The sequence below is a fragment of the Arvicanthis niloticus genome, unplaced genomic scaffold (assembly GCF_011762505.2).
Source record: "Arvicanthis niloticus isolate mArvNil1 unplaced genomic scaffold, mArvNil1.pat.X pat_scaffold_568_arrow_ctg1, whole genome shotgun sequence".
NCBI lineage: Eukaryota > Metazoa > Chordata > Mammalia > Rodentia > Muridae > Arvicanthis > Arvicanthis niloticus.
In genome coordinates, this window is record NW_023046193.1 from 1 (window position 1) to 67,812 (window position 67,812).

The 67,812-nt window shown below is 46.4% G+C and overlaps 1 protein-coding gene across 2 annotated transcripts; it reads left to right on the top strand.

The window, feature by feature from the left end:
- The first annotated feature begins 4,205 nt into the window (after positions 1–4,205).
- On the top strand, positions 4,206–31,596 carry LOC117702217 (breakpoint cluster region protein-like). Of its 2 annotated transcripts, XM_076706404.1 has the most exons (13): positions 4,206–4,289; positions 5,692–5,796; positions 6,283–6,357; positions 12,573–12,670; positions 14,833–14,964; positions 20,629–20,724; positions 21,824–21,883; positions 22,913–23,022; positions 24,659–24,798; positions 27,023–27,157; positions 27,991–28,096; positions 28,420–28,582; positions 28,889–31,596. In XM_076706404.1, exons 2-13 carry the CDS (start codon positions 5,730–5,732, stop codon positions 28,976–28,978), a joined length of 1,272 nt encoding a protein of 423 aa, XP_076562519.1. In that variant the 5' UTR covers positions 4,206–4,289; positions 5,692–5,729; the 3' UTR covers positions 28,979–31,596. The 2 variants fall into 2 exon arrangements, with proteins under 2 accessions (XP_076562519.1, XP_076562520.1); XM_076706405.1 differs by lacking the exon at positions 20,629–20,724.
- The last annotated feature ends 36,216 nt before the right edge of the window (positions 31,597–67,812 follow it).

The window sequence follows — 67,812 nt, forward strand, 5'->3', positions numbered from 1 at the left end:
AAGAGTGTGTGTCTGGGGCTACAGGGCTGGAGCAGGAACCCTCCCTGTCAGCAGGCAATCACTAGATAGTATCAGTACTTTTGTCTCTCTAAGCTGTGACTGATGCCTTCTGAGTTTTATACACCCCACCACCTGTAAATTGCCCAGAATACACACATGCACACACATGCACTTGCATCCCACCAGATTTGCACAGAATATACCAGGTTAGAATGGTGCCAAGACAATCATGTTAGAACATACCAGAACACAGTGGGATCCCCTACACATTTCTGCTGACTGTGGGAATGAACTTAAATCAATCTACTCAGAAGGGAGCTCCCCACTCCGTCAGTCAAGTGAAGTGATTATAACAGGTAGATCACAGCCTCTCAAACTCTATGGTTCTGAACTTCAGTCCTGTCCTGTCCTGTCCAAAACTGGGGCCACCAATGCCTGCTGTTTAACCTCATTCTAACTTGTTACCTGAGACTTACACAGAGTTTTTTTAAGTCAGGTAAAGGAGTCCTCAAAAGCAGTGATGTTAGCAAAGGAAAGGTTGGTCTGTTAATGTTTTGTTCCCTCTCCACCCCAGCAAAACCCAGCAATATGACTGTAAATGGTACATTCCGCTCACGGACCTCAGCTTCCAGATGGGATGAATTGGAGGCACTACCCAACATCCCTCTGGTGCCAGATGAGGAACTGGATGCCTTGAAGATCAAAATCTCCCAAATCAAGAGCGACATCCAACGAGAGAAGGTGAGACTGTCTGGGAGAGCATGTACCAGGTTCTATGTAGTCTGAGGGCACAGCAGGCCCTCCTGTGCATACCACATAGGTGCTTCCTCGGTCTGGGCCAGGCATCTGGCCCCACAACTGATCTCCAGGATCTGCTGGGAGGGACCCTTGAGAGTTCCTAGTTCCCATAGTACCATCCATCTGATCCCAGATGGACTCTGGTTGTTTCAAGAGCCTCCAACTAAATCTGAGTTCTCATACCAAAGTCACTAGGCTTACTGGCAGCGGTGCCCACAGCATCCTGTTATAGAATACTTGCCTTGCTATAAAACTGCTTGATATCCAGGTGCCTGACTTGTGACCAGAGACCCTTGCATCAGAGGGTTGTTTGCACTCCCAGATGCCCTGTGGTTCCTTTCTGACCCATGTCCAGTTTAAGCTTGCCTCTCCATCACTCGGATGTTAAGAGCCCAACCTTGTGCCTCCCCATTCCCATCTTCTCATCTTTTCCTCTGCCCCATCTTTGCATCCCAAGAAACCTGGCCTAGGGTAGGCTCTGATGTTTCTCATGGAAGACGTAAATTTAATATGTTCCCACAATAGGAAACAAGCTGGAAGTTATTACTCACAGATCCTGAACAAGAAAGGTATATAGGGCAGGAGGACCATTTTCCCACCACCCCCAAGTCATGTCAATTAGAAATGAAAAGTCAAGCAGAGAAAGGGTGCATACTCGGGACAACAGAAGCATTCTCATGCTTGTGTTTTCTACGAGACACTCTTGCTGAGTTGTCCTGGCTAGTATCCTGGTACTAAGCAGTCTTCTCACCAGCCTCCTTCATCATTGGAACTTCAGGTGTGTGCCATTTCACCGTGTACACCTAGCAGTGTATAGGGAATGGGGTATAGATTGATTTAGGTTCGCATGCTAGTGTTTGGATGCTACACCTAAGAGGAAAAGCAGAGCGCCTGGACTCCTACGCAGGAGAGGGGCATCCAGGCTATGGCCTTGTACAGTTAGACCTCAAAGTCCTTGTCTCTGGAGCTTTTGGGGTTCACCATGCTGATGCTCAGGTAGTACCCTGGGAGATGTGGTTAACCACTTAGTGGAGTCCAGCTTACATAGGCTGTTGACTACTCGGCAGTCTGGGATGTGAGGCTGGAGAGTGTGGTCCCTCTAGCTTGCTTTGGGTTACAGGCCCCTGATTTTTTTTTTTTTTTCTGGAGGCTTTTTTTTTTTTTTTAGAAGTGTAAGGAGTGAGAATAAGCCTCTAGAGCCCGGGGTTAATCCAGGCCAGAGTAGGGGGCCTGGCATTAGCCACAAACAAGCTGCATCATCAGATGGCCTCAATTGAGAAGATGCTCCCTGGATCCCTGGTGAGGTGGATGCAGCCGGATTAGGTCCTCTTCAGACTGTATGCTCCTTCCCTCGATTGCCACACTGCAAAGCGTAGCACATTTGGCAGCATGGAGAAAGGCCCTGTAGCTTCAGAGAGGGAGACCCAAGACACAGTAGATATTCGGTCATTTACTCATGGCCTCTGTAATAGAGTGTCTCTGAGCAGAGCCACTGCAGGTCCTCAGGCTTCTGGGCCTTGCTGTCTGCTGGTGTCGTTTCCAGTCCACATCATGCTCTTCCTCTGGGAATTAGGGTTGGGGCACTAGCTTATGAGAGGCCATGGTTTTCTTTCCAGGGTATAGTGCTTCAGGAAGATTCTACACAGCTCAGTACAGGGACAGGTTTTTTATTTGTCTCAGTCAGGGTTTCTATTCCTTTCACAAAAACATCATGACCAAGAATCAAGTTGGGAGGAAGGGTTAATTCAGCGTACACTTCCACATTGCCAAAGGAAGTCAGGACAGGAACTCACACAGGCAGGAGCCTGGAGGCAGGAGCTGATGCAGAGGCCATGGAGGGATGTTACTTGCTCCCCTGGCTTGCTCAGCTTGCTTTCTTATAGAACCCAGGAACCACCAGCCCAGGGATGGCACCACCTACAATGGGCCCTCCCACCCTTGATCACTAATTGAGAAAATGCTTACAGCTGGATCTCATGGAGGCATTTCCTCAAGGGAGGCTCCCTTTCTCTATGACAACTCCAGCTTGTGTCAAGTTAGCTCACAAAACCAGCCAGTACAACCGTGGTGATGTTCATCTTAATGTACTAGGACCCTTTCCTCCCCACCCAACATACCAGAGGCCTGGTGTTAAATATGACCCAAAGCGGGGAGCAGGTAGAAGGTTCCCTAGGGTCCTAGTCCACTCCTGAATATTGCCCAGGTTTTGAAAAGGCTGAAGGCTCTCCTCTGCTTTTATGAGAAGGTCTGATTCCTTCAGGAAAGGCTTAAACGAGCACATCCCTAGTTTGTACTGGGGTTCAACCCTAAGGAAAGGCTATTTCACATCCCTTAAGGGAAACCCAGCAACAGACCAATTCTCCAGGCTGGGCTGTACTAAGCAGGTAGATGGGATTTCTGTGTTACATGAGCCTGGGGGTTAAGGGTGGAGGGCAGTCGGGCCACAACTGAGGGGGAGCGGGTGGCCTTGGTTCCAGATGGAAAGGCAGGACTATTCTCTCTCCACAGAGAGCCAAACAAGGGCAGCAAGGTCATGGAGAGCTGAGGAAGAAAGCTGTCAGAAGCAGGAGTCACTGCTGCTGTTGATGTCCCCCAGCATGGCCTTTCAGGGTTCACTAGTCGCAAACGGCAAGGTGAGTGCCAGCTTGTGGTCCAGACTCACCCAGCTGCCTGCTGTCACCAGCTCACGTATGCCTTTACACAGGGGAGAATCCCCACTCGGAAAGAGATCACTGCAGTGTGTCACATGTCCCTCTGATTGGTGCTTTGGGCTATAGTCCTCCATAGCAAACTGACTCAGCTCCTACAGCTAGGAAGTGGCAAGGGCTCCGGGGAGGGAACAGGGTAGGCATTGTGCATGTGTTTGCAAAATGTGACCTTGAGTACAGGAGCTCTACCTGGGGCCATCCAGGGTCATTGATGTTCTCTTCTGGTCCTGGTGCCAATCTTGTAGCCTGAACCTCTCCCTCCATGGCACCGTAGGTACATGTAAACACAGAATGATTTATTTCTTTAGCACACGTCAGGGAAGACAGTTAGACTTTGTAGACCCTTGTCTCCATCTTATCTTCTTACCGATTGGATACAGAGGTGGATGGCCATCAGCCCTCACCTTAAAGAACTACCTCATAACTCCTCCCTATCGTTAAGCTGTACCCCCTCTGCCAGAGTCATCCCCTGACCTAGCCATTTCAAGTAAGGCTTATGCTGGATGCAGACCGTACTATGTTTGGGTACCATGGCCCCAAGTACAGTCAGTACAGTAAAGCATGCAAAATGGTTGGTTGGCTTGGTCATGAGCATAACCTGGGACTCAGCCAACTGATGTGTGTCTCAGACCCTCTGGGTTCTCCCAGTATTGATTCAGGCCAGACTGGAGATAACTGGGGTATGCTCTTCTCTTTGTTCACTGTAGAGTTACACATTCCTTATTTCCTCTGACTATGAGCGAGCTGAGTGGAGAGAAAGCATCCGGGAGCAGCAGAAGAAATGTGAGTTTTCCCTGTACCCAGAGAACCCGGCCTACGGGGCCCAGGTGGATTTTCTGTGGGCCGTTGTTGACATTCTAGCTCTTCTTTCTCTTTCCCCTTCTCCTTGTTTTCTCTGCTCTGTTATTCTTTTGGAAGGGGCTTTAGACGCTGGGCAAATGAATAGAGCCCCTCCCCTCCCAAATCTGCAAGCACATTAGAGGAACCTCCGCAGCCCTTTTTACTCTTCCACCCATCCTGCCCTTGACCTGAGATTTTTTTCCCTAGACTGACCCAAAGCCGTCATCCATGCCAGCTGTTCCCCACACAGGCTCACAGACCTTCCATCCTGCTCACCTGACCCAGCCAGGACTTTATGGCTTAATCTCCTGTCTCCTTGAGCCTCCTCTGCTCACCTTCTACTTCCCTGGGACTCCATTGCCCTGCTCTGCAGGCAGTGATGCAGGAGGAGCCTTTGGCTGGACCTACCTAAGGAAACATCTCTGCCCGACTGACCCCAAGACTTAGTCCTCACTGGGATGGCCCCTTCCCTCCTCTCGGGCAATTCCTTCTCTTAGTGGCTTCATTCTTTTCTGAAACTGTTACCTGCTCTTTGGGTCCTGGGACAGTGTTGGGAGCAGAGTGGTAGACCTCACCCCAAATCCTTGGGCTACAGCTGCCCGGCTCCCCATTAGCCAAGGACTGTTTCCTCAGAGGCCTGCTTCTTCCGTAGTGCTTCAGCAGCTCTGGTTGAAGTTGGAGTTGGGGTTCAGTATCTGCAGAGGCAGCTGTGGGCTCTGCATGCCTCCGACCCATCATCCTGAGCTCTCATCTCTAAGGCTCATCGTTTTATGCCTTTGCTGAGCTAAGACCGCTTCTTCCTTTCAGTGCTTCTGTAGTCTGGAAGAGAGCAAGAGGCTCCTGCCAAGGCTTGTGTCCTCAGAGATTCTTAGTTTTAACATGACAATCCAAACCATTTCCAATGGCAGCATCTGTCCCTGCTCAGAGGTGCACCCAAAAAAGAAAATCTTTTGTCACCTGGCAGAGAGACACAAACCCACCTTAGCAGAATAGAGGACAGAGCACACTGATGTCTGTCTAGGGAGACCTACCAGGGCGGTGTATCCAGGCTGACCTATTGTATTCTAACCTGTCTTGTTCTGTATTCAGGTGACTGGTCAATGCTTGTGTACATGGGTTTGTAAGTGGCATTGGCAATACTCTCAGGAGCCCTGGGGCCTGGGCTCTCCAGGGCCTCATCTTGCTCTGGTGCTAAGCCTGCATTTTACCTGGGAGCCATTAAGCCCCAGTGGGGGCCCTACTAACCCCCCCTCCCCCAACACATACACATACACTTGTGTTGTGAAGGCCATGCGAGAGGGCCAACACAAACTGGCCTGTCTCCGTATCTGCTCTGCCACCTCAGGTTTCAAAAGTTTCTCTCTGACATCTGTGGAGCTACAAATGCTGACCAACTCGTGTGTAAAACTCCAGACTGTTCACCACATTCCACTGACCATCAACAAAGAAGGTAGGGCTGGGCTCCTGGGTGTCGGGCTGGGCTCCTGGGTATTAGGCTGGGCTCCTGGGTGTCGGGCTGATTCGTTTGGATAAGTTTCTCTCCTTGAAGCTATTCCTGTGCAGTCAAAATGACTGACCATGGCTTTTGTCCCCCTAGCCATAAGACTTGTGGCACACGGTCAGTACACCTGTAAACCTGAGCTAACACTTTGAATCATACCAGGTTTTGTATTCAGTGCCGCACAGGGGTCTGTGCTTAGGCACGCTTACTCTGCCCACACCCATGTCACCCCGACCCCGTCTCCTTGCTTTGGAGCTGTGTTTTGGTCACTCGTTTGCCTGTGCCTTAAAGCCAACTAGATCCTCAGAGTCTAAATGCAGAATCCACGGTGGGCACATACCCAGACGATGGTGCTACAGTGCCCAGTGCTGGATCAGCCTTACTCTCGTCTTGGTGAGGCAGAAGGCTAACTGGCTTCTCTGGTCTCTTACACAGATGATGAGTCTCCTGGACTCTACGGCTTCCTGCATGTTATCGTCCACTCAGCCACCGGGTTTAAGCAGAGCTCAAGTAAGTACCTTAGGGGGGGAGGGATGTGGTGGACCCTGTGAGTAAACTTTAACTAAGAAGGATTGTCCCCTAAGAAGGGCAGGAGGCCTGGGCTACCCCAGGGAAGCCAGTCAGATGTCCACCAGGGGTGCTATTCTTTGAGAGACCATGCTGGTTGAAGCCTGCTGTGAATGGGATTGTTTCCCTCCGGCTTCCCTTCCCCAGCCCCACCCCTCTCCCACACATACCATTCTCATTCGTGAGCTGCCACCTGCCGGCAGGTCTTTTAATTATTAGGTCTGGACTTTGAGCCCAGAGCCTGATAGTGAGATGGCAACATGCCAGGAAGCCTAAGCTCTTGTGCAACAGGCCCCTCAACCCCATCAGCAGGAGGAGACTTAGCTGTTGTGTTGAGTGGACATAGAGAATTCCCTTTTCCCTCCCAGCGAGCTGCTCTAGCTGTCTGAGGGTGAGCTGCCTGCAGCCGTGCTGGTCCCGAGCCTAGCTCCCCCTCCCCAGCTCTTAGGCCCATTGTACTGAAGGGTGAGTGCAGTTTTGAGCCTCTCCACAATTGCTGCAGAACAGGAGCCTCGCCAAATTCTGAAATGAATCTGATAAGGGGCTTGTGTCTAGAATATATGGGAAACTCTTAAAGCCGAGTGCTAGGAAAATGCAGTTAAGTTATTATTATTTTTTTTAACAAAGAGTGGGTTGATGAGGTAGCTCAGTGAGTAGAAAAGCTGCCCATGCCTGACCACCTAAGTTTGGTCTCTGGAACCCATGATAAAAGGGAGAACCTACTCCTAGAAGCCGTCTTCTGACATCCGTACATGCACTGTGAGCACACAAAGGCTCCAGTTCATACACACATGCACATACACACACATACAGCACACACACACACTGATAATGATGGTAGTAAAATCATTTGTTTACATGTGGAAAGGATCTGGACACCTCACCAAAGAGATCCACAAAGCTGGTCAATACATAAGAAGTTGCTTGTTGTGTTAGGAAAATGAGAATTAAAACAACTTTGAGGTATTCGTTCATACTGTTTGAGTCAGTGATCATCAGATACCCATACACCAGGACTGGAAGTGTTGCTCAGTGGTATAGCCCCTCCCTGTCCTGAACGAGGCCCTGAGCTCCAACCCCAACAACTTAAAACAAAAGAAACACTGAACAGGATCAAGTATTGGTAAGGATATGGATGAACGGGAACATCGTGTGCTGCATCCGTAGAGGTCACAGCCTTGTGCATCTGAGCACAAGCCCTGCCACTAAGCTATACTCCCATTACACAGTCCCTTACAAAGTGCAACAAACCTCCCACTCATATACGCCACCAACACCACCCCTGAGTATTCACCTTAGAGAACTTACAAAGTCTGTCTATGCAAAGTCTTGTGCAGACGTAGCACCCAAACGATGACTCATCCAGAAAGAATGAGCTAGGCTAGAGAGATGGCTCGGCTGTTAAGGGCACTGACTGCTCTTCCAGAGGTCCTGAGTTCAATTCCCAGCAACCACATGGTGGCTCACAACCATCTGTAATGGGATCCGGTGCCCTCTTCTGGTGTGACTTAGTATAGCAACAGTGTACTCATATACATAAAATAAATAAATCTAGAATCACTTTTTAAAAAAAGGAATGAGCTGGCCACTGATAGATGAAACAACTTGAATGAATATGAAAAACACAACAAAGGAAATTACACCAAAAAAAATCTATGTATTGTATCATTCTGCATATGTTAAATTAGTTGAAAAGGTAAAGATTGAAGTCAGACAGACTATCAAGCGTCAGATTAAAGGAAAAAGTAAAACTTGTTTATGAATGGACTCAAGGAGGCTTTGGGGGTGAATGCAGTCGTAGCTTTCTGAAATGATTGCATTATTTGTATAATTTTTTTTAAAAAGAAATTACCAAAGCTGGGCATGGTGGTGCACACCTGTAATCCCATCGCTCAGGAGGCAGAAGGACAGGCTGGGTTGCATTGTGACATCCTGTCCCAAAAAAAAGCAAAATACAGTCATCAAGCCATATAGTTGCTGTGGATGGACAGCTGAAGTGCATATGAGTCCTCTGAAGCCGTAGCAGGCGCGTTCATCTCAAACTCTTCTCTCTTTGCAGCCCAACGTATACTGGTGTTAACGGGCTATATTAGCTTCCTTTTTAATTTTTTTTACATTTATTGTTTTGCATATATTTGCATGGGTGCCACCATGACAAAGGCAATTATAAAGCCTTTAGATGGGCTTACAAGGCCAGAGGGCTAGAGTCCCTGATGGCAGGGTGAAGGGACCACAGCAGGTGACTAGAACAGCAGCTGAGAGTTCACGTCTCATAGTAAGAAGCAGAGAGCACACTGGGAATTGTACAAGTCTTTTGAAACCTCAGACCCACCCCCAGTGACACGCCTCCTCCAACAAAGCCACGCCTCCTAATCCTTCCCAAACAGTTCACCAACTGGGGACCAAGTATTCAAACATATGAGCCTTAGGGGCCATTCTCAGTTCAACCACCATATGTGAGAAAGGCAGAAGACAACTTGGAGGATTCACCATGTGGATCACATTTTCAGCACTGGTGACAAAGCTCTTTTACCTATTAAGCCATCTCATCGGCCCCTATGTTAGTTTCTTTTCTTATTGCTGTGATGAATGCTACAAAATACAATAAAAAGAAGAATACTAGAAAATACAAAGTACTATAAAATGTAACAGCTACTTAAGGAAAGTTTTATTGTGACTCACACTTTACAGGACTGTACAGTCCATCACCATAGGGACGTGTGACCACGTTGTGTCCACACTCAGGAAGCAGAGGTGATGCTCAGGTCACTTTGTCCTGTTTATCTAGCTCATAGGAGGCATTTAGGATGGTTCTTCTCACCTCTATCCTTAGATAATTTTCTCACAGTCATGCCCAGAAATTTTAATAAATAAATAAATCTAGAATACCCACCTTGGTGATTCTAATTCCCATCCTATTGATGATCAAGATTAGCTATTGAAATTCTATGCCTTGTCAACTTGACACCCAACCATCACTTTGAAGCCAGAACCTTCAACCCCTTGCCCGTAGGTACATGACTATCTCAAACGTAAAATTCATCAACTCCCTACATCAAAAACTCCCCATAGTATTTTACAACTTCAACTCTGCTTAAAAGTCTCAAGTCTTATATGATCTGAACTACTGTAAAGCAAAAACAAGTTGCATGATTCCAGAATACGATGGCACAGAATAAACATTACCATAGCATAAGGCAAGAATGAGGGGTGGGGCAGAGCAAGGGATGAAGGAGTAATGCAAGAATAAAATTCAGCAGGGCAAACACTAAATCCTGCAGCTAAATCCATCAGCGTCTGGGACTCATGATGGACCTGCCTGAACTCCAAAAGGGTTGGGTAGCCTCTCCCCTGCCCAGTTCTGCCACACACAGCCCCTCTCTTGGGCCAGAATGACACCCATACCTGCAGCTTTTCTTAGTAGCTATCCATGGTTATGGCATCTTCATCCTGCTGGGTGTCCATTACAACTTAGGCTTTACCCTCATGGCTTTACCCATTGGCCTCTTGGGGCCTCCTTGAAGACCTTACAACTCTGTTATACATTGTGTGGCTCTCTGGAACCGTTATGCAAGATCCCGTGACCCCCCTCAGTCCCCCTTGGTCTTACATCTTTCATGTCGGTAAAACCATGTAGACAATACTGCCAAGTTCTGCCGCCAGCTTGGGATGGAACCTGGCCCCCTTGCACCTCAGTTGCTTGCCTCTGCTTCTGTGCACTGACCCTGTGGAAGTCTGGGCAGTTGCTTTCCAGGAGCAGGGAACCTTTCAGCAGTGCTCCTGGTGTCTCAGTTAGGGTTTCATTGCTGTGAGCAGACACCATGACCAAGGCAACTCTTATAAAGGACAACATTTAATTGAGGCTAGCTTACAATTTCAGAAGTTCAGTCCATTGTCATCATGGTGGGAAGCATGGCAGCTTCCAGGCAGACTTGGTGCTAGAGAAGCCAAGAGTTCTACATCTTGATCCAGAGGCAGCCAGGAAGAGAATCTCTTCCACCCTGGGTGGAACTTAACCATAGGACCTCAACACCTACCCCTACAGTGACATACTTCCTCCAACAAGACCACACCTCCTAATAGTGCCACGTCCCATGGGCCAAGCATATTCAAACTACCACACTTAGTTTAGACTGTCTCTTTTCAAATAAATTTGCATTTTCACATTGGAGGCTGATGCATGGGGTCCTGCTTCACTTCAGGGCACCTCTCTTTTCTTTTTGTCCCAGTCCCAAGCACAAGGTTTGTCTTTAACAATTACAGCCACATTTTCCCCTTGGGCCTTGGCTGAAGCTTTTGACTTGCTTGAGCCCTTTTCCTTAACAAACTGCACATCTTTTATGTCTGGATAAGAGCAGTGAGCAGTAGCCATGCCAAAGCCTGGATGTCATCTCCCCTTGAGATTTCTTCCCTGAAACAAATTAGTTGCTTAGTTTTTAAAATTCGGCCTCCCTCGTAGCCTGAGTTATTTGCCAGATCATAACTGAAATGGCCTCTCTCCCAGTGCCTCTCTGAAACCTAATGAGGTAGGCCTCCACTGTCCAATTTCTCTGGGTCTTCTGGTCCTCCAAACTCCCACCAGAGTGACTCATTGAACTGCCCCACAGTATTCATGAGCATTTCTAACCCAAAGTTCCAGACTCCTCCATATTCCTCCAACAAACCAGTTTCAAAGTTCTAGTACCACAGTCAGATCCATCAGAGGAACACACACACATACACACTACCACCACCACTACCTCATGCTACCCCCCAACCCCTGACCCTCATTCATGCTAGGACTTGTATGAGTTACTCTTCAGGTTGTCGAGACTAACATGCCAACAAATGCAGCTTAAGGAGAGAAGGGTTTATCTTGGCTCACGGTTTATAGTGCGGAAGTCGTGAAGGCAGGAGCTTGAGATAGCTGGTTACATTGTATCCAGTCAGGAAGCAGAGAGCGATGAAAGCTTATTCTAGCTTTCTCTTTTTAGTCAGTCTGTCCAAAGGTATCACCCTCATTTAAGATAGGTCTTTGCATCTCAGTTAACTTAATCTCTCGCAGTGATTTGTTTGCAAAGGATTCTACATCCAGTAAGTTGCTAAGATTAACCAGATGGATCTTCTGTGAGCATCTTCCCCCACTTACCAGGCCTTCCCCCAGAGTTCATCAAGTAGCAGGCAGATGATGCCCCAGCTGCCTTTCCAGCTCTGACTTCTCTCTCCTGACTTCCTGTGTGATGGTGTACTCTTTAAACCTAACGTCCCCGAGCCAAACCTAGTCACTTGCAGCCAAGTTCCACTTTGAGACTCTCTGCTGTTGGTCAGATGTCATCCTCCACCAGTGTCTCAAATCTGTATTTGTCTGAACTCCTGACACTGTCATTGATAGCTATCCTGTTCTGCCATACTGTCCCCTTGCCCTATGAGTCAAATGTCATCATCCATCATGGCACTTAACCTTGGTCTATACGCCTCTAGATCTTTGACATGGCCTCCCTTGTTTGTTCCTCATCCAGGTCTTTTCTAAAATGCAGAACTCCTTCCTCCTGTGTTTTGCCACTTAGAGTTAGCCAGGTCTGTCTGTCTGTCTGTCTGTCTGTCTGTCTCTCTCTCTCTCTCTCTCTCTCTCTCTCTCTCTCTCTCTCTCTCTCTCTCACACACACACACACACACACACACACACACACACACACACACGTGTGCCTCCTTGTCCTTCTGTGCCCTGCACTGGTGTGGAACTTTCTGTGCACTAACTCCGCCTGGTGACATTCATATCAGGTTCTGCTCAGATCATGGAGCTTCCCCCTAAGGCTCCAGTTTCTGGGATAGGGGACATCTGCTGTGGCCTCTCTGTGCAACACCTCTCACCCCACCCTGGCTGCCAGTGTCTCGGTCCCCTTCCTCCTTGCACACTCAGCATAGGTTCCCCGTCACTTAAGGGGCTTTGGCAGATGATTGCTGAGCGATGTGAAGTGGGTGTTTTTAGAAGTCCTGTTTGCCAACGCCTCTGCCAGGGCCAAGGGTATTGCACGAGGGGCTGGGTCTCTACCAGCCACTGTTTGGGTTATTTTATGAAGGACAGACACTTGTTTCCTGGTTTTGTAAATAGCACCTGCTCTTAAGAAGAGTCTGACAGTATAGAAATCGGTCATGCTCTCCCTGTCTCTTTCTCTCAGATCTGTACTGCACCCTGGAGGTGGATTCCTTTGGATATTTTGTGAATAAAGCGAAGACTCGAGTCTACAGGGATACGACTGAGCCAAACTGGAATGAGGTGAGGAGCTGGCTTCTACCAGGATGTTTTCCACAGATCTTAATCTCCAGGGGCTCCCTAAGGGCTTCCCCGAAAGAAAGCTATGCTGTTGCCAGCATTCCTGGAATCTCCGAGGGGTTGGTGGGGGGAGGAAAGTGTGTGTTACAGCCAAGAGATCTTATCTCTCGGTCCCTGAGAGTCTCACCCACCCACCCCAGCACAGAGAAGGAACCTGTTTTTCCAGAGAAGTGTTTGAAAAGAATACTTTAAAAGGAATCTTGAATCCTGCTATGGCCTATTGTACAGTTGTTAGAGTTCTGTTTTTATTTTTTTCCTCAGAAGCTGGAATGACCTCATGTGGCTATTCTGGTTTCCAGAGTCCTTAGTCCCTGTTTGTCAGGGCTGTAAGTCTGGCCCTAGGACCTCCCTCGTTGTTTCCAAGGGCCCTGTGTGTTTGTCTTGAGATACCAGGTTTCTGTAGTCTGCCGTCTGTACTCCACAAACCTTGGATCTTGTGAATGGAATGATCATATAGAGGCAGCGTGCATGAAGTCCTCAGACGTGTAAGCTGCCACTTCTGATCTCTGTGGTTGCTGTAATCCTAAAGAACCTTGCTTTAGTTGGCACAAGTGGAGCAGCCAAGCTACAGGGCTGCCTCCCAGCCCCTGCCCACTGAGGAATGAACGGTGAAGCACCAAGCAGCTTGGTCCCATCTACCTTGATCATGTCGCTAGTGGTGTGACTGTAGGACCAGATCCCAGGCCTTGCTACATAACATCCCCACATTGTCTGTCATTATACACGTTGTCTAAATAGGACAAAGGCTCCAAGGGTCCCAGTGGTTACCTCTCTGGACATCTCAGTACAAAGGGCCAAATATAAGCTGTGAGTAGCAGGATAAAGGCATTAGTGATACATTCTTGTAGTCCCAGTACATCCAGGTAGAGGCAGGAGAATTGCCTAGCCTTCAAGACTAGATTGGGCTACATAGTGAATAAAGTGAACTCCATCTTTTAAAAAAAAAAAAAAAAAAAAAAAAAGCCAAATTAGACCCATTGTGGGAGGCTTTTCAGAAAGCCAAGAGGGTTGGGGAATTGTGACCCTCACAGAGGCAACAAAGATGGATTCTAGGTAGGTTGCAAAAGGTAGGAGTCATCATTCCAAAGCTCTAGGGAAGCCTGAGAGATCTAGGTTACCTGGTGTGTACATGCAGGCCATCCAGGGAATTCACATACTCCTGACATATCTTCCCAGAAAGAGCTGCTCTCCCCAAGTAGAGCCAAGCATGCCCAGCTAGGGCCCTGAATGCCCAATTAGAGCCATGCATGCCCAACTAGAGCCAAGCATGCCCAACTAGGGCCAAGCATGCCCAACTAGAGCTAAGCATGCCCAACTAGAGCTATGCATGCCCAACTAGAACCACACATGCATAAGCACGGATGGACAATGCAGAATTCATTGGAGGCTATTAGGGTTCATAGAGGAGCAAGTTAGTTCCATGTTAAGCAGCAGACAAAGCTCAAGGGATCATTCCAAAGCCTTCTGTCCTGCCCACCCATGGATTACAGCTTATTTTAAAATAGAATTTACTGAAGCCGGAGCTTGTACTTCTGAACACTGAATTGTGCCCCTAACCTCCATTTCATTCTCCAATCTTAAGTTCACAGCAGAATTAAGAGAAAGGGCAAGAACTCACATGTATTCCCTACCGTTAAAAACCTCATATGATGTAATTTGCCTTCATCAGTAAAGCTTGCATCACCCAGAAGCTGCAGTCGATGTTAGACGTATACTTTGTGATTTTCACAAATAAACGGTGACTTGTGTCATCTGTTATGGTACAGCTATCCAGCCTTATCAAATTCCTTCTCTAATAGTCACCCAGTGCTGTTGGCATCAAGACTGTCCTTTGGAGTTAGACGCTGGTGTACCAAATTTGAAATAGATTTGAGAAGGATTTAAAAGCTTCCAGAAACACCCTGTCAGAGACCCACAGGGTAGTGACAGGAATGCCCACAGGAATGCCCACAGGAATGCCCACAGGAATGCTGATGAAGGTTCCAGGGCCAAATGAGGAGTACCACTTGTTGTTGAGCCGTGGTTCAAACATGGCATTGGGCTGCCCCGTACTTGGTTGGACCTGTTTGTTCACGGGTAACTTTCTCTCTTTTGGGGAACCACAGGAGTTTGAGATCGAGCTAGAAGGCTCCCAGACCCTGCGGATACTATGTTACGAAAAGTGTTACAACAAAATGAAGATGACAAAGGAGGATGGCGAGAGCGCAGACAAGCTCATGGGGAAAGGCCAGGTCCAGGTGAGCCTGCCCCACCCCATCCAGATGCTCCATGGCCTCTCCCACGTGAGGCTGCTCAAGCAGCCGAACTCTTGGGATGGAGTGGATGCCAGCCCTGTCATGGATCTTTTAATTTCTCTGTCTATTGGTTATATCCTGTCTTGTTCCCAAATCTCAAAGTTGTTGTTTTTTTGGTTTTGGTTTTGGTTTTTTGGTTTTTTGGGTTTTTGGGTTTTTGGGTTTTTGGGTTTTTGGGTTTTTGGGTTTTTGGGTTTTTGGGTTTTTGGGTTTTTTTTTTTTTTTTTTTTTTTGTTTTGTTTTGTTTTGTTTTTGTCACACTTGTTCTTGCAGCTGAAGCCATACTTTTTCTATGTGTGCTCCATCAGCCCACAGGCAGATGGTTAGATGGTGCCCTGGGCTAAAATTGGTTATAAAACCATCTCCCTTTGGAAAAGCAGGAGTGCCAGAGCTTTTCTGTCCGGGGTATAGACCCAGTTTCCCGCCCTTTTCCTGAACAGCATGCATACAGGTCCCCCAGAGGAGCCCTCAAGAAGGCCAAGAGAATGAGTCCCTACGGGCCCAGTGCAGGACTCCCAGTCCTGAGGAAGGCTATCTGGGCCCTCAGCCCCTTAGAAACTACACAGCCCCAGAAGCATTACCAAGGTTCGCTATTTTCTGCTTGATGCAAACTGAACCTGGGTCCTCTGCAAAAGCAGCAGGTGATTTTAACCATTGAGCTACCTCTCCAGTTCCAGTATTGGTCTGGGGGGTGGGTTGTGGTTGTTGTTGTTGCTGTTGTTTGCTTGGTTTGGTTTTGGTTTTTTCAACTTCGCCAAGAGAAATTCAGATCCCGCTAGTTGTTGACTAAAATGACTTCCAGTTGTCACCTCGACTCTTGGGAACAGTTGGATTTGAACCAGGACCTCTAAGCACTACCACTAGAAAGCGAGGGGTCTCGGTGAGAAATCAACAAAGCTAGTTTACCAAATCAGCTTCTTTGAAACCAACCCCCTTGCTGTGATGAACAAAATGTTTCCTGATGTGTTTGCTTTTCTGTCAGGCCGTCTGAGCGCCCCGCGCCAGCCTAGCAAAGAGAAGAGAATTTTCCAGTGCCAGAAAGCAGTGAAGGCAGCAAAGACAGATATACTCAGGGTACTTCCAAGAGGGAAGAGACACCTTTACATAGGGCAGGGATCAACTCCAGATACAGTGCAGGCAAGTGGGAATTTATAGCCAAAGAGCAGGGTAAGGGTCAGTGGGTGGAGATTACTAAGAGGAAACGCTGTGAGAGAAGAGGATTCTGGTTAGACTAGCCCAATGGGATTTTTTGCTAAAGGAGGGTCAGGTGAGTAGATATTACCTGATCGAAAGTAGGAGACAAAGAACCCAACTAAATATCAAAGATGGGGCAGGGCCCACACCTGTAATCCAGCCCTTTGGAGGTAGAGACAGGAAAAAATCCACGACTTCAAGGCTAGTCACAACCATGTAATAATGAATTGAGGCCAGCCTGGGCTATAATAATAATAATAATAATAATAATAATAATAATAATAATAATAATAATAATAATAATGAGAGAGACATAGCTTAGTTGATATGGAGGCTTGAATGATAATTCCAGAATCCACATTTTAAAAAGAAAGTGGGGGTAGGAGTGGGGGAAGCCCAGTGCGATGGAGCACTTGTAATCCCAGAGCTGGGGAAACTGAGGCAGGCAGATCCCTAGGGCTCTCTGGCCAGCCAGTCTATCTTACTCGACAAGTTCCAAGTCAGGGAGAGACCCTAACTCGCTCAATAAAAACAAGGTGGCTAGCACCTGAGAAATGACTCCTGAGGTAGGCCTTGGCCTCCTCAAACCTGTACACATACACAACGCACAAAATAAAGCACCCTCCCCCAAAAATTATATAGAGAGACAGGTTATATGTTCCTAGAAAACCCCATTTAACAGGATTCTTACTCAGATTGGGATTTTGCACAGGGCTGAAGCCATGTTGAACAAAGCTCAGAGTCTGAATAGTCTGGTAAGGAGGATAGTCTGTCTCTGTCCACCCCCCAACCCTGCTGAGCCCTGTGTAATCCAAGTGAGTCACAGCCCCTCACCCTTCCAGCTTTGTGTTTTTGTATATCGACGGAGTGGGAGACATGATACATCTGCGGCTCAGTGACGTGTCACCCAGACCCGGTCAGCATTTGGTGCTGTTATTACTGTTACTATTTTGTCACCGTCATTGTCAGTGAAGAGGCACCGGAGACTGTCCAGCCCCCCAGTCACCACCACAGTCTGAGAGATGAATGGCCTTGGGAACTTCATTACACAGGAAGGAACCCAGGCACTTGAAAGGGGTCTAGATGAGTCATGCTCGCCTACACAGTGGCTGTCCTGTCTCCTGGCAACAAGGGCTGGTCCGTGTGACCCTAGGAGGAAGGAAGCAGAAGGAGGAGCAGTAGTTCACAGCCTGACACTCAGCCTGGCTCCGTTCTCCCACCTCCTGGCTTCTTCTCACCTGCAGATACTGTTTTCTGGGTTAGGTATAGTTGGGAAAGCCATCTGTGACTTGTCAGGGCCAGGCCTTCCTGATGATGTCGATGCCTTCCGTGCGTGCTGTGTGGGACGGGTGCCTAGCTGTCCATTTCCTGCTGCTGGGAGTTGGTGGGGAATGCCAACCCTGGCTCAGAAACTGAGTAGAGAGACTGTCCTGTGAGATGAGGCTGCGTGCTGAGATGGAGAAGACGCAGTCCTGAATACCAGAGGGAGGACGGGAGGAAGTCCAGACTCAGGCAGGAGAGCAGGGCCCAAGAGAAGGGCCCAGAATGGAAACTGAGGCTCTGAGGCACTATTCATGCACAGACTACGACTAGGAGTGCCAGGCTCTCCTGAGGTTAAGATCCTGCCTCAGTGTGCTCCTTTTCTCCCTAAATGGTATTAAGGAACACTTAGTCCAAGAACCACAGCCGGAGTCTTTGGATTCTGCCCCTACTCTTTACATGGCTGTCCCAGTTGGCCTATCAAGTTCCCATTTCTCTTCCTGAAACTGGGGTTCCACAAGAGAAAGAGTAGAGGGCTCCCTCTTTCTGAACCCAGGATACATTAAATCCACATGCCAGAAAGACAAAGGAAAGTGGTGCCGCTGACCTGGACGTGGTCACCAGGATGGTGACAGCTGTCAGAGAGTCACCAGCAAGACGAATATGAGCCCTCCTGTGCAGTTCGTACACAGGACCTTGGTCCTGTTCAAGATAGGTCCAAGCTTCTGTGGGTCATCTAAGCAAGCAAAGCCATCACCCACCAGAGCCTGGTGTATGCCCTGGTGTTGCCCTCATGAGGAAAGTACCAGGCTCCAAGAGTGCCATACCATGAAGACATTTGTCCACAGGCTTTGTGATTTCTAGAGAGACTCAAGAGAGATACTATAGATGTGCCAAAAGCCAGGGCCAGCCTGCCGTAAGGTCATACTGGCATCCTCAGATATCACTCATGGAGGGACCAGGTATGGGCGTAGGGAGACCTGCACAAGAAGGGACACTAGATGTGTCTTCAGGTTATACCCAAGGCCAGCAGTTACCCAGGATTCGGGAGATGCTTCAGCAGCCTGACAGCATGTGGTCAGGACAGGGACAGGATTCCCAAAAGCCCTATACTGGAGATTTCGCCATGCCCTCTTCTCTCTCTCATCTCCATTCATAAACTTTCTAGGCTGCCAAGTTCCCATAGCCCTGTTCCTTCCTGGAGACTAACGTTATACTGAGTCGTAGAATCTTGTCTTGTCCCATTTTTTTTCCTCTTGTGCCGTCTCTCTTAACCTATGTATCCTGCTGGGTTATATGTCTCAGGTTCCCACACAGACATCTGGGTAATAATAGCTTTTGTCCTTTTAGAGATGTGTCCTATTCTCCACAGAATCATGCCAGAGGTAATCTTCTGTGACTGGATTTTTTTGTTTTCTTTTTTGGAAGTAGGGTGGGCAATGGTTTTTTTTTTTTGGTTTTGAGACAGGGTTTCTCTGTATAGCCCTGGCTGGCCTGGAACTCACTTTGTAGACCTGGCTGGCCTCAAACTCACAGGGCTCCACCTGCCTCTGCCTCCCAAGTACTGGGATTAAGGGTATGCACCACCACCACCCAGACGACTTTTTTTTGTTTTTGTTTTTTTTGTTTTTTGTTTTTTGTTTTTTCAAGACAGGGTTTCTCTGTGTAGCCCTGGCTGTCCTGGAACTAACTCTGTAGACCAGGCTGGCCTTGAACTCAGAAATCCGCCTGCCTCTGCCTCCCAAGTGCTGGGATTAAAGGCGTGCACCACCACCGCCTGGCACAACTATTATTTTTAAGGGTTATCTTTATTATTATTATTATTATTATTATTATTATTATTATTATTATTGTATCATTAGTATTACCATTAGTAGCTAAATAAAATCACCCTGTCACGGCCCACATTTTTTGTCTCGCTGGTCACGTGGCTTACTTTCACCTTTATCATGGTTGGTGCTGCTGTGATCCCCTTGCTTGGTCTAAGTCAATATGGACAATTGTTTTCCAGATGTAGGTAGAGGAGACTCCGGGGCCAGTTCAGTGCCTGCACTGATTGAACTTGGGCTTTCTCCTGCTTGTCCTGGTGTAGACTAGGCAGTCTTCCAGGCATACACCAGACCCGCTGACCTCAGCTGTTCTTCTGAGTCCCTGCCTGGTCCAGTCTCAGGGAGACAGTGTGGTACAGGTTTCCCTTCTGAGGCCACTGTGTGAGCACACACATGCTGGCTGCCAGGTGCCTGTGTGGAGCAGTGGCACCATGCAGCCACAAGGGCATCAAGGGCTTCAGCTTTCCCCTGCACTTCTGTTCCACAACCCTTCCCCCTCCGGTCTTCCCCGTCAGCCATCAAGTTTTTCCAAAGCCCAGCCTCCTGCCTGTGTATTTCTCTGAAACTTTAACTGCATAGGAAAGCATGCTAGCCTTTAATGTTTGCAGTGGAGCCCAGCCCGCCTCGCCCTGTTATTCTTTACAAGGGTTTCTGCTCTGCTAAGCATTTCTGTCCATTGAGGCGGATCCTGCTTCTGTGAGGGTTGACTGCACAGACACCAACATGAGCTACAAATGGGGACTGACACCAGCAGCTCCAGGCAGAGTTAGATGCTAGGTCTCTACTTGAGAGTGAACCTTGTCCAGATCAGGAAGGCTCCAGCAGCTTGCCTGCAGGGAACCAGGTCGATAACTCAGGTTGCTCTCTGCCCTGATCCCTTTGGAGGCAGTACGTGTGATGTAGAAGTGTCAGCAGGCCTCTCAGACATTCTTTCAAGGCACTACCGGCTTGAGGCGGACTGACCAGCAACACACACGTTACTCAGTGTCTCTAAATTTGGATCGCCGGAAGCCACCACTTGAAAAGGAGACTCAACGTAAAAGGAGACTGTGACTTATCTGAATTCCCGTAACCAATAGACTCTGGAGCAGGAGCTGGTTTTCCCATATACTGACAAAAAAACAAACTGGAATGTATGGGTGATGGGAAACCCTGACCTTGGCTGGCCCAGCTGTAGGGTGGGGCTTCCCTGGGAGCCTGCTCAAAAGGAGGAGAGGCCAGGAACTCACCACTGCCCTGCCGTTCGGCTTCAGCTCCACAAGCCTCTTGCTGCCCGACCCCCATTGCCATGCAGGGCCTCATTCGGTTTTTCTACCCGAGCCAGGGAAGCCGGAGCCGGATAACCTCTGCTGAAAAACAGCTGTGTGCCCGAGGCACTGCCCTGTGGACTCACATCCGATGTCTGGTGTGCAGGGGCAAGGTGGGCCAGTCAGGACCTGGGATTTCCCAGGGGGTCCGGGAGGGGTGGGACGCAGTCACCCAGATGTGTCAGACAGCTGCTCTCTTCGACTTCACCTGATCTTTGAACTGCTCGTCCATGGCCTTTGTTGATCTGGGTTTCTAGGGGAGAGGGGTGTCATAATTCCTGTCCTAAGATGGGAAGGGAAGGATTTGTCTCAACTCAGTGTGTTTCTGAAGAAGGGAGGGACACTGTCCTTGGGCAGCCAAGACACAGGTAGGCCCTGGGATTCCTACAAGGAACTTCGAACCCAGGGCAGGGAGCTGCCCCACACCACAGATGCCCACCCTGAAAGGAGCTTAGTTCTTTGTAGAAAGAATCTGGGGGACGGGGGGAGTAGTGATTGTTCCATAGACTCCTAATTTTGAGGTACTAAAGATAAAAACCAGGGTTTCTTGCCAACCAGGGTGAGCTCTACCACAGAGCCACCCCACCACCCCCCCAGTCTCAGATGGCGTTGTTTTTCAAAGACTCCCAGTTGTTTGTTCATCTAGCCTAGCTAGTGGCCTCTCCAAAGCCTCCTGTGACAGCTAATGGGTGCTCATCAGAATTAGGGACAGCGCTTCCACAGGTCAGGGGCTTGTGGCAGTTCGGAAGACTTGACTATTTAGGTGCCATTAAATGGTAGGTTAAGACTGGCTGCTGGACAGTGTTTACCGAGATCAAAGTTACAAGGGCACGGGGAGGCTTCATCTGATGTGGGGTGTCATACTATATCTTTCTGGGTGTGGTACAGGGTGAGCGTGGTTGTCAACTCTGGACAGCATTGCCTATCATGGTCACCACTGAAGTTGTTATAACCAGGTGTTTGGCCTCCATTCAGATCTAGCAGCACCTGTGACAAAGGGAGGTAGGACTTGGGCTCCATGTGGGGTCGGGGTGGGGGACAAGGCTCCTGGCTGTGAGCCGTGACACCCTAATAGGTCAGTTCCCTTCCCTGGCTACAGTAGGGCTCTGCTTTCCATGTTAGAGTGTAGAACAGCAGCAGTGTTGGCCATTGCCAGGCACAGCCTCCAAGCCGACCTGAGGGCCTTTTGTAATCATCCGTGTTTGGTTTCAGCTGGACCCCCAGACCCTACAGGACAGAGACTGGCAGCGGACTGTCATCGACATGAATGGAGTAAGTGCCCGCAGGGTTCCGTGTGTGTCCGTTTCTCACTGAAAGTTAAAGCAGACCCAGTTCCATCCAGAGCAGTCATGAAACTGCCAAGCCTAAGATGATTTCTGGGGAGGAGAGAGGGCCCCAGAGGGTGAAGGAAACCACCCCAGAGCAGGAGTGTGGTGTACAGGGCAGAGTGGGGAACCTCCAGAGCAGGAACAGTCTGTAGGAAGGAGTCCTCTTGAGTTAGTGTCTGATTGAAACCCAGACCCTGCACGCTGTCCTGGAAGACCAGCAGAGCTACGGACCCCCTGGGACCAAACACACGTCACACACCACCTAAGATCCACTGCCATAGTCTTTGGCTAGCTCAGAAAAATGTATCCAAAAAGATTGGAACTAGAGCAGTTTTAGAGATTTTTTTTTTCTTTTTCTGATTATGGGATATTTGCATGTATATAAGCAGTCTTGGACAGGGGACCCAAATATAAATATGAAACCTATGTGCATAGCTGTGGGGGCGTAATTGTATGCATCTTAACTCATTAGCAGGGGGTCAGTTGAGTGTGGACCCTCCACATGTAACACGCTGGAGCTCAGGAGGTTTACGGTTTTGGAACAGTTTGGATTTCCAGGTTAGGATGTCCGACCTGTTCCCTTTCTTGTGGTGGGATCTATTTTGGTGTGGGGTAGCATTGTTCGGTTGTTTTGTTTTCTTTTGCTCTGTTCTCATGCTTCAAATTGATTGAACCCAGTACCTTGTACATATAATAAGTGTGTACACTACACACTCCAACCCTGTCTATTTTTCTTTATTTAAAAAAGAAAGGGAAATATTGACAATATGGGAGGAGACTGAGGAAACAAATGCTTTATGTCCCATACCACCCCTGGCTCTTACTGACCCACAGGGGCTTGCTGCACCTCGAGCTGGGACCTATTTGCCCTGGGGGTGAAAAGAGTTGTTGGGATAGGACCTTCAGGGGCCCTGAGATATCAGCCCACGAGCTCCAGAGCGTGAGAGACTCATGCTTTTCCCTTCTGCTGCAGATTGAAGTGAAACTCTCGGTCAAGTTCACCAGCAGGGAGTTCAGCCTGAAGAGAATGCCCTCCCGAAAACAGACCGGGGTCTTCGGTGTCAAGATTGCTGTGGTCACAAAGTGAGTGGTGAGAAGCGTGGGCTTATTCACAGAGGACACTCAGCAGGCGTGTCTGAGGGAAAGACTGGGCCTGTTCTCTCAGTGCATGGCCATGCTAGCTGGATGGGGTCTGACGTGAAGGGGTGACCCCAGGGACAACCGAGAGACTGTGAATCTTTGCTTAGTCACCTCCATTTGTTTAAAAACCAGCTCAGGAATGTCCTCTCCTCATGGTCAGGAACTGCCCAAGTGCAGGACTTGCTTCCCTCCAGGCCTGGGGTGTATTGTGATCCCACGCTCCTGTGGAATAATTTGAACCTCTGCCCCTTTGTCATGAGCCCGTTGCCAGGAGATGCCTGTTTGTTGGTTTGAGGATAATTCTTGGGGAGACAGTCCACTTCCTCCCCGATTTCATTCACTTCCTCAGGATGGAATACTGACTACATCACTCATGGCCCAGGCGCTGATAGAGTCTGGTCCTAGCTCTTTCCAGAAAACAAGGATGTACACTTTGGGAAGGAAGACACCCCCTGCCTCTCCCATGTAACTACATGTTGGGGCTTGGAAAGGATTTGGTGGTGCTTCTGAGTCTGGCTATATAAGTAAAACTAAGCTCACACCTCCATTTAGCACTGGTCTCTGTCTTCAAAGCATTCTAGATCCAGAGTTGTACCAGGAGGTCAGAGGTTGTCATTAGAAAAAGCATTTGAAATGGCAAGGTACCTACTTGGGTAACTCTGAAGAATTGTATGTGCATGTCTTGGTTAGGGTTGTTACTTCGATGAAGCACAATGACCAGAGAAACATAGGTAGGAAAGAGTCTATTCAGCTTACACTTCCATATCGCCATTCAATGAAGAAAGTCAGGGCAGGATACTGGAGGCAGGAGCTGATGCAGAGGTCATGGGGGATGCTGCTTACTGCCTTGCTCCTCATGGTTTGATCAGAACCCAGGATCACCAGCCCAGGGATGGTACCACCCACAATGGGCTAGGTCCATCCCATGATCACTAGTTAAGAAAATGTCCTGCAGGTTTTACCTACAGCCCGATTTTATGGAGGTTTTTTTATTTTTATTTTTTTTCAGTTGAGGGTCACTCCTTTCAGATAACTCTAGCTTGTGTCAAGTTGACATAAAACTACCAGCACACAGCAGATGCAAGTGCCTGCCCTGTGCAAGACAGCTCTCAAAAGAACCCAGGGGATTGACTGCATAGCAGTCAGGAATCTGGGCTAATACCTTGTTCAACTTCCCATCTAAGAGGTGAGAGGTTTTTTGGGGGTTTTTTTTTTTTTTTTTTTTTGTTTTTTTTTTTTTTTTTCAGGGCTCCAGGAAGCTTTTGGTTCATTCACAGCCCAGGATCTATACTTCCTAGGTCAGTGTCACCTAAAAAAGCCTCCTACGTTAGGGATCTAGCTTAGAGTACTTACCTGGCATCTGTAATGTAAGGTATGCTCTGATTGTCCTCCTGCACCAGGGAAGAAAATAACACAGCCTCCTGACCTTCCCCACAGGGTCATACGTAACTTGAAATGTGATTGGATGCTTTTGATTCTTAGAAAGTTCCTGATAAAATATATGCAACATACCTGAGAACTCAGTAAGGAACGCTTGACCAAGCCCTCAAACCCTAGACACTTTCCTTTCCCCCTGCAGGAGAGAGAGGTCTAAGGTACCTTACATTGTGCGCCAGTGTGTGGAGGAGATCGAACGCCGGGGTATGGAGGAGGTGGGCATCTACCGAGTGTCTGGAGTGGCCACAGACATCCAGGCACTGAAGGCAGCCTTTGATGTCAGTAAGTATTGCCCAGCCAGTGTGGAACAGATGGTGGTGTCCATACTGAGACTCCCAAAGGGCCTAGCACATCACACTAATGGGTTCCAAGTCAGCTTTATCTACATAGTGATTCCCTGTGTCAGATAGATGATGGATATTGATGATTAATAACTAACACACCTATAATCTCAGTATTTGGGAGGAAGAAACAAGAGAGTTGCTGCAATGTCAGGGCCAACCAGGGCTGTAGAGCAAGACCCTGTCTTAAAAGAAAAATAAGTAAAATAAAAAGACTTGAGAGCTAATGTGGTCTGGCCATGTTGGTAGGTGTTAACCTCTGTAGTTGCGGCTACTCAGGAGATTGAGACAGGATCGTTTGAGTTTAGGAGTTCAGGTCCCACCTAAAAAATTTCACATCTCAAAAGAAAAAAAAGAAACTGGATGGGCAGATGGCTTAGGAAAGAGCACATATTGTTCTTGCACAGGGCCCAGAATAAGTTCCCAGCACCCACAGTATAGCTTACAACCACTTGTAACTCTGGTTACAGACGATCCAGAGTCCTCTTCTGGCCTCTGTGGGTACTGCATGTGCCTGGTGCACATAAACTCATGCAGGCACACACAGATACATCAAAATAACAAGTAGCTCTTTTAAAAAGAAGCGAATCCTTCAAAGGTCCGGCCACAACCACCAAGCTGGACCATGGCTGTCTTTGGGATGTTGCCTGATGGCTTGGAGTAGACAGGAGATGCTAAATCCCAGTATCATTTGAGTATGGCCCACTTAAGGGTGGTATGGGACAGTGGCATGGATATGACCCTGGTGCTGTCTTGTTTCTCTCCCTGTCTCCAAGCCCCTCCCACTCTGTAAGGGAGACCCTCAGACCCTCAGAGGGCCAGTCTTAGTTAAGGTTTCTATTACTGGGATAAAACACCAAGAGCAAAACCAATTTGGGGAGGAGAGAATTTATTTAAGCTCAGCTCACAGTCTGTCATGGAGGGAAGTCATGGCAGGAACTCGAAGCAGGGACCTGGAGACAGAAATTAAAGCCAAAGCCATGGAGGAGAGCTTGTTCCTCATGGTTTGCTCAGTCTGCCACCTTATACAACCCAGGAACACCTATCCAAGGATGGTGGGTGGGGCCCCCAGTGGTCTAGACCCTTACCTGTCAGTCATCCACCGAGAAAAGCCAGCAGGCCAATCTAAACTTTTTTTTTTTTTTTATCAGATGGGGTTCCCTCTTCTCAGATATATGTAGGTTTGTTTCAGCTTGACAAAAGCCAACCAGCATAGGGTCCTTTCTCAGCATCCCCAAAGAACAAGCAGACAGAAATAGGACCCAGTAGGGATGCTGTACTTGCAGAGTCTTTATACCAACATCTTGGCCTGGGGCGTTAAGGACCCAGCACTCCTTGATGAGACTTGCTGTCCTTCCTCAGCTTCTCTGGGCAACCAGAGCAGGCCTTCTGTCTTAGATAGGGTTTGTATCGCTGTGAAGAGACACTGTGACCACAGCCACTCTTGCTAAGGAAAGCATTTAGCTGGGGCTGCCTTACAGTTCTGAAGTATAGTTCATGTGCTGTCATGGCAGGAAGCATGGCAGCATGCAGGTAGACACTGGAGAGGAGCTGAGAGTTCTACATCTGGATAGGCAGGCAGCAGGAAAAGAGAGTGAACCACAGGGTCCGGCTTGAGCTGAAACCTCAAAACCCATCCCCTGCGTCACACTTCCTCCAACAAGGTCACACCTCCAATAATGCCACTCTCTTATGAGTATGTGGGGGCCATTTTCATTGAAATTACTACACTGGCTCTCTGGGGATAGAGAATCAGAGGCTATCTAAGTCCTAAGAAAACACCTAGTGTGACCACTTAAGTGACCCAAATAGTCCCAATGCCTTCCAGTAGAAGCTGCCACCTGGGCAGCTGTTTTGTACAGAACAAGTCCTAGCCAGGCTCCATGAGCTAACTCTGTCTTCTCCTGCCCTGCCTGCCTCTGCAGCCGGCGGCCGTTTATGGAGCAGAGCAGAGGTGTGGAATACACTTACGTCCCAGCAACCCTGCCCAGACACAGTCACACAGATGCTTGGGGAGTGCAGGGGGCAGAGGGGAGAGAAACCTACATAAAGGGGTTGGGCACACACATTTGTCAGCATGATGGTAACTGCAATAACCCAGGCAGGTTGCTGAGGCCCAGACCTGGGATCCACATGGGAGGCTCCATTTTCTGCGTTCTTCCCAGATAACAAGGATGTGTCCGTAATGATGAGCGAGATGGACGTGAACGCCATCGCTGGCACGCTGAAGCTCTACTTCCGTGAGCTGCCCGAGCCCCTCTTCACTGATGAGTTCTACCCTAACTTCGCAGAAGGCATTGGTGAGCATCGACGGCCCCGGCCTCTCCCCTTTGCTGGCACCATTAGGAGAGGGAATCAGACTGTTAACCCTGTTCCCAACCTGAGACAGTTGGCTGTGCAATAGAGGGGTGGGGGGGTGGAGGGGGGAACAAAAAAACCAGGCCATCTGTGGATTCTCTGACAGGTGCCTGTGTCCTCTCCTCTCAGTACCACTAGAGGGTAACCAGTCTGTATGGCCATGGGCGTGCCCAGCTCTGGGATCCTGGTAGCTGCAAGGAACCCAGGTCCTGGCCCAGTCAAGCAGAGATTCAAACCCAGCCTTGACGATGGTGCCCAACTAACACAGGAGACAGACATAGCCCTTACCTCACCCTTAGGGTGTAACCCAACCTGTAGGGCCGGTTCACCACAAGACCTGGCCTCTCAGTCCTGAAAGTGCCCCTAGGTTGCACGTGAAAATAAAGGAAGCTCTAAGGGGCTGGGGGGGCGCGGGACTCTTTCTATGTGCTTACAGCAGCAGATAGTGCCCTCCCCCACCCCCTCAGCACAGCCCTACCCATTCATAAGTATCAGCTCTCAGGATACCTGTGGTACAGGTGCCTGGTTTGCTGTTGCTCGTTTTTGGTGAGAGAAGGCTTTTCGGGTATCTCCCATGCTACATAAGCCACTGCCACCACAGGGTCTTCCTCAGTGGGAGTTAGTCTAACTGTGCAAGTGACCCGGGACAATACCGGGGGCCTGATGAACTCCACAGCGTGTTCCAGCATAGACTCCGGGTGTTTCATCTGACATCCTCACGAGAGATCTCGGGACTGTGCTCTGACCCCGGGAACTGATCTCCCTCCTTCTGTAGCTCTTTCAGACCCTGTTGCAAAGGAGAGCTGCATGCTCAACCTGCTGCTGTCCCTCCCAGAAGCCAACCTGCTGACCTTCCTCTTCCTCCTGGACCACTTGAAAAGGTAGCACCTGTTCCCCCATGCAGCCCCAGACCCCAGGAAACCAGGCGCCAAGGGCCTTCTCTCCTGCTCAGATCTACAGTTAGTTCCCATGCTAGAGGCTAGAGCCAATGCTGTCCCTCTCCTCGGCACCGTGACACTAAGCCACAGCCAGCGTTGCACTTGAACATGTCCTTCACTCCCAGATCATGGCCCAGAGCTGTCCTGGCTCTGCACTGGCCTTGGGTTCTCTCGATCCCAGGCTCCTCAGACTCTGGGGGTGGAATCTTTACATCCCACCCTGAATGTGATGTTGAAATAACACCCTCTGCTCTGGCTTTACACAGGGTAGCTGAAAAGGAGACGGTGAACAAGATGTCCCTGCACAACCTCGCCACGGTCTTTGGCCCCACGCTGCTTCGGCCCTCAGAGAAGGAAAGCAAGCTTCCTGCTAACCCCAGCCAGCCCATCACCATGACTGACAGCTGGTCCCTGGAGGTCATGTCCCAGGTATAGGAAACAGGCTGTAGTCCATGTTACCCTGGCTTGACACTTAGTGGGTAGACAGCCTCGGCCTATTCCAGCATGAGCCATTCGCATCTCAACTACAGAGGCCTACCTGCTATCACTGAGAGGGCCAGGAAGAGCCCTGTACTTCGCTAGATTTAAGGGCCCAAGGCCCCGCCCACCTGCTGGGCTTTCAAGCTCAGGTCTAGTCACCAGCAGGGTCTCTTAGTATCTGAGCTATGTAAGCCGAGACAGGTTTCCCACCAGCAACCCTCTTACGTGTTCGCCTCTCCCTTCTCTCGGGAACAGGTCCAAGTGTTGCTGTACTTCCTGCAGCTGGAGGCCATCCCTGCCCCCGACAGCAAGAGACAAAGCATCCTGTTTTCCACTGAAGTCTGAAAGCCTGGTGTCAGTCATCTCATTAAGAGACTTACAGAATGACCTGGAAACCTGTGACGAGAGAACCCACCCACGGGGCGGGAATGAGACCCTTCCTGCGGTGTAATTTAGCCATTCCGAAGCTCTGGGCCATCTGCCAAGAGACAAGTCCCCAAAGCAAAAGGCCAGGGGGCCTACACGAATCCAGGTGTGTCTGCAAGCCCCAGGCTGGCCCCAGACTGTACTTTTTTCCTTGTTGCCACCAGAGGGCACCCCAAGCCAGCCCATCTGCAAGCCTGCGGACAAGGGGAAAGAGGCGGAGAAGAGAAGTGGTTTTTACAAATCTAATTTATCAGAGTTTAAAAAAAAAAAAAAATCTCTACTGGATCATTTGTTCCGATGCACCCTCTCTGGGGAATAGGGACACCATCAGATCCCATACTATTGTGTCTTGAATAAACACTGCTGCTGTTTCGTATTGTGGGGGCCACAGCCATGTCCCTCTGTATAGGTGGGGGTGCCTTCACTATCCCCTGACTTAGAAACTCCGCTGTATGTGTGACAGGGTCTGAGATGCCGAATCAACACTGTAACACCATCAGCCCTTGTTCTGTCTTCCCAGAAGGATGTCTGTGCAGAAGTAGGTCAGGCTCCTCTCCGCTGATAGTCTTCTTTTGGCTATTTATCCACCTCTCAGGAGTGTGCTCCTTCGCAGCCCGGAAGTATCCAGGGACCTGACACAGGGAAAGGAGACCTTGGTCATCACGCACCTTACAATTCCTTCTGTGGAGAGAGTGGCTGTGCCCATTGATCCTTACTGCCTGCCTGGCATTGGCGCTCCCTTCTGTCTTACAAAGGCTGTGATTTCTCTGGCCTGGCTCTGACTGCCGTCTCTGTCCCTCATTGCCCCACATAAGAGATCACTCCGTTTCTTTGCACCCGACTGAGCAGACTCGGTTTACCTTTCTAAGACGTCTCTGCTCTGAAGCAGCAGCTTCCTCTAGTGGCTTGTTTTAATACTTTGATCCGAAATAGCTTTTGATACTTGAATATTTTTAAGTTTTATACATAGTTTCTAATTCTTTTTTTCCTAATGGATTCAGACACCTAATAAGATACCAGAATGTACACCGTGGACGGGCCGTGTCCAGGCAGTATTTTGTCTTCCTTGGAGAGCCGGCTTCGTTTTTGTTTGGAGTCATTTCTGATGTCTCTGGGACCTCAGAAATACGGGAAGAAGGTTAGGGAAGTCAGGCCTGGGAGTAGGAGCAACCGCCCCAAAGCAGATTGAAAGCTAGCCCACCTGTGCTCTCCTACCTCCCTCCCTGTCGCTGGGTGGGAGTCAGGGTGGTCTCTTACTGGCCACCCTACTTAGCAAAAGAGAAAGGGGGAAAACCACTGATTGCTTTCAAGAACGAATTCCATAGATCCTTGCATCATTTTTAAAAGGGTGGAATCCCACCCTTGGGAGACAGAGGCAGAGTTGCCTCGAGCTCAGGACCAGCCTCGACAGCATAGTACTTACCAGGGCAGCCAGGACTATAGTGCAGGGCCGTCCTACAAGGGCCTCAGAGTAGACAGGTGGAGAAGAAAAAGGCTGACGAGAGACTTGAATCCTGAGCTGCTCCTGCAGGAAGGCATCATTTAGGGGTGTAGACCACTTGTCACTTGAGGACTCCTGAACCTGGTCACATACTTTATGGCCCTCCCATGTCTAGAAGGTGGGGATGCCCACCAACGGCATCCATCAACCCCCCCATAGCACATGGGGATCCCTGAGAGGCAGAGCCATGTATTCCCCTCCCGTGTGCTCTTGAACCTGTCTGAGGTATTGGGCAGGGAACAAAAGACCCCCCCCACAGGGTCTCTGTTTGCATACAGTGTTTAGTCCTTTTTTTTTTTCTCAGCAGAGCTACCTATTGGTCTGCCTTTGAACATTTTTGGACCCAGTGGGCTTCTCTAGTTTGACTGCCCATCCCAGTCCGTGTTGTGGCTCTGGCCCTGTAAGGGGAGCACTTCTGAGAAAAGCCAAACCCAGCTATTGTTTCTGCATTCCTGGTCCCGACCCCTTTGTCTCTTGATTTGCTGCGTCTGTCACCTTGAACTGGAAAGCAATATATCAATGTGCCAATGTGCATTCCCTGGCCCATCCCCTGCCTCAGTTCATTTTATTTATATAGGAGGTTATATGTTATTTGATGATGGAATGAGCATCCTTGTGTTTTTCTAAAAAAAAAAAAAAAAGTGCTCCTCCGTCATTGGGCCACAGCGGCAACAACTGGGGCTGCCTCTCGTACCGCCTCACCCCTCGCAGGCCTCTTAAGCTGGCAGAGAAAATAACATGGCTGGCGTTGTCTAGGAGTGGGGTGATTCAGCTTTCATTCTGCAAAGAGAATGATGGCCCTGGTCTGTTGTGACCGCCCACCAGGCATGACTGCCAGACTCTATAGGAAGAAGTGATACTTTCTTACCTTGGAACCTGGGTCCTGGGCACAGTGGGCTTGGCTTTCCTGGTGGTAGCCTGGACTCCACAGTGGGTGGATGATCTCTTAGCCGCGGTCCTGCTTTTGAGTTCAGCTGTCTGTACTATTCTGTGCCGGAAGGACCACGGACACTCTCATTAAAGTCTCCTGAGACTACTTCAGTTTGTGGTGGTTTCTAGTCAGTCAGTCGCCTCTTGAAAGCCCTGTATTCCTGGGGCTTGACAAAACTAGAACCTGCAAACATAGGGAAGAACCAGTGTTACAGAGCTCTCGCTGTCCAGTCAGGCTGTCGGTGGGGGAGGAGGGATCTGCGTATACCACAGTGGGAAATCCTGCCTTAGTGGAATTGGGGACCCACAGGTAGGTGCTAGGCAGGCAGCTTCAAGATACGGAGTAGCAGCTATGTCCTCGGGCACAGGGACTAGTCTGGGCAAGGATCGTCGCCTTGCCTAAGGATGAGCAGGAGAAGCCACCTGGGAAATAAAGTCTTGACCCTGCAAGTGGGAGAGATGGCAATAGGGTGGCTGACCAGTCTTGCTTGTCTTGCTGGACCCAGGTTCTCACCTATATCCACAACCCTGTTTCAAGCCCCTTAGCCTGCTGGGATGGCAGGTTGAAGCAGCAGACCTAGACCCTGTATGGTATGCAGAGGAGGTATTTATTCCTAGCTGCCTCTAGCCTTGCCCTCAGAAGCCTGCCCAGATAACAGGGAAGCAGCACCTAGTGGCAAGAGTCGTGTAACAGGGAATCTTCATTAATGGCGGCAGCTAGGGAAGAGCCTAGCCAAATTCAGTCGGCTATCGCATTATCTTCAATAGGACCAATACCAAGTCACTTTAGTGCTTCCTAAAATAAGGGGTCACTTGACAAAGATGGCAGATGGCCAAGAATGGGGAACCTGAGCGATGTGAAAATCACTGTTGCCACTGCCATCCGATGACAATGCAAGGTTATGGGGTGTTAGGAGTGACAGGGTTGTTCAGAGTAGACTCTTGCTGCCCCTCTGGGGACTTGACAGAGTCATCCTGCGTGACCAGAAGAGCTGCACCCTCTCCCTTGGATTCCAAGAAGCCTCAGCAACCATAACCCCAGGACCACTCCAGAAGTTTCCTTCCCAGGAAACTGTGCCTTGTCTATGTCCAGCTGCTAAGAGGTTACAGTCAGCATGGTCTCTTAGATTATCTGCCTGGCTCTGTTTGGAAAACTTACACATATATGTGCATTCATGGCTCTTTTGCATCTCTTAACTAGGGGTTGATTCTTCAGGCATAAGCTGACCCCTCACTGTGCTTCTCCATTCGAAGGCCGCATCTGTCCAAACCCAGGCCAGTTGCATGGCCTAGAGACAGGGTAATTCACTGTGTCCCAAATCTCAAGTTATCGACACACTTCCTTGATCTCTTAGGGCACCAGTTCTGAACCTGTAGGTCACAACTCGTTCTGAGGGGAGGGGTCAAATGACTGTTTCACAGAGATCACATACTACTATCCTGTATCTCAGATGTTTACAATACAATTGATGATTCGTAACATCTGTATCTCATATTTACAATATAATTCATAATAATACAATTCATAACAGTTATGAAGTTAGCAACAAGATCATTTTATGGTTGGAGCAGCGCGGGGCACCACAACATGAGGAGCTGTATTAAAAGGTTGCAGCATTAGGAAGATTGAGAAGCACTCACATAGAGGAAAATGAAGCAAACTCACATAACACCTCAGATCCTGCCTACGGACAAATGCTGGGATCTGTCTTGACTCTCTGTCCCCAAACATGGCAACTTTCTGCTGGGTGAGACTTCAACTACCATCCTTGACTAAACACAGTGGCATTTATCAATGTGGCCCCATAGACTCATGTTTTCTAGCCTCGTGACCCATCAAATTCATATAGAAATCACAAAAGGACTTCTCTTGACTCCTCCCACCCCAGCGTCCCAGCGGCCATAAAAGGAAGTTTCACAAGGTCCGAAGATGGGCCGTTGCAAATAGTTCTGGAAAGATAAACATGAGTGACAAACTGCTCTTGAAGAGACCCAAATGGCTTTGGCTGGAGCAGTGCCCTCAGACCAGCAAGGCTGGAGCGAGGTCCTGCCAGGGGACAGGGAAGCTAATGGAGTTTGACTCCATCCCGTCTGGCCTGATGGGAGTGGGAGAGAGCTGACAAACCATGGTCAGCTTCCAGGGAGAGCCCTATATCATCCAGTTCTTACAGAAAGGCCAGCCAGGGATATAACAATGACAGGCATTCACAGATGGGTCACATCTCATTCATAACCAAATCAGAAAAGACAGCAGTTATTTGGAGAGGAAGTGGTGATAAGACCCCTAAACCCAGCAGCCTGCCCTGATGTCTTGGATGGCAATAACATTCCAAGAAAGGCCTCAGAGCTCCTCAGGCTGTGTCCCCATCCACAGAAGTTCTTCAGAGACATAATCTACATCCCCAGCTGTATATGGAACTTGGAAATGGCTCATCTCTCTTGGGCTATCTAGCAAGACAATGTTAAAACAAAGCAAAACAAAACAAAACAAAACAAAAAAAAAGGAGAAAATACCATGTGAAAATGGAAGGGAATAAAAAAAAAAAAATCACATGTCACGTATTGCCAAGGTTGCAGGAGACGTTTTGACTGAAGAGAGAGGCCTGGACCAAAATTCCACCCTGAGCATCCAGAAGGAAACCACCTGCCAACAGATTAATTTGGCACTTCTGGCTTACGGAGCTGTGAGAGAAGGCAATCCTGGTTTTCTGGAGCCCCAGCCCTGTAGTCTCGACGTTTGCAAGGCCACTGCAGGACACTGATATCGTCACACAACAAAATACATCCATCAGTCTTAGGGTCTGAAGCCTAAAGGATAGGGGCAAAAACCAATGAGGCAGATGTTAAAGGTCACCCCCACACTTGGCAATGGTGCAGCAGAGCATTTGGACAAAACTAAAGGCTTGCTGAACTGATCTGGGGGCTTTGGCTGCGCCTCTGCAAGACCAGCTGTGCCCCCAAAAGCCCTAGGAAAGTGGAGAGCGCCTTCTGCTTGTCTTCACTCTGCTTGTCCTGTGTGTCCTCGTGTCCACACCCTTCCTAGCCCTGTATATTCATATCTATCCCTGTCTGCATGGCCCCTCTAGTATGTTCGGAATCTGTTGCCTTTGCTTCACACACAGTTCATCCCTAGCCTTCAGAAAGCATTGAGAGTTGGAAATTTGGCTCTGTGATTTGGTGCTTGCCTAAGAAGCTGGGCTGGGCTCCATCGCCATCACTGCAAAGGGAGGCTACGGGGGTGTTCACCAGGGTTGCTGTTTGCTCCCCGACATCAGTGAGCTCTACTTGAAGTGGGAGATGTGTGTTGGTGTCTGCTGGGGATCAAATCTAGCACTCCGCACATGCTGAGTGTGTGCTTTACCGTTGAGCTACATCCCCACTCCCGAAGATTGCTTTTTAAATTTAATTTTTAATATATATTAATTATAAAGAATAATGGTTTCGTTGTGACATTCTATACATGTATATAATCTCTCTCAATCACACTCACCCTACATTTCCCTCTCTTGCACCCTTCCACCTCTCATATACCTTTCTCTTCCCAACTAGTTTCATGTGTGTGTGTGTGTGTGTGTGTGTGTGTGTGTGTGTGTGTGTGTGTGTGGTGTGGGGGTGTGGGGGAGTGTATGTGTGGTGTGTATGCATGGTGTGTATGTGTGGTGTCTGTGTGTGTGTGTGTCTGTGTGATGTGTGTATGGTGTGTATGTGGTGTGTGTGGTGTGTGTATGTGATGCATAAGTGTGGTATGTGTGTGTGTGTGTGGTGTGTGTGTGTGTGTGTGTGTGTGTGTGTGTGTGTATGTGTGGTATGTGTGGTGTGTACGTGGTGTGTGTGTAGTATGTGTGTGGTGGGGGTGGGCCTGTATGTGTGATATGTGTGGTGTGTATATGTGGTGTGTATGGTGTATGTGTATGGTATGTGTGTGGTGTGTGTGTGGTATGTGTGTGGTATGTATTGTGGTGTGTGTGGTGTGTATATGTGGTTTGTATGTGTGTGTGTTTGTATGTCTGTGTGGTATGTGTGGTATGTCTGTATGTGTGGTATGCCTGTGTTATGTGTGATGTGTTGTGTGTGTGTGTGTGTGTGTGTATAGTGTGTATGTATGCTATGTGTGTGTGTGGTGTGTGTGTGGTGTGTGTGGTGTGTAGGTGTATATGGTGTATATGGTGTGTGTGTGTGGTGTGTGTATGTGATGCATAAGTGTGGTATGTGTGTGTGTGTGTGGTGTGTGTGGTGTGTGTGTGTGTGTGTGTGTGTGTCTGACTCAATCAGTTTAACTAGGGTTGCTTACAGGAAAATGGATAAGGGTTTATAGGCAGGAGTACTGGCAACTTGCCAGTGGTTACACCCTTCCCCAAGCAACAATTTACTGCCTATAGATCCTCAAGGGAGGAATGAGAGTCTCATGAGGCCCTCCCCTGTTGCAAGCCTTAACTGCCTATAACTCCCCTTTCCATAATAGGTTGGTTTGTTAGGACTTCTGCAGACAGTCAGAGCTGCTATGAGTTTTAGGGTTTGTTGTTGTTGTTGTTTTGTTTTTGAGACAGGGTTTCTCTATGTAGCCCTGTTTGTCCTGGAACTAGCTCTATAGACCAGGCTGGCCTTGAACTCACAGAGATCCGCTTGCCTCTGCCTCCTGAGTGCTTGGATTCAAGGTGTGCACCACCATTGCCTGGCTTGCTATGAGTTCTTAAGTGTACTGGCTGTGCCGCATCAGGAAGATGGTGTTCTACAATTCTCTATGCCTTCCAGTTCCTGCTCTCTATCCATCTGGTCTTAATGATTTCTGAGCCTTGGGGGGGGGGGGGGGGGATGATACAGAATTGAGCATCCAACAGTTACTTATTCCCTGCACCTTGAGTAATTATTCCTGCAGCCATCACTGCCCGCTGCAAAAAGAAGATGGTCTGACCAAAATTGAGAGCACCATTAACCTATGGGCATAAATATTTAGAAGGCAATCTGATAGTCGTACCATGTCCATTTAATAAAACAGCAGCCCCCTTGCCACTAAGGCCTCTAAACTCCCTGACCATGGGCTTTTGATCAGATGTACAGTGCCAGGTGTGAATCCTCCACTGTGGAGCAGTCCTCAGAGCCAATCAGAAAGTTGTTCCCCCAACAACTGTCACACCAGTGGGCCCACATTGCCTGGCAGGTCAGTAGTGTAACATGACAGGCTACAGCTGTGTAAGACTGCTAAGGACTTTCGCCCTAGCAGTTTGGATAGCACCGCTACCACCAAGCAAGGTAGCCAATCAGGAAGACATTCCTCTACGCCTGCGACCAAAGCCTATGATGTGTTCAGCGATAGAGACTTACCATCTAGGTCTGGTGGGTGATTAAGAACATGGATAATAGCCTAGAATGTTTTAGGGGCCTCTCTGGACAAGAACTCACTGGGGGATAGCCCACACTAGGCACTAGAAATATCATTTAATAACTTATGGCTTCTGAGAGTAACTTTATCCCCCCCACCCCCACCCAGAGTGTTTCAGTTTAACTTTTTCTTTATTTTCTTTAAATTTATTTTATTGTGAATTGTTTTATAAAGTAGCCATTTTATTTATTTATTTATTTATTTATTTATTTATTTATTTTGGTTTTTCAAGACAGGGTTTCTCTGTGTAGTCCTGGCTGTCCTGGAACTCACTCTGTAGACCAGGCTGGCCTCGAACTCAGAAATCCACCTGCCTCTGCCTCCCAAGTGCTGGAATTAAAGACATGCGCCACCACTGCCCGGCAAAGTAGCCATTTTATTTACGACCTTTTTATACATTCTTCGTTTCGGTTGATATGAGAGAGAACACATGGTGTTTGTCTTCCTGGGCCTGGATTACCTCACCTAACAGGGCATTGACCGTTTCCACAAACTTTCCTCAAATATCATAATTTCCTTTTTTTTTTTCATGACTGAATGAAATTGCGTTATTCATATGTATTTGCCTTTTCATGATCCATCCATCAGTGAAAGGACACCTCGGCTGATCCTGTTTCCTTGTGATAGACCAGAAGTAAACACGGATATGGACATATCTCTGTGAAAGATGGAGAATCCTTAGAGTAGCCACATCATATGGTAGTGATAATCTTAGGTTTCTGAGAAACCTGAACACAGATTTCCACAGCGGCTGCGCCTGCTTCCCCAGTCACCACTCAGTAAAAAGGCCCCTTTTTCCACAGCCTCGCCAATGAACAGAATTTGCTGTCTCTTGTTAACTTTTTTTTTTCGAGTTTTATTTATTATTTATATGAGCACACTGTTGCTGTCTTCAGATGCACCAGAAGAGGGCATCGGATCCTATTACAGATGGTTGTGAACCACCATGTGGTTGCTGGGAATTGAACTCAGGACCTCTGGCAGAGATGGCAGAGTGGTTAAGACCACTGAGCCATCTCTCCAGCCCCACCCCCTTGTTTTCTTAACGATAGCCATTCTGACTGGAAGGAGATGGAGTCTCCAAGTTCTAATGCAAGTTCTAATTTGCATTCCCCTGACTGCTAAGGCCATTGAACGCTTTTAAAACTATTTATCGGCCATTTACATCTCTTCTTTTGAGAGCCCTCTGTGTATTTCGACTTTCCATGTTTTTTTTTTTTTAAGGGTTTATTTTTATTTTATGTGTCTGGGTGTTTTGCCTGCACCCAGACACATATGTAATGTGAACCATATGTGTGCCTGCAACCAAAAGAGGCCAGAAGAGGGAATAGGGTTTCCTGAAACTAGAGTTACAGATGGTTGTGAGCTGTTATGTAGGTATTAGAACCAAACTCAGATCCTCTGCAAGAGCAGCAAGGGTTCTTAACCACTGAGCCATCTCTCCAGCCCTAATGACCCATTTTCAATTTTCCTGTTATTACAATCTTTTTTAGTTTTTTTCTTTTTTGTATATTGTAAATATTAATCCTCTAGCATTTTTTCTATTCAGTACGATGGTCCATAACTTGATTGGTTCCCTAGGTGTGCATAAGCTATTTGATTTCATGAGGTCTCATCTGTCCATTGTTGGGCTTAAATCCTGAGTGCTTGGAGCCTTGGTTAGAAGTTCAGTCCTGAGGCTGAGAAAATGACTCAGTGGTAACGTGCTGGCTGCTGCAATTCCAGAGGACTCAAGTTAGGTTCCTAGCACTTGAGTCAGAAGGCTCACAGCCATCCACAACACTAGCTCCAGGGGTTCTGGCGCCCTCTTCTGGCCCTGTCGGGTACCTGTACACAATGTGGCAACCACACAGCCACACAGAATATACACATAAATAGAAATTAAAACTTGAAAATACCGTTGAGAGTTTTTACATATGCCTGTGACTTGAGGTATTTGCCCTACTTTTTTCTTCTAGTGCTTTGAATGTTTAAGGTTCTGTGCCTTTAGGCTTCAGCCCATTCATGGTTGGTTGTTGTTCAAGATGAAAGGTAGCAGGAGGCTAGTTTGAGCTGCTGAGATAGCTCAGAAGATGAAGGGGCTTGTCACCAAGGCTGGACACCCTGCATTCCATCCTCAGGGTCTACATGGTAGGAGGAGAGAAATGACTCTAACAAGCTGTTTTCTGACCTTCATGTCTGTGCTGTTGTGTTGTGTGCACATACACATGTGCTAACACAATAGATGATAGATAGATAGATAGATAGATAGATAGATAGATAGATAGAATGTAAATGAGAGACTCCAGTTTCATTCTTTATCCAGTTATCCTGTACCATTTGTTAAAGAGTATGTCTTTTATCCAGTGGGTGTATTTGGCATCCTTATGGTTGTAGTTATGTGTTTTTATATCCAGATCTTCTGTTCTACCCTGTTGATCTGCTGGTCTGGTTTGTGACAGCACCATGCTGTGTTTTTCTTACTGTGGCTCTCTAGGTATGGTGATGATGCAAGCTCTTTGGTTACTCTTTTGGTTCACAATGGCTTTGATTATTTGGGGTCTTTTGTTTCCAGATATGTTTAAGGTTGTTTTCCTATGCCTATGGGAGATGGTATTGGAATGTTGATGGGCAATTGCATTGAATCTGTAAGCTGCCCTAGTGTGTTCTCCAATTTCTTTTCTTTTCTCTCTCTCTCTTTTTTTTTTTTTTTTTTTTTTTGTAAAGATTTCTTTTATGCGTATGAGTGTATGTCGGTGCACCATGTACTATGTGCAGTACCCATGGTGGCCAGAAGAGGGCATCCAATTCCCCCAGGGACTGGCATTACAGGCAGTTGTGAGCTGCCATGCGAGTGCTGGGAACTGAACCCTGGTCCTCTCTAAGAGCAGCAAATACTCTTAACCAGTGACTTATTAATCTAGCCCTTTCTCCAATTTCTTTCCTCGGTGATTTAGTCTTCATTGTAAAGGCCTTGTATTTGGTTAGGTTTATTCTAAGATGCAGTGTGGGGATGGTTGTGAATGAGGTTTCTTCCTGATTTTTTTTCCAATGGTTTTTATTTTTACATAGGAAGCTACTGTGTTTCACATGTGTTCTATTTAGCTTTCTGTTGCTGTGGTAAGTGGCTCTGACTAAAACCAAGTTAGAAGAGCAAAGGTTTTATTTAAGCTTACAGTTTATAGTCTGTCATTAAGGGAAGTCAGGGTAAAAGCTTAAGGCAGGAACCTGGAGGTAGGAACTGATTCAGAGACCATGGAGGAGTGCCACCCACTGGCTTGCTCCCCCTGCTTCTTTATACAATCTGGGCCCACCTGCCCAGTTCACTATGGGCAGTTTGAGAAGTACCATTGTCAGTTCTTCTTTGAGGTCCAATAAAAATCACCAGTGAATTGGTCTTAGTCTGGGCTTCTTTTAGTCGAAGATTTTTATTTTTAACTATTCTTGCTATCTTGTTTTCTTCTTATAAATCTTCTTAAAATTTCATCTCATCTTGGTTTCACTGGGCAGAAAATATGTATCTCAAAATTCACCTATTTCTTTTTCTAATTTAATGGAGCATAAATATTTAAGGTATAGACTAACGACCCAGTGAATTTGATTGGTATATAGTGTAATCTCTCCCTTTTTACCTCTAATTATATTACTTAGGTCTTTTCTCTGCTTTGGTTAGTTTAGCTAAAGGCTGTCAGTCATTTTTTTTCCTTTCCAAAGAGCCAAGTCTATTTCATTGGTTCTTTGTGTTGTATTTATTTATTTGTTTCCAGCTCATCAATTTTTGGCTGATCTTATTTCTTTCCACATATACTACTTAAGTTTGTCTTGTTCTTGTTTGTCTATGGCCCTAAAATAAATTGTTATTTATGTGAGATCTCTATTAATTTCCTTTTTAAAAATATTTATCACACACACACATGTGGAAATGTGCACCACCACCATGTGTGTGCAGCAGCCTGTGGCGGTCAGAAGGGTTATTGAATACTCTAGAAATGGAGTTCCAGGTGACTTTGAGCTGCCATGTGGTTGCTGGGAATGAGACCCAGATCTTCTGCAAGATCAGCAAGTGCTCTTTGACCCATCATCCCTCCAGCCACCCCCTTCTCCTTCTGATTTTCCTTTTTTTTTTAAAGAATTATTTGAATTATTTCTTTATTTTATGTATATGAGTACACTGTAGCTGTCATCAGACACACCAGACACACCAGAAGAGGGCATCAATCCTTTTACAATCCTCCTCCTCCTCTTCCTCTTTCTCCTCCTCCTCCTCCTCTTCTTCTTCTTCTTTTGTGAGTACACTGTCGCTGTCTTCGGACACACCAGAAGAGGGCATCAGATTCCCATTACAGATGGTTGTGAGACACCATGTGGTTGCTGGGAATTGAACTCGGGACCTCTGAAAGAGCAGTCAGTGCTCTTAGCCGCTGAGCCATCTCTCCAGCCCCTGATTTTCTCAATGTAGGAAATTATAGCTCTGAAACTTCTTAGGAATGTTGTCATTCTATCCAGTAGGGTTTGGTATGTTGAGTTTTAAAAAAAATAACAAAAAAAACTTCTTGATTTCTGCAATGACCCATTCATTATCCAATACTGCCTTGTTTCATCTCCATGAGTTTGTGTATATTCTGTAGTTTCTCTTACTCTTGTGCTTTAGTTTTGTTCAGTAGTAATCAGATAGAATACCATGAGTTTAAATTTATTTATACTTATGAAGACCTGCTTTGTGACTTGGTAGATCATCTGTTTTAGAGATGGCTCTTGAGCTACCCAGAAGAATGTGTGTCTGCAGTGTCTGAATGGAATGTTCTATAGATGTCTCTTAAGTCCGTTTTATCTATTTATCATTTAATTCAGATGTTTCTCTGAATATATCTTGCCTGGGTGATGTGTAAATTGAGAGAAATGGATATTGAATTCATCCTCTACTATTTTTTGGTCACTCTTCCTCTAGGAGTATTTATTTTATAAAAATGTATGCACCTGTCTTTGGTGGAAGAATCATAATGTCCTCTGACAGGCTGTTTCTTTGCTTAGTACATGGTGACACTTCCCTTGTCTTTCCTTACTAGTTTTGATTTGAGATATGTTCTGACAGATACTAGAAGAGTGGCACCTGCTTGTGCCCTACCTCCATTTTTTGAGAATACTTTTTTCTGTTCTTTCACTTTGTATGGTGATGTGCATTTTCCAGATGCAACAAATAGGTGGATCTTGCCTCTTAATCTAGTTTTGCTAGTTTGTCTTTCAACTAAGAAGTTGAGACCATTTATATTCAGAGTTATTATTGAAAAGTGTGTATTAAGTCCTGTTCTGTTTTGTTAATTCTGTAGTGCTTTGTGTTTTTCTATTTCTTTGTTGCTTAACTCTTATCCTGGTGTAGTTTATTCTTGTCTATGACTACATGGATGTGTTTCTCATTCTTTTTAGCCTAAAGGATTCCTGTAAGTATCTTCTCTAGAGCTGGCCCAGTGGTCACACGAGGTTTTTATTTCTCCTTTTATTATGACAGATAGGTTTGCTGGGTATAATAGCCTGGGTTGACATAGCTTTACTGGGTATAATAATGTGGGCTGGCATAGCTTTGGTGGAATAATACTCTGGGTTAACATAGCTTTGCTGTGTATAGTAGCCTGGCTTGACATAGCTTTGTTGAGTATAATAATTTGGGATGACACCGGGCGGTGGTGGCTCACGCCTTTAATCCCAGCACTTAGGAGGCAGAGGCAGGTGGATTTCTGAGTTCGAGGCCAGCCTGGTCTACAGAGTGAGTTCCAGGACAGCCAGGGCTACACAGAGAAACCCTGTCTCGAAAAAAACAAAAAAATAATAATAATTTGGGATGACATAGCTTTGCTTGGCATAGAAGTCTGGGTTGGCATTGTCCTCTCTCAGAGCCTGAAATAACTCATTCTAGACAATCCTGGCTTTTAACGTTTCTATCAGGAAATATGCTGTAATTCTGAAAGGCCTGCCTTTCTGTGTGAGTTTATTTTTCACACGTATCCTTTTCAAAATACTTTCTTTGTTTTGTATATTTACTTGTTTAATTATAGTATAAAGAGGGGAAGTTCTTTTATGGTCTTGTCTGTTTGGTGTTTTAAATCTCTCTAGTATCTGGAGTGACATCTTTGCACCTTTTTTCAACCATGATTTTGTTGAAATTGTTTCTATACCTTTAGAATGAAATTATTTTGCCCCCTTGCTGATGACCCTTAGATTTGGTCCTTTCACTGTCTCCTGAGTGTCTTGAAAGTTCCACTCATATAATCTTATTAATTTATTTTGTCCTTCTTTTGATTCCTCTACTTTGTCTTCAGGTTCAGATAATTTGTTTTTTCTATGAATGAAGCATTCCAGCATGGTTTTTCTTCAATATTTTTCTTCATTGAATTCTTAGCCCATATCAACTTCCTATGTCATTTACCTATGTTTTATGGTCACTTGAAATTCATTCAGGATTTTATTCTTTTATTTCTTTTAAAGTATTTCTAATCTTTCTTCTGAGTTATTCATCTGAGATTTATCTAATTCACCCTCACTGAAGGTCATTACTATGGAATTAATAATTTTTGAAAGTGGAGTATTATCTTGGATTTTCATGCTCTTTATATTATTATCATATCGGGATTTATGCATCTGGGGTTATTTTAGTGCTTGGAATTTTTTCATCAGCTGTATGCTTTCATGTGAAGTATTTGCAGTGTTCAAGTAAGGATAGGATATGATAGAGTGTATAACTAAGAAATTACACCCTGTCTAGGAACTGTATGAGCCTAGTGTGATCTCTATCAGAATAGACCATTAATTGTGGAAGCTACCACAGTTGTTAGAGATACCCATGATGCAAATGTTCTACTAACTGATTAACAGTAGTCCCTTTGATTCTTTTTAACATTTAATTATTTATTGTGTATGCACATGCATGCCCCATGTATACTCACCATTGCGCGTGTGCGTGTGCATGTGTGTGTGTGTGTGTATGTGTGTGTGTGTGTAGAGGTCACAGAACAACTTGTGGAAACTGTTCTCTACATTCTTCGTGTTGACTCTGGGGATTAAACCCAGTTCATCAAGTTTGGCCACAAGTACCCCTACCTATTGAGCCATCTTACAGGTCTTCACTTTTTGGAGTGTGTTTCTAGTACACCTGTGAAAAAGAGGAGTGTAACTATCAAATCCCTCCCTGGCTTGGTTCAACTCAGCTTTACTCGGTCCTATGTGTAGGAGAAGCAAGTGGGAGCTTTTGGCTTCAGAAGCATCCTCAGTGTTCCACGGTGCCAGTGTGTAGTAAGTAAGTGTGTGAAGTAAGGCACGTTGCTGGCTGTGGTGGTTTCAGGGACCTCAGACTCTCTGGGCTCTGCTCCATGCTTCTACTTCTATTTCTCCAGAATGGATGTGGTGAGAAGAAGCACTTCCCGGGTGGCCTTCACTGATGCAACTTAGTTTGACTGGGTTCTGATTTGTTCTAATCTATAGTAGCAACTACCTACTTCCTCACAGATATCTCATCTGGCTTAGGTAAATTCATTTACAGATCATTTTTTTTCTCATGCAGGGAAAGAGGTTATTGTGTGTTATCTTGTATGTTTTCTTTCTCCAAAAAATTGCCATGGATAAGGCTCTTAATCCACTATCTTATCTTGAAGGACACCCTAAGAGGTGACAGAGGGACTGAAGATGTGGCTTAATGGCAGGATATTTACCTATTGTACATAAGGCCCCATGTTTGATCCACAGCAATTCAGGAATCCTTATCCAAGAGCATATGGGTGCATGGAGATCCTTACTGTGGTTCAGAAGGGATTGTTATCCAAGAGCATGTAGGTACATGAAGGGCCTTAAGGTGGTTCAGAAGGGATCATTATCTAAGAACATGTAGGTACATGGAGAGCCTTAAGGTAATTCAGAATCCCCAGGAAATGCAATTACAAGAAGCCAACTGTGGCTTATGGGTCTGAGCACAGAACCCAGGGGTCAAGTTTGAGGTCTACGCTTTGATGTATGGCTCTGAGCTCCACTTTCTTCACATGCAAAATAAGAGCATAAATGAGGATCCATATGCTAGTATATATGCCTGAAAGCTTCAGGAACATTGCTTGAGTCCCCCTGGATCATTCTTCCTTTCCCATGGAATGTATATATTTCACCATGAAAAGTATATAGTTGTTTTCTGGTGTTGGTTGTTTTTCAGTTGTGTATGGGGTCCCTGGGTATGTTAGTCATCTTTCTGTTGCTGTAACAAATATCAGAGATACTTTAGGAAAGTTTGTCTCCTAATTTCAGAGTTTTCACCAGATGGTTAGCTTGCCCTGTCTCTTTGAGTCTATAAAGAAGGCAGTGCATCAACGTGAGAGTGCCTAGTAGAAGAGAGAATTTACATCTAAAGCTAATGACAAAGATAAGAGGAAGAGAGGAGAACCCCACGGTCCCCTTGGAAGATATACCCCTAATAACATGAGCACCTGGAAACAGGTTCCATCTCGTAAAGGTTCTACCACCTCTCTGTAGCACCAAGCTGAAATTTTAGGCTCAAAGCCTGGGCTCTGGAAACTCTAACAAGCCAGGCTGAGTCACTCCGTACACCAGTTAAAAGGGGGATGTCAAGCAACCCTGACAAGTCCATATTTGGGTTCCTGACATGAGGTTTAGGGTTAAAAAGAGGGCAAAGGGTATGCATCACTTAGCAGTCCTATCTAAGTGTGCCTCACTTGTTACTGAACCATCACTGTCGGGTGTAGATGCAATAGAAAAGGGATCAAACCAAGTACTTCATTTAGGATGGCTTCCACCACTGAGACAGAGCTGGCATTGACTGAGAAGTCTGTCCCTAGACCAAAGGGAGAATTCAGCCTTTGTGGAAAGGTTAGCAAAGCCATCTCAGTTGTGGTTTCCATTGCTGTGAAAAGGCACCATGACCACAGCAACTCTTGTAAAGGAAAACATTTCATTGAGGGCTGGCTTACAGTTCTGAGGTTCAGTCCATTGTAGTCGTGGCGGAGAAGCACGGCGCCATGCAGACAGACTTGGTGCTAGAAGGGTATCTGAGAGTTTTACAACTGGATCTGGAGAGAGAGAGAGAGAGAGAGAGAGAGAGAGAGAGAGAGAGAGAAGCCTGGCTTGAGCATCTGAAACCTCAAAGCCCACCTATAGTGACATGCTTCCTTCAACAAGGCCACACCTACTCCAGCAAGGCCTCTGAATGCTGCAGCTCCCTATAGGCCTACGTGAGCTATTTTCATTTAAACCACCGCAAAAACATCAGCATCTTTCCAGAAGAACTTCAGGAGCTTATGAACCTGTTTAGTCAAACTTGAGGTCTCTAGGTACTTAATGTTGCTACTGCTGCTGCACTGGCAGCCAAAACCCTCTTGTCTTTGGGTCTCTGAAAAGTAACCCAAGAAACTGTTCTCCTAACAGAATCAGAGGTTCCCTCTACCACAAAGCTGGTATGAAAATAATAGATTGCACAATTGTGTAACCTCTAGAATTACTGATTTTTTTGTTTTAAGATTTATTTATTTTATGTATGTGAGGACACTGTGGCTGTCTTCAGACACAGCAGAAGAAGGCATCAGACTTCATTACAGATGGGTGTGAGCCACCATGTATGTGGTTTCTGGAATTGAACTCAGGACCACTGGAAGAGCAGAACGTGCTCTTAACCACTGAGCCACCTCTCTAGACCAAATTAGTAATTTTTGTTTCGGAGGTTTGTTTTTGTTTTTGTTTTTGTTTTTGTTTGTTTGTTTGTTTGTTTGTTGTTCAAGACAGGATTTCTCAAGGTATAGCCTTGGCTGTCCTAGAACCAGGCTGGCCTCCAACTCACAGAAATCCATCTTCTTCTGCCTCCTGAGTGCTGAGATTAAAGACGTGTTCCTCCCCGCCCCCCCACCCCACACACACACATACACACACCCTAGCCTGGCTAGAGTTAGTGATCTTTAAGTCGACTTCAAGAAAGTAAAGCTGTTGTGTTTAGGTTCTCTGTTGGTAACATGAAGATTTCTGATCTCTTTTAGCCATGGAAGAGGATGAATGTACTGGCCTGAGATTTCCTGTCTTCCTCTAGGCTGTCTGTAGCTGACTGGGCACTTGAAGTGCCCATTCCTTGAAGGAGCCTGTTTCTGCTCAGCTCACAGCTGCTGGGTCCCGGGCCAAGTGGATTTGTAAAAGCCAAACAGCCCATCCCCATACTGAGACACGTCCTCCCTTGGCTGTAGTTGTGTATTTCCCAGGACCTAAAGTTCCACTCTCTTCTGGGGGAATATGTCAAGAATCCCAGGCCAGTGACCTGCCACTCAGACCTGATCACTTGATAGTGCTTTAAAACAGTTGTTTTCTGATGAAAACTTGGCCTGCAGCCCTAACTGGTTCCAGCTCCTCCAGCCATGGTGTGTGGGTGGAGGTAGCTAGGCCCAAGAGTCTCGGTCACAGTGGGGTGGATCTGAGGGTTTAGGGTTCAAAGTGAGAAAACAGGCACCCCCATAGTGGCCCATTCTGAGCTGGGTTTGGCTTATTTCAGGGGTGGGGGATGTAGGACAGGGCCAGCGGAGCCTGATGGGAGAGGAGATGTCAACCTCTGATTTTGGGGTGCTCTCAGTCCATGAGTGGTGCTATGGCGATATTCCAAACCATGCTGGTGATTTGCATGCTGGGTGATGGAAGGGTCTGGACCATTGCGCACAAAGTAAGCTGCCTGTCTCCTCAGGACTCGGCTTTTCTGCAGGTTTTTTTCTTGGCTCCTGGCCGATGCTTGCTTTTTCTGCCCCTTCCAGTCTCCGAAAGATGAGGAGGATACGGAAGTGACTGGAAAGGAAGGTGTGGGCGATCACAACTCCGAGAGTCAGATCACAGCACCGTGGGATTTGGGTGGTTCTGCACCCCACCTTCGGACCATTCAACCTTGCTTGATGGGATCACATCTCATGACTTCCCAACCTCCCCCAACACATTTTCCTTTACTCCCTTGCTCTTTTCCTCGGCATCCATGACACCCAAAGCGCCCTCCCTTTAACAATACCTCACCCGCAGAATCCCACTGGCAACCGCTTAGCATCAGGGATCATCTGGCTGACACCAGGTTTTGCTGATGCCCCAGGCAGAGACGTCCTTAAGGGCTGGAGTATTGGTCAAAACTATAACTACCCCTTCCCAGCTCTGGGTCCAGGCTCTGGTCTTGAGAAATATCTGCTCAGCCACCTTTTGTTTGGCATGTCGGAGACCCAGAGGTTGATCGCCAGCGAAATAAAAACACTTTACTAAGTACAAGTATGCTCACAGGACTTTTCAAAAGTTAGCATTGTAGGCGAGCATACAAAGTAACAGGATTCATGACTTTGTCATACGTGTATATCATTATACTTTGTTGTTACTGCCCCTCCCCCCAACGGGTCTGCCCTGTGCCCTGCCCTTCTCCATTCTGTTTCTTCCCATCCCCAGACTCCCTTTTCGGCTTTCTTATCAGATATAACCCGCTGCCTTTCTATTTCCCACCACCCATAAGATGTATGTTTCTCTCATGCCTTTTCTAGTTCTGTGATCTACAAATAGCACGTGTGTAAATGCACATGTGTGTGATTTCAAATCCAGGTTTCATACGTACCAGACAACCTGTAAGCATCTTTCTGAGTCTTGTCTTCTTTAAAAATAAAAACTTCCAGTTGCATCCAGATCCTGCCAACGTCATGCTTTTATCTTTCTTTACTTCTATTTATTTACCTACTTACTTCTAAGACAGGCTCTTCACTGTGTATCCCTGGCTGGTCTGAAAAACTCACTGTGTAGATCATGCTTGTCTCAAACTCCCAGAGATCCGCCTGCCTGCTGGGATCAAAGGAACACACCATTAAACAGGGCATCATCATTTCTTCTTCTTCTTCTTCTTCTTCTTCTTCTTCTTCTTCTTCTTCTTCTTCTTCTTCTTCTTCTTCTTCTCCTTCTCCTTCTCCTTCTCCTCCTCCTCCTCCTCCTCCTCCTCCTCCTCCTCCTCCTCCTCCTCCTCCTCCTCCTTCTCCTTCCTCCTCCTCCTCTTCCTTCTTCCTCCTCCTTTTCCTCCTCCTCCTCTTGCTCCTCCTCCTCCTTCTCCTTCCTCCTCCTCCTCTTCCTTCTTCCTCCTCCTTTTCCTCCTCCTCCTCCTTCTCCTTCTCTTCCTTCTTCTTCTTGATTCTGTTTTACTTAAAGTAATTTTTGGCTGTACCGGGATTAAACCTAGCTAGGACCTCATCCATGTGGGGCAAGAGCTATGCCCTTGAGCTACATCCACAGCCTCCTCTTTCTTTTTTAGAGTTTTATGTAGCCCGGGGTTGGTCTTGAACTTACTATATAGCCAAGAATAACTTTGAACTCCTGATCCTTCTGCCCCCACCTCCACCGCCTGAATGATGAGATTATGGGTGTGTGCTACCCTGCCAGCTTCCCTTTCCGCTTCCCTTATAGCTGCATTAAATGATATTGTGTACACTTGCCACATTCTTTATTCATTCATCTGTCCCAGGACACCTAGGCTGGTTCCTTTTCCTGTCTTTGTAAATAGTTCCATAATAATCGTGGGCATGCATGTTTCAGGATCTGGGGAAGTGGCGCAATGTGTGCATGGGTCCTGAAAGCGAGGACCTGTGTTCAGATTCTCAGAGGCCACTTGGCAAGTTGGGCATGGTAGCATGTGTCTGTAATTACGATGGTCTTATGGTTAAATGGGTAGGGAAGATAATAAAAAACTTCTTAGAAGCTTGTAGGGCAACCAGCCTGGAGCACATGGTGGTGAAGAGGAGACCTTGTCTCCAACAAGTTGGATGTAGACCAATACCTGAGGCTTTCCTCTGTCTTCCACATGTGTGCTGTGGCATATGCATCTCTCTCTCTCTCTCTCTCTCTCTCTCTCTCTCTCTCTCTCTCTCACACACACACACACACACACACACACACACACACACGGGGGTGGGGGGTATGTTAACTTTGAATCCTTAAGGTATGTTGTAGGATCATCCAGGAAGAGAGATCTTCAACTGAGAAAATGCCTCCATATGATTGGCCTGTAGAGAAGTGGGGGAAGGGGCGTTTTCTTTTCTTTTCTTTTTATCTTTTTATTTATTTTATTGAGTGTATGGTGGAAGACGGAAAATGGGTCAAAAGGAAGGGAAGGAAAGGAGGAAGGGAAGAAGGGAGGGAAGGAGGGAGGGAGGGAGGGAGGGAGGGAGGACCATCTTCCCCAAGAGTTTTTTTCTTTTTTTTATTAAATATTTTATTTATTTACATTTCAGATGCCTTCCCCTTTCCCCATTTCCCCTCCCTAGAAACCCCCATCCCATCCCTCCTCCTCCTTTTTGCTTTTATACCATTTTAATTACATGCAAGTATTAACACCCATGGGGCATTTTCTTGATTACTGATTGATGTGAGAGGGCCCAGACCATTACGGATAGTACCATCCTTAGCCAGATGGTCCTGGGTTGGATAAGAAATCAGGCCAAGGAGGTCATAAGGCACAGGCCAGTAAACAGCATTCTTCCATGGCATCTACTTCCTTCCTGCATTCGGGCTCTGGCCTGAGTTTCTGCCCTGTCTTCCCTCAGTGATGGCATGTGGAAGTCTAAACCAAATAAACCGTCTCCTCCCCAAGTTGCCTTGGGTCGTGGTGTTTTATCACAGCAACAGAAAGCAAACTAGGGCCAGAAGTCTCACTCTTGAGCAAAAAGGAAATAAGGTGGAGTCGTTTTTTATATCTAGAGTCATTGACGTGGCTTCCCTTTTTTTTTTTTTTTTTTTTTTTCTATTTGGAGAACCTCTTCATTGCGGAGTGGTGCCTGCAAATACCACGAGTCTCGGAGTAACAGTCCGAGTGAAACAAGAATGAAACCCAGCACAACACAATTTAGTAGCAGGTATTGGTTCAAAGTTCTAAAGAGTCTGCCACCAGGCATTTCTCTGAGACCTATTTAAGCACAGTACAGTTTCGGAAAAAGGCGTCCTGATAACGATTTCAATCCCATTTGCACAATGAAGGCATCGCTCAATCAAAACCCTTTTGCAAAGTACGTGTGACCTCTTCCAAAAAAAAAAAAAAAAGATGTATTCTATAGCTTAAGGGATTAGGATCTGGTGTGGTCCTGGTCATACAGATAGCATAGAGGTCACAGCACATGGGACAGCTCCCTTAAGGATGGCTTCTATTACTGGGAAGCACTGTTCAAGGTAAAGGTCTCTAGAGAGGAAGAGTCTAGGATGTAAACATAATAGTCTGGGGGATTTAGGTATGGCCTGGCCCTACAGATAACAAAGGTTTCAGGGTTCTTAACAGCATCCACTCCTAGCCTTCTGGGTAGAAAACAAGTATATACATCCCTTCCGTTGAAGGAACAAACCTTTGTGTTTATCTTTTTTTTGTTTTGTTTTTGTTTTTCGAGACAGAGTTTCTCTGTATATCCCTGGCTGTCCTGGAACTCACTCTGTACACCAGGCTGGCCTCGAACTCAGAAATCCCCCTGTCTCTGCCTCCCAAGTGCTGGGATTAAAGGCGTGTGCCACCACCACCCAGCTGTGTTTATCTTAACATTCCTATTTTGCCTGATGCTTAACTGGGAGCACAAGGGCTTCATGGCTTCTACACATCGTGGGGTTAGAGAAGTTGCAATGAGACAGAGTTGGAAGAACATGAGAGGTAACAAATGAACCAAGTCCATAGATCAGAATTTAGAGGATTGGAATCCGGTGATGGAGAGGTTCCTAAGGTCTCACAAGGGCGTCAGCTGGAATGATGCCTTCGGCTAGCTGATCAAAAGCGCCTTGGTGGATGTCGCAGTAGATGGCTGCTGCCATCAGAGGCAAGAGGGTGGCCTGAAAGAATTTATTATTAATAAGTAAATTAATAAAGTATTAATTATAGGTGTCCTCTGCAAAGGGAGAGAGCTTCTCCCTTGCTGATTTAGGGCAGGAGAGCAGAGAATGTAGTATTCAGAGCAAGTAAACATAGTAACCTTTTGGTTTTGTGCCAGGTAAGAGAGAGAAATTCTGCCTGTTCTGACCTGAGGGCTGCAAAGGTGGTGTGTCCTGGGACAAATGGTGTATCGGACAGGGACAGGTGTCGAAAAGAAGACAGCAAAGAGTGAAGAAGATCAAATGGAAGTAGGGGTCTTCTGGAAAATTCTGTAGGAAGAAGGGTGGCTGGATTAGGAGTTTTATACCATTGCAGGGTCATCGGGAGCTGGAGAGATGTCTCAGTGGGCTTGTGAAAAGCATTTGTTGCTCTCACAGAGAACCTGAGTTCAGTTCCAGGCACTCACATAATGTTTTTACCACCTCAGTAACTTCAGTCCCAAGGGATCTGATGCCTTCTTCCAACCTCTGTGGGCACCCATGTGAACACGGTGCACACCTGGCATGCATGCGATGCACACACACACACACACACACACACAGGCCAAATACTCATAAATGTAAAATGAAAGAAGTAAATTTAAAAAATTTTTAAATGAAAGGTTATCGGGAAGTTTTGTATAAACTGTTTTTTGTGCCTGTTGCCTGCAAGAGGGAGGGAGGGAGACGGAGGGAGGGAGGGGGAGATAGAGGGAAGGAGGGGGAGATGGAGGGAGGAGGAGATGGAGGGAGGGAGGAGGAGATGGAGGGAGGGAGGAGGAGATGGAGGGAGGGAGGAGGAGATGGAGGGAGGGAGGAGGAGATGGAGGGACGGGGAGATGGAGGGAAGGAGGGAGAGATAGAGGGGGAGATGGAGGGAGAGAGGGGGAGGTGGAGGGAGGGAGGAGGAGATGGAAGGAGGTGGAGATGGAGGGAGAGAGGGGGAGGTGGAGGGAGGGAGGGGGAGATGGAAGGAGGGGAAAAGCTGGTTAACTTTTGAGTTAAAAGACACCATGGAAGGCAGAGACAGAAAGGGGTTGACAGTGTCAGTCTTGAAGGCTTTCTGTCATTAAGAGGTAGGCAACTCTTAAGAGTCTTTAAGCAAGAAGGCCAACCCTGTGCCGCTAAGTCTAAGCGTTTAGACACACAGGCTACTGCTTTGGTTGAATCTCTATAAAACTGATGAAGACCTAAGGCTCGGTTTTGAGAACTTTGTACAAACAAGGTGAAAGTTCTAGTGGGGGGTGGGTTGGGAACCCTGAAGCAAGAATGTTCAGAAAGGCCTCTTGGAGGTTGGAAGGTGTGGGCGGATGGGTTGGGAAGCGTCCAGAGATTCTGTAAGAGGACACTGAGTAGCATAGCAAAGAGGGTTAGCTGAGACCCCAAAGTTGAGGGTGTGGATATAAATGCTACCTGCCAGGCCCAGAGAAATGAGAGAAAGTCCCATTTAGCTTGGAGGGTTTTGTCCTGGAGTAGAGCTTTTGTAACTTTGACTTACGCTCGAGAAACACAGACGGAGTCAGGATGAGGCCGAGGTGGCTTTCTTACAAAGGATGCCATCTAGGGCATAAAACAGGATATCAATATTCTTGGGCAGCCCGGAAAGTAAGGAAGGTAGAGAGATGTGTTCTAGAGAAAGACGGTGAGAGGGGCTTCAGCGACATGAACGTTTAATCATTTGTAAGGGCCCAGCTAAACAGATGAGGGCTACTGAGAACTCTTTTGGGAGTGACTATCCCGGTAAGCTGAGTGGGCATTTGGGTGTCAAGGACTGCTCAGATAAATGCAAAAGGATCTTGATGAGATGAATGGAGAATACTAATAAAGTGATTCCAAGGTCCAGGTTGATCCATGGGAGGTGGGAGAAGGAATTTGGGATACAGAGGAAGAATAAAGGTCGGAGACCACCAAGTGGATCGGAATTACAGCTTTGTTAACTGGGCGCAAGCCTTGAAGTGTTGTGTGGGAAGAGTTGAGTAGCTATAAAACTCAGGCTTTGAAGAGTCTGATAATTATAGGTTTAGGTCTCTTTCATCTCTTGGAAGTCAGTGGATATTGAGCTTGAGAGACCCCCGTGGTTTGATTTGTATGCTGGGTAGCATCCTCTCAGAAGGGGCTTCCCAGGCTTCAGGGTGACTGCATGGGAAGAGAAGCAAAGAGCCGAGGAAAGAAGTGAGCCTGCGTGACAGAGCGGTGAAAAGGAAGTCGCTCCGCAGGGGCTTCGTGATGGAAAGATCATAGAGTTATGCAACTTTTCCTGAATGTCAGGTTCCAGGAGAGGAGGGGTCAAGGCAGCTAGGAAGGAGCAGGGATGAATGGGAAAGGGAACATAGACTGTACAAGTAATGGTCCTGTCTGTCTGGGTTTGGACAGAATGCCTTCCATCGCGAGGAATTATGGTAGAAGGAAAAAAGGAAAGAAAGAAAGAAAGAAAGAAAGAAAGAAAGAAAGAAAGAAAGAAAGAGAGAAAGAAAAAAAAGGGGGGGAAATTTTTACCAGCTAGTGACGGTGTTATTCTGGGTTTGATAAAAGTCATGGTGGGGGACTAGTGACCTGTTATGTCAGATGGTAGCAGGTAGCAATTATTAATCCTAACAATCCACTTAACCTGAGGAGTCTTGTGTTTAGGGCCAAGCAAGGACAGAAGAGTGGGGACTGGCATCTTTCTTAACACAGCCTGACTTCCAGTGTCCATAACACAGGGGCAGGACAGTGGCTATAGATTGGGGCATGTTCTTGCCCAGTGACCCAATTGGCTACCTTTAAAGCAGGCCCTAGGTGGTCTAGCCCTGAGAGAGAAAGGTCTTACTCCCATGTTTGAGTTATCCTTTGATGAACCTTGGAGTAAGGCTGCTACCAGTGTTTAATATTTCACTTGATCTTGTTTAAGGTTCTAACATTGAAGATCCTTCTGTTAGCATGTTAGCATGTCTTTGAGGCTCCGCCCAACACTTACCTAGCAACAGCCAGGTAGGAACCTGGCTTGCTATAAAAGGACTGTTTGGCCTCTTGCACCCTCTCTCTGACCCTTTTCTCTCTGTCTCTGCCCCCTCTTCCTCTCTTTCCTTCTCTGTCCCTCTCGGTCCCTCTCTTTCTCCGCCTCTGCTCTCTCCTCAACTCCCCTTTCCAGCCTTCCCAAATACACTTCATTTTATACTAGACCCATCGTATGACTGGTACCCCAGAGAAAGATGCTTCAGCGTGGGCTCATTAAGAAACCCCCTCCGGCAGCATCATACTAACAGAACATATCACCTCTTGTCTGCTATTGATGACCTTAAAGGCCACTTCTATAAGGTCTCTTTGAAGGGTAGAGGGCTGTCCTCCGGTCTCTTTTTCCTTTTGTGAGACATGGTTTCTCTGTGTAACAGCCCTGGCTGTCCTGGGAACTCACTTTGTAGCCCAGGCTGCCCTTGAACTCACAGAGATCTGCTTGCCTCGGCCTCCCGAGTGCTGGAACTAAAGGTACGCGCACCACGTCCAGCCATGTCTTTGAATCTGTTTCCTACTACCACTTTGCCAACTGAAAGTTAGGATGAAGGTGTTGCTCTAATTTCCCCACTGTTATTCAAGGTCAGGTTGGTATATTTAATTTCTGATAAGGGTTAGGTCCAAAGCACCTACTGCGCTGCCCCGCCCCGCCCCCGCCCCCGCCCCCGCCCCCGCCCCCGCCCCAAACTTCTGTTTATCAGGAGACTCCTATAAATCACCACAAACCTCTCTTAGTCCAACCCAAAGGTCGACTACTTCAGGCAAGGACAGTAGTTTCTGTTCAATCTGAACAGCCTGGATTAGCTCAAAAACTACACCTTGCTGACTCTCCTATAGGAAAATCTGCTTTGCCAGGCAGTGGTGGCGCTCGCCTTTAATCCCAGCACTTGGGAGGCAGAGGCAGGCAGATTTCTGAGTTCGAGGCCAGCCTGGTCTACAGAGTGAGTTCCAGGACAGCCAGGGCTACACAGAGAAACCCTGTCTCAAAAAACCAAAATCAATCAATCAATCAATCAAGCAAGCAAGCAATCTGCTTGCCTTTCCACCATTTTCCTGTTCTCCTTCCCCACCCCCAACCAGAAAATATCCTTGATAGTTTGATTTCCCAATAAACCTTTTTTTCTACCCATGGAGAGGTCTAGTGTGTGGTTTCACCCCACCCTAGCATACAATAAGTGAGAGAGATAGAAGGCTGGATTTTCATAGACCCCTGCCTCCCGCCACCAATAATTGTTTTGATTTGGTCAAGATTGGCCACCCTAAAGGCTGCCACCTGCCTGCCTGCCTACATGTCACCTTCTTGCCATGAGGAAATTTGTCACAAGGACTTATTTGTGGAAATTATCTGAATTAGATTGTATTTCAATGAAGAGGGATGTATGGAACTCACAGAGCATCCACTGTCTTATGATATCTATCCTGGACACGAAACGTATAGAATAGAGTTTATTTAGGGCATGGGGAAGGGAGACAGAAAGTCAGAGAGAGACAACAGAGAGACACGGGTGGAGGCTGGCTTTGAACATGTGGAAAGAGACGGGGGAGGGGAATAGGGAGAGAGGGGAAGAGGGTAAGGGAGGAAGGGCAAGGGGAGAAAAGAAGAGAGCAAAAGCAATCTCCACTTATTTATACTTACTACGCAGATGGAGATCCAGGGCGCTGGGTAATGGGGTAAGGCCTGTTTATGTGCTAATCCTATTTGAGCTCCACAACAGTTAACAGCATATGTTTTGTAGTAGGAAAACTAGAAAGCAAAGGGGCTATTATGTAATGCTGCCAAGGTTCAAAACCAGGCCTTTTGGCTCAATGTATTAACATATTATGGCCCTGCTGGTTTAGAAGGAGAAGTTTAAGATCAAAAGGTGCAGTATGATACCACCTGTGTATAAAGACAGTAAAATAGTACAGATCAGAATTCAAATATTTGCTTCTATTCATGAATTATGTCAAAGGATATTGATATTGAGGAGTGGAAAATAGCTTTATTTGGGGGAAAATGCAGGGAACTTAATATGTTGAAATGGTGATTTTTGAATTTTGGAGCATGCAAATTTTATTAGAAATGCACCCAGAGATTATCTATCTATCTATCTATCTATCTATCTATCTATTTATCATCTATTTGAGATGGCTCTCACCATGTAGCTCTGGCTAGCCTGGAACTGGCTATATAGACCAGGCTAGCCTGTTTTCACAGAGATCATCCACCTCTACCTCCTGAGTGCTGAGATTAAAAACATGCACCACTATGTCTAGTGATTCAGAGATAAATTCTTTTTATTTTTTAAAGGATTTATGTATTTCATTTATAAGAGAACACTGTAGCTGTCTTCAGACACACCAGAAGAGGGCATTAGATCCCATTACAGATGGTTGTGAGCCACCATGTGGTTGCTGGGAATTGACTTCAGGACCTGTGGAAGAGAGCAGTCAGGGCTCTTAACCACTGAGCCATCTCTCCAGCCCCGGAGATAAATTCTTAAAAAGAAAACATCAAAGAAGAATGTTCTGGCTAGGTCTTGTCAGTTTGATCTAAGTTACTGTTATCTGGGAAGAGGAACTTCAGTTGAGAAAAACGTCTTTGCCAGATTGCCTATCGGCAAATCTATAGGGCATTTTCTTGATTAATGATTGATGTGGGAGGGAGCCAGTCTCACTGGGAAGTGGTGTGACCCTTAGGGAGGTGGTCCTGGATGATATAAGAAAGCAAGCTGATCAAGCATGAGGAGCAAGTCAACAATCTGTGTTTCTCCGATGCTTCTTTGCTTCAGTTCCTCTGAGTTCCTGCCCTGACTTCTCTCAGTGATGGAGTGTGTGACCCGGGAGTTGTAAGCCAAATAAACCCTTTCCTCCCCAGGTTGCTTTTGGTCATGGTGCTTTTTCACAGCAATAGAACCATTAACGTATTTTAAAAAGTAAAATAAAAACCACCCTGGAATTACATAAACATATAGAACTCTTTTTTTTTTTTTTAACTTAATAATGCTAGTAGTCTCGTTTCCTTTAGTGGGTGGGGGTGGGGGCCGGTGCTGCTCATGTGCGAAAACATCAGGGGTGCCTGGCATGTGTATTTATCGCAACTGTCGGGTTCATTAAGAACTAAGTACTCAGCACACTGTAAACATAATATTTCGACCAGCGCGGACCTATTTGCTTACGAGGGAAAACCTGGGACCAGGAGCCCTGCTTCCTAAGGGACATCTTCCAGCACAAAGACTGCAGTTATACTAGTGGCACTGCCGACTACCAGAGCGCGTGCGCGGCCCAGAACCCAGCGCGGAGCGAGGAGGCGTGACAGCTGGCGCCTGCGCAGTAGCGGTCCAGGAGGCGACCGTGACAACGCATGCGCGGAGAGTAGAAGGCGTGGGGGCGGTGCCGATGGGTAAGGGGCGGGCGGAGGGCGGGAGCCGCAAGGGAGACAGGGCGGGCCGAGGGAGCGGCGCCGTGGGGTTGGCTGTTGCCCTGAGGCCGGACTCAACGGACCGGGCCGCGCCACCGGGCGAGCTCGCCGCCCGGCCCCAGCCCGGAGCCAGCGAGTGAGCGAGGCGGTGCCGCGCGGTAAGAGCCGGGGCAGGGTCTTCTCCGCTTGTGCCGCCGGCACGTTCGTCTCCTCAGCGCCGCCCGCGCGGCCAGGCCCGGGCGGCCCCGCAGACCCTGGCGGCCCCGCGCCTGCGCTCTCCCCCCCCCCGCCACCCCCCCCCAATCCCCAGCCATCCCGCGCCTGCGCCGTCTCCTGCCCAGGCGGACCTCACAGCTTGCCCCGCAGACCCCCGGGGAACCCAGGCTGGCGTGGTACCCAGCTAGTTGGGGGGCTCATCCCTGCGGAGAAGCTGGGTGCGACCCTCGTGCTTGCTTTCCCTGTGGTGTCGGGAGAGACGGGGCATTCGCCCTGGTCCCTTGCCCTGGGCTGGGACAGGTTGCCTCCCCATCTGGTGGATTGAGGGTGGGGAGCGGAGGACTCTCTCGAAGGCTGCGTCCTGCTGTGTTAGGACCTGGCTGTTCGAAGCTTGCCGTGTTCTTGGCTAATTATATCAGATTGGGATGTGGACAATGCAGTGTGTTTGTTGAAGAAATGCTTCATTCTTAGTAGCGGCTACATTGAAGCCATCCGTGTGTGTGTGTGTGTTGGTGGCGGTGGTGGTGGAGTGGAGATATCCCCAGAGAACACTAGAAAATAAATCAGTTTCTGGGTGGGCTTAGCCGCCTAAAACCAAACGAAAATTTCCGTCATCATTCAAATGCAGGCAACCTTGATTTTTTTTTCTTTTCATTACCTTGACGATAAGTCCTAAAGTGCGGCGAGGTGAAGGGGCACCTGCTTAAAGGAAAATTTGACTGTCATGGGAGAGAATCATAAGTTTTGGCCCACACCTGTAATCCCAGTACCCGGGAGGCTAAGGCAGGCAGAGTAAGACCTTGTCTCAAAATAAAACAAATCGCGGAGCCCGGGAAGGCTGCTTCTTGTCATTCAGGAGGGTAAATCTTGAGGTGAAATCAGCTGTGAATTGTAGGCAACGGCAGTTCTACTTAAAGGTTTGGAGTGAGGTACCAGCGTTGTTGCATAGACACTAAAAGGCACTGTTCGGTTGGTCCTCTTTCAATACACCAGGAATGGAAAGCGTTTGAAAAGCAATGGGTCTGTGTTGAATCCGGTACAGACTCTTTTTTTTTCTTCTTGTCCTTTCATTGTACTGGGATAATATAAGCAATTGACAATTGTAGTGTACTTGCGGATTGAGTCATATATGAATAACTTCATTCCCGACTTTAGTATTAAGGGCATGGACTATGGCTAGATAAATGTTTTTTAGCTAAGCTGTATCTACCCTCCAGCTCCTCTAGCCTCTTACCTTTCATTTAGAGATGGAGGTCCGACTAAGTATCCCAAACTAGGTATATTTCTCACTTTGTTGCCACACTGGCCTAGAACTTCAGTCTTGCTTTATTTAGCCTCTGGAGAAGCTAGAATTAATGAACAGGCCTTCAACACCCCGTTGGCCCAACCTCATCGTTTCTGTAAGTGATGTGAGTGTCAACAGATTTTAGTTATCTCCAGAGAGCCTCTAATGTCCTGTGTAACCAGGATAATTGTAATTTTTTTTCTTAATTAAAAAAATTGAAAGTAATATGTTTTATGTCCCAAAATATTCAAACCAATATAGAAGGGGATATGGAGAAAAAAGTATGTTGGTCTCGTTACATTTTTTTTCCTATTGAGAAAGAGCGGATGCCCCTTTCCCTTTATCCCCCATTAAAAATGTCTCATTTTCCCTTTGAATCTGGTGTACATCAAACAGTGTTCTAACCTTTTGGAAATTCAGATAGCTTGAGAATGTTTTGTATGTTTGCCTGTGTACATTCCAGGTATGTAGGGATCTCCTTGACATTTTCATTAAGAAAGTGATTTTTGTATCATAGGAAAATCTGTGTGAAGGTGTCTTAAAGTATTAGTCAAACTATTAGTGTCAGATGCAGAGAATAATTATCGTTAAAGTGAAATTTGCTCAGGGTGTGTACCCACATTTTGTTTTCATGACAGCATGTGACTTGTGAAGCAGAAGTTCGCTTTCTGACTGACTTGACATAGCTCTTTGACCAGATGACTCAGGTATCGCAAAAGGTCAAAATTCCTGTGAGGGTTGGGTTTTCTTATATACAAGACTTGCTGAATAACCGTATGTCTATTTAAATTACATGTCTAGCTTGCACAAAGTGTTATTGCAGACATCTCACCTTGATAGAGGAATGATGGCAGTGTCAAGGGGTTGAGAGATTTTTCTTTTCTTTTTGTCTTTATGGCTTTGGGCAAGTAAGCTTTTCTGGATCTTTGTTTCTCCATTCTGTGCACACAGAAGAGCTTCAGAAACAATTTTAATATTAAAGAATCCTTTTCTAGAGTTTTCCACCAATGATGATATTGTAGTTTCCTTCTCAAAAATTTGGCTGCTGAGGCAGGCTGTGTAGTAAGTATGTCTGAGATGAATGAATCTGAGATACCCTGGGGTGAAGGAGTATTGAGTAGGTGTTTATGTTATAAGAAATACAAGGACAGTGTTGGGAGTTTTGATGACTCTGAAGGTATTCAGTTTAAAGGACCATTATTTCTAAAAAACAAACTAAACCAAAAAACACCCAGTTTCTTGGTGATAGAGGCTGAAGAGGTGACTCTGCAGCTAAGAGCATTTGTTGCTCTTACAGAGGACCTGGGTTTGGTTCCCAGCACCCGCAGACGTGGTGCCTCACCACCACCTGTAACTGCAGATACAAGGGGCCCGGCACCTTACATAGGCACCAAGCACGCTTGTGGTGCACATCCATCCATCCATGGAAAACACTTATCCACATAAATAAGTCTTAAAAAGTTTTACATTTCAGCATCTAGTTGGACATGGTTTTTACAAGCTTGTAGTTTCAGTTGTATTGGAGGTTGAGAAAGATTGCTTATGTCTATAGTTTGAGGCCAGTCTGAGCAATATAGGTAGGTAGGCTCTATTAAAAAAAAGATTATGCCGGGCGGTGGTGGCGCACGCCTTTAATCCCAGCACTTGGGAGGCAGAGGCAGGTGGATTTCTGAGTTCGAGGCTAGCCTGGTCTACAGAGTGAGTTCCAGGACAGCCAGGACTACACAGAGAAACCCTGTCTCGAAAAACAAAAAAAAAAAAACAAACAAACAAAAAAAAAAAGATTAAGCATCATTTATGATGGTGATACCAAATGATGATTTACGGTAATGGCAAATGGTAAATACGAGAGAACATGCTTACTGTGAATTTAGAATTGAAGAGCCTAAAGTCTTGTTTTGTTGTTACTGTTAGCGAGGTTAAGAAAAAAAATTTCTGGGCTGTTGCTTTTAAAAAGATTCAAATACAGCTGCCTGGCTTGCTGGTTCATGGGGTTCCAGGAGAGCCAAGACAACATAGAGAGACCCTGTCTCAAGAGCCAGAAAGAAATGAAAGGAAAAGAAAGAAGGATTTAAATACATATTGTCAGGATTTTTGTTTGGTTTTGGTTTTGTTTGTATTTGTTTGTTTGTTTTGTTATTGTTGTTTGCTTGTTTTTGAGTTGGGATCTTTTGTTCAGGCTGTCCTTGAACCCATTGTGTAGCCAATGAGGACCTCAAACTTGATCCTTCTGCCTCATCTCTCAAATGATGAATTATAGGTGTGGCCACCATGTCCAGGTTTATGCAGTACTGGAGATTGAATGAAGGGATCTGTGTATATGACTTTATGGTCATTATTTATTACCACAAATAATGTAAAAAGCCATTAAAATTGATACTAAAATTGATACTAAGCATTTCCTGTCTTGGTTAGCCTTAAAATGAAGTTCTTGGGATGGGGGTTCAGTGGGTGAGTAAAGAGCTTAATGTACAAATATGAGGAACTGGAGTTTGGATCTCCAGAATTCTCACAAAGCTGACATGGTAGCACATGCCTGTAATTGCTCTGCTGTAATGGGGAGGTCTGCAAAGACAGGCGGATGCCTAGAAGCTTGCTGGCCGGCTAGCTTGTAGTATGCAGCAGCATCTTCTATCTCAAGAGGAAGGACTGGCACCCGAGTAGTCTTCAGGCGTTCACATATGCTATGTGTACATGCTGTCTGTGCTCAAGAATGCACATATACATACTATACATGTTCACAAAGATCAGTGTGTGTATTCCTTACATTATATAAAATATCAGGAGTCTTTTATGCGTGTGCCTGCCTGTTTATATGTGTCATGTGCATAAAGCGCCCACTAGTAGAGATTGACAGGTCTCTGGAATTGTGTGCATGTGCCAACAAAATAATACTAAAGGAAATTCCTGTTGTCACAGTTGTTAGTGCTGAATAGACTAGCTGCAAAGTAAAAACAAAGAAAACTCTCATCAGCTCAGAAGGTTTGCTTTTTGTTTTTTGTTCCTGTTTTTTCCTCAGTTGATTGATCTGAAACAACATGGTGATCAAGTCAGTCTCAGGGATGTAGCTTAATGTTCAACATCCCTAGTAATCTGGGAAGTGCAAATTAAAAGTTCACTGAGATACTGCCTCATCCTTGTCACTGGCTATTGAGAAATCTGTAACAAATTTTGGCATGGATATGGGGAAGAGGAACTCTTACTCATTGCTGGTGGGACTGCAAATCAATGTGGCCTTTGTGGTCCTTAGTTTGGGCATCCCTCTGTACTACTTCTGGAGACTTACCTAAGATATTCTATCAGGAATATTTGCACACCCATGTTGATTGCTGCTCTATTCACAATAGCAAGAAAATAGAAACAGCCTAAATATCTATTCACTGATGAGTGGATAATGAAAATATAGTAAATACATAGAATGGAATATTATTCAGCTGTAAATAAAAATGAAATCATGACATTTGCAGGAAGGTGAATGAACCAGGAAAGCATAATAAGTGAGATGACGATGAAAAACCCAAACCAGAAGTTCCTCCTCATATGCAGATCCTAGCGGGTGGTATGTTCATGTGTGTGCACAGAAGGTCCAAGTGTGGATTAGATCCACATGTTAAGAAGGGAGACTATTATTAGGTGACGAAGATGATGGGCAAAAGGAGGAAAGAGGATTGCAAGCTATTCTCTAGTTTCAACTCTGTCATAGGTGTGTGTGTGTGTGTGTGTCTGTGATTCGGCTTTCTATGTATTAAAACGGCAATAATCTATCATTCCAAAATGAGCTAATACGTGTTATTCTTTTGAGGCATCGTGATTTCTTTTTAATTCCATTGATTAGCACAATAGGATATGATTAGTTGCTGAGTTCATTGGTCCCATTGACCCACTTAGAAAAAAATGACTAAAATTTTTTTTTGTTATGGAGGTAAGGGTTTTATAACTGGACATTTTTCTGTTTTTTTCCATTCTGTTTAAAACTATTGTATCTTTCTATTTCAGTGTTATTTAAAATGTAAATTGTAGTGCTATTTATAAAGTATGGTTTTATGAGAACTTAAGCTTGGGGACGTAACTTAGTGATAGAATGCTTCCCTAGTGTGGACAAGGTCCTGGGTTCAAGCTCCAGCAACATAAAAATACGTAAATAAGGCTTAAAGTATTGAAGGGTGGGGGTGCTGAGAAGGGAGGCAGCTTTGATCAATAGCAAATACAGATGACTTTGGTGTTCATGAAGCTTTTGCAATTCATGGGTGTCTACTCTGCACTTATCCTCCAGAAATACAGTTATATGAACATACTGTTAAAAAAAAAAACACTATGGGGAGAAGAGAAAAAAATGTTGGAGGGTCAAAATGTATCAAAAGGTCTATTTTGAAAGTCTTAAAATTGATGTAATCCCAGACTTGGCATTGTGTGGGGTCAACTGTAATACCAGCACTTGGGAAGTAGGAGATTGAAAGTTGTCCTCAGCAGCAAAGTGAGCTGAAGGTCAGTCTGGGCTACACGAGACTTGTCTTAAATAACTCAGTTAAGAAGTAAAAATTGGGTCTGGCAAGATGGCTTAGTGGTTAAGAGTACTTGTTCTTCCAGAGGATAGGGGTTGCACATGAGAGGTGCCATTTAGGAAGGGAGAGAAAAGAAAATTTGAGCTTTTAGGAATAGCTGTGACATTACTCTGTTGAGGGAAAGGCATATCAACAAGCATCCTTCACGACGGGCCAGGTAGTAAATGTTTAGTCATTATAAACTGTATAGTTTTGTAGCTAATCAGCTCTCACTGTAGTTCAAGATAGTCTTAAACACTATGTGACTGACTGTAACTGGGTTTCAGCAAAAGTTGGATTTTTCAGGTTAAAGTTGGATTTTACAGGTTTTTATGTCATAAAAATAGTCTAGATTTCTTTCTGTCTTAGGGTTTCATTACTGTGAAGGGACAACGTGACTAAGATGACTCTTATAAAGGAAAACATTTAGTTGGGGCTGGCTTTACAGGTTCAGAGATTCAGTCCATTATCATCACGTGGGCAGCACGGCAGCATGTCCAGGCAGACATGGCACTAGAAGAGCTCGGAGCTCTATATTTTGATCTGTAGGAAACTGTCTTCTGCAGGCAGCCAGGAGGAGGGTCTGAATCACACTGGCCAGACTTGATCATATATATGAGACCTCAAAGTCCTGCCTCCATAGTGACACACTTCCTCTAACAAGGCCACACCTTCTAATAGTGCCACTTCCCATGGGCCAAGTGTGTTCAAACCACCACATTTTCAAGTCCTTCAATAACATAATTTGAGTTTGTGATGGTCTAGATTTGTCCTGCTCTTAGACATACTTAAGAATTTTAAGTTGCCGGCTGTTCGTTGCTATGTATGGAATTGTGACTGATTCTTGTACACCAGTCTTGTACTCTGAGATCTTGCTGTACTTAGATTACCCAGTACTGTTTGCAGATTCTACTGGATATTCCATTCAGTGCTGTCTGTAAATATTGCCAGTTTTATGTCTTCCTCCTCAACTGGAATACTGTTCAGTTTGTGCTTGCCTTTCCCCCCAACCCCCACCCCTGGCTATTGCCTTTGGTACAAAGTAAAACAGAAGTGGGAAGAATGGGCTTACTTTCTTTTCTTTCCTCACACGGAGGGCCCCAGGTCTCCTGGAACTAGAGTTACAGACAGTTGTGAGCAGCCATGTGCTTGTTGGAATTGGACCCAGGTCTTCTGGAAGAGCAGCCAGTGCTCTTAAGTGCTGAAACACTTCTCCAGCCCTTCAAATGTTTTATATGAGGGTAAAATACAGTTTTATGGCATTCAGCATGGCATTAACTATAGGCATTTCCTAGAATCAATATGTCAAGTTAAGGAGATTTTGTTATAGTCTTTTTTTTTTTTTTTTTTGGCTTTTTGTTTTATTAAATCAAAAATGAAATTTAGACTTGTAATGTTTCTGATTTTGCTGAACTAATCTTACAGTAAGCTTACTTAATCTTAAGTAAGCTTTTCTTACTTAATTTGTAACATTGAATTACATTGAGTTTTGAATGTTAAAATTTGATTTGTGGGTTAAGTGTGGGATTTATTGGTGTATGTGTATATGTGAGTTTGTGTTTCATGTGTGTGTTTTTGAGAGAGAGAGAGAGAGAGAGAGAGAGAGAGAGAGAGAGAGAGAGAGAGAGATGCCATAGTACACTAATGCCAGAGGATAACTTACAGGAATTGGTTCAGGTCATCAGGCTTGGCAGCAAGTTCCTTAATTCTCTAAGGAACTTAGAGCCAGCTTACTGGGCTCACTGGCCCTAATACACTCATAGGCTTTTGTGGTATTTTTGATATATCAAGACAGGGTTTCTCTCTGTAGGCCAAGCTGGCTTGAACTCAGAGATCTGCCTGCCTCTGCCTTCTCAGTATTGGGATTAATGGTGTATTAATAGGCCACCCTGCCTGGCCCTGATAGTCATTCTTGATGTGTATTTGTCTTGTTGAATTAAATTTGTTGGTTTTTCTCCCCCCTTTTGTGTTGCTATGACTCAAACCCACATGCAAGGCAAACCCTGGTACAATACCCTCAAGTCATAGTTTTCTGAAATTTTGTTTAGGACTTATTAATTCATTTCCTTAAGAGATTTTGGTTAGTATGGTTTCTTTTTCTCTGTTCTTTTTCCCATTTCTTTTGGTAATGCCTTGCCAACAAGCTTACTTGTTAAAGTGAACTGGGAAATGCTTTGTAGTTTTCTTAAAGAACGTTATGGTTTGAATGTGTTCCCCAAGAAGAATGGCTTGGAAACAGTCCCCAGTCCTACAGTGTTAGGAGGTGAGGTGTTGTAGTGCTTGAGTCATGAAGAATTCACTCCTCCAAATGGATTAAATGACAGTTATAAAAGCCTGGAGGCTGTGCATTCAGAGTTCCTGCTGTCTCACAGGTCTGCCTTACATTTTCTGCCACAGGTGACCAACAAAAGGCCTCTCAACTGTGGGCCAAATTCTGTTGGCATGTTACCCAAGGAAGGCTTCCTGTTAGAGCAGCTCAGAACAAACTAGTTATAGAAAACTGATAACAAGAGGTTGGGCCGTTTCTATTATAAATACCTGGCAATATATATGCAGTTTAGGAACTGAGTGGAGGCTAGATGAATTTAGGGAAAAATCTTCATTTCTGTGAGTGGAACATCCCAGGCACCAAGCTACATTAGGGATTAGTTAAGTTGTCATCAGAATAGCACAGGGAAGTGTATTTAATGAGGTCATAGGTGGAGCTAAGGGATAAGGTATTGGAAACCTGAGCAAAGGCTGTAGTTCCCAGGTACAAACATGGTAGTGAATGCAGAACTTGAGGATGTGGCACATGAGTGGGCAAGGTGCAGGGTGATCTTATTGGGTAGTTGCTTACAGTGAGACAGAGAAGAGAAATGACAAAGATGGATTAACAAGAGGAGAATGAGAAGGTTTGGAAGGCTTTGAGACTAACCTTTACAAAAGCCTGGATCTGGATATTGGTTGGTGAACCTGGATCACATAGTGATGCCACCCTTTCAAGAGCCAAAATAAAGCCAGGTGGCTCACAGGTGTGGGCTCACAGTTGTGGTGGCAGCACTTTGGAGGCTGAGGAAGGACAATTCCCGTGAGTTCTAGGCCATTTCTGGGCTATGCAGTGAGTTCCAGACTAGCTTGGGCTACAGAATAGAACCCTGTCTCAGCAAATCAGCCAACAATTCAAACAATAACAACAAAACCCTAACAGTGAAGGTGTGTTAGAGAGAGAATACTGGGGATGTGACCCAGGGAACACTTGCTAAAAAGATTCATACAATTTGGAGAAAGTAGGTTGTATTTGTGGAAAACACAGAAGACCCTGAAGTCATCTGAGAAACTTTGAGACAAAGTCTTTGAGGGCTGTGTTTGCCAGGGAGGCTCTGTGGGACATTTGCTGTTGTGTGTTACTCTGGAGTCTGTTCCCTGGGCTGCAGTTCACTGTCTTGCTGTGCAGTGCTCCTTTGCCCCAGCTATGACACAAGCAGGTCTACATGCAACTCAGGGTGGCACTCTGAAAAGAGGAACCAGTAAGTCTTGGCGCTGCCTAATGGTGCAATTGTAGATGATGGGCATAGTTTAGTGCATAGGCTTGGGGGGGGGGGGGCATAGAAGCCTCCATTGGATTTAAAGGATGTATCAGACACCCTTGGGTGAGATTTAAAGGATGTATCAGACACCCTTGGGTGAGATTTAAAGGATGT

Coding starts and splice junctions, on each gene's coding strand:
- LOC117702217 (XM_076706404.1), top strand. CDS start 5,730: ATGCTGACCAACTCGTGTGTAAAACTCCAGACTGTTCACCACATTCCA. Junction 6,358..12,572: donor CGGGTTTAAGCAGAGCTCAA/GTAAGTACCTTA, acceptor TCTTTCTCTCAG/ATCTGTACTGCACCCTGGAG. Junction 28,097..28,419: donor CTCCTGGACCACTTGAAAAG/GTAGCACCTGTT, acceptor GGCTTTACACAG/GGTAGCTGAAAAGGAGACGG.